The following is a 55,213-nucleotide window of genomic DNA, read 5'->3' on the forward strand; positions in this document are numbered from 1 at the left end:
AAAACTGAACAGCCTCTGACATGGAATCTGTTTCTGCCCACGTCTGCCTCCCGTGGGGCACCTGTGTCCTCATAGGGTGGCAGGGGTGCTGGTCTGCCCTCAACCCCACACTTCTGTCTCCCCCTTCCTGAACAGACTCCTTCAAAGCTACACAGAGTGGAGAAAACCTTTCTGAATACAGCATGACACCCAGAAGTCATAAATAAAAAGATAAATTTGGCTACCAAAAAATAGTCTGTACTAAAAAACAAACAACATTTAAAAAGCCAAAAGGAGGGGTACCTGGGTGACTCAGTGGGTAAGCATTTGCCTTCAGCGCAGGGCATGATCCCAGGATCCAGGAATCGAGTCCCCATCAGGCTCCCCACAGGACCCTGCTTCTACCTCTGCCTCTGTCTCTGTTTTTTTTTTTTTTTTTTTAATTTTTTTTAATTATTTATTTATGATAGTCACAGAGAGAGAGAGGCAGAGACACAGGCAGAGGGAGAAGCAGGCTCCATGCACTGGGAGCCCGATGTGGGATTCGATCCTGGGTCTCCAGGATCGCGCCCTGGGCCAAAGGCAGGCGCTAAACCGCTGCACCACCCAGGGATCCCTGTCTCTGCTTTTGTGTCTCTTGTGAGTAAATAAGTAAAATCTTTTAAGAAATAAAATAAAAAGCCAAAAGGAAAATTGGTATAATTTTGCAATTCATGTTAACAGGCTAGAAAGATCACTTTCAAATCAGTCCCCCACTCTCCCCAAAATACACCAAAGAACAACCCAGCAACATCATTCACAGACAGTTCAAAGACAGATGCTCTATCTCATGTATCACAAGATACGTGTAAATTAACACTGCAATGCAGACTTCTGCCTCTGAGCACGGGGAACATGGTGGCTCTGAATCACCCTCCTGTCACAACCACGTGGAAGAGCATAGGTTAGTGGTCGGTCCCTAAAACAGGCCACATCCTTGACTTGCACCTAGAAGTAACACCCTGACTACAACACTGAAGAACGACGACTTCCCAAGTCAAGGTGGAGACTGGAACTCAGACAAGGCATATCGAATCTGGGCCAGAGTCCAGGGGAAGTTCTGAGAAGGGGGTCCTTGCACGTGGCTGCACCCCCACGAGGCCACAGAAACTGAGTCTTGATGAACAATTCCCAGACCAAGGAATCACAGCGCGTAGACTCCATGAACTCACAGGGTGTCCAGCAGGGACTAGTCCAGACCCACCCTAATGACCTCAAACCCCTGGCTTCATCACAGCTCGCCCACTGCCAGGACAAGTGAACCATTCTCTAAAGGAACATAACAAAATCTCAGCACTCAGTCAACCAGAAACTTTCTGGATGTTCTCAGTTGCTGAAGCATATGTCCAATAAGCAAAAGATAAATAGTCAACAGAAGCAGACCCCCAGGGATCCCTGGGTGGCGCAGTGGTTTAGCGCCTGCCTTTGGCCCAGGGCGCGATCCTGGAGACCCGGGATCAAATCCCACGTCAGGCTCCCGGTGCATGGAGCCTGCTTCTCCCTCTGCCTGTGTCTCTGCCTCTCTCTCTCTGTGTGTGTGACTATCATAAATAAATAAAAATTTAAAAAAATTTAAAAAAAAAAAAAAGAAGCAGACCCCCAAGTGATGAACATGCTGGAAATAGCAGAAAGGGGAAACAGTTATTCTAAACAAGCTCCAAACAATCAAGGATATTTTTTTAATGAGTATAAGAGAAGTGGAAAAACATTTTTTAAAAAGCAAAAACAAAAATTAAATAAAAAGCAAACTTACAAAGATGAACATTATAGTATTTTTTTAAGGACTTTATTTATTTATTCATAAGAGACACAAAAAGAGAGGCAGAGACACAGGCAGAGGGAGAAGTAGGCTACCTGCAGGGAGCCTGATGCGGGACTCGATCCCAGGACCCCAAGATCACATCCTGAGCTGAAGGCAGATGCTCAACCACTGAGCCACCCAGGTGCCCCTTTTTTCTTTTTTTTAAGGATTTTATTTTTAAGTAATTTCTATACCCAACATGGGCTCAAACTCACAACCCCAAGATCAAGAGTCACATGCTCTACTGGCTGAGCCAGCTGTGCGCCTGTAAAAATAATATTATCTGATAGGGAAAATACTTGGCCTTGGACTAACAGCAGCCGAGATGCCACAGCAGAAAAGATCAGGAAACGTGAAGGTGTAGAAAGAGAATATACCTGAGATGAGGCATAAACAGAAAACAGCCTGAAGCAGAGGAGCTGAGGCTTGCCAACTGGGGTGTCCACACAAAACAGTCTGAACAAGAACCTGAAACTGCAGATGGCATGCTATTTGATGAGCAATACCTAGAATTTCCAAATTCAATAAAAACTGCAAATCCACAGGCCTAAGAAAGTCAACAAGCTATAAACGGGATAAACACATGCACCCCCCAAAGCTAATCATGATCAAATGACAGAAAACCAGTGAAGAGAAAAATCTTAAAAGCAGCCAGGAAAAAAGAAAAAGATGCATTTTCATTTACGTTGGAAAATGAAGAATGTATTTCAGTCAAGAGGTAGAAACCACACAAATAATCTGAAGAAAAGAAAATCTAATATAAAGACTTCTTGAATAGTCACAGGGCTATCTAGGAAGTGTAAGCGGACTGCAAAGAAGAGAGGAATGTGAGGTCTGGGAACAGCATCCCAGCAGATCTGAGATTCAAACCTGGTTTGAAGGCGCAGCTATGATGCATCGGAGGCCAGGGTGGGCAAGCAGAAAGCCTCCTGCCAGGGCACCCCAACATGGCTGGGAAGATGCCCGCTGGGACACCAGCGAGATGGGCTAACCAGCAGCTGCAGGTGCCAGGATACCTGCCATGCAGACCCACCGGGAAGCCGCCCAGTGCCTGATGTGATGGAGCGTCACACAGCGCCGGAGCCTGGAAAGAAAGCACTTAACCCCAGACCAGCAGCCCATCCTCCTGCAGTGAGCTCCCAGCTCTCTACTGACCAAGCTCTCCATCGTGCCAAGACTCGACAAAGGAATGTACAGAGTCCAGCAGCAGGGTCACAAAGCCAGGCACAGGAGGACACATGGGCCCTGAGAGGCAACACAGCAGCAACTAGCACAGACGGAAACAGACCGCAGGCCAGGAGACGAGGCAGGAATGCTGCTAATGCAATGAAAGCATTTTTTTTTTTTAACTAATTCCCTTGGGGCACCTGGGCACTCAGTGGTTGAGCCTCTGCCTTCAGCTCAGGTCATGATGCTGGGGTCCTGAAATCGAGTCCCACATCGGGTTCCCTGCAGGAACCCTGCTTCTCCCTCTGTCTATGACTCTGCCGCTCTCTGTATCTGTCATGAACGAATAAATTAAAAATCTCAAATAAATAAATAATAAACTATCCCCCTGAACCATATCCAGTGAAAGTATCTGTCACGGTGAAGGGCACAAAAGCAGTCAATAACCCTCTCAATACATGGCACTGGGCAGATGGATGTCCATAAAAAGGAACTCATAGTGGGTCAGGGACTTAAACGTAAAACGTACAATTATGAAACTTTTAGAAAACTCATAGGAGAAAACTTCTAGATTCCAAGTCTCAGCAGAGTTCTTAGACTTGACACCACAAACATCACACGTCAGAGGTAAAAAAGAGAAACCAGATCCCGGCAAAGTTAAACATGTTTGCTCCACTGAAGACTCTACGTGAAGAGGACGAAAAGACACATCACACAGCAGAGAGGTCTGCAAACCATGCACCAAGCAAGGAACTTGACTAAAGGACTCTCACAGCAGAGAAATAAAACACAGTCCATCAGAAAATGACAGCTGAGGGCATGAAGCAGGGCAGTCGCCAGAATGAGCACTGTGTGCTAGATGCAGCTGATCAATCAATAACGAGCTCCATGTTCACTCAATTGAACTTAAATTAAAAAAAGAAAGAAAATGACATGAGATGCGAACAGACATCTCACTGAGTCGGCCACACACAGGGTGCCTGAGCTTGTCCACAGATGGTCCACACCACCACCAAGAGGGAAACAAAAATTAGAACCACAAGGAGGTAACATTACACACCTGTCAGACGGCTAAAATTAAAAACAGGGACACACCAAATGCTGGTGAAGATGCAGAGAAACTGGGTCAGCCACACATTGGCGGTAAGGACATAAAATGGTGCATGCAGCCACTCGGGGAAACAGTGGGGCACTTTCTGACAAAGCTACACATGTGCTTTATACAACGCCTCAGGTGTACTTTGGGGCTTCATCCCAGTGACATGAAAACACACTTACACACACACACTCCCATACACAAATAGTCACAGCAGCTTTATAGATAATGATCAAAAAATGGGAAGCAAGGGCATCTGGGTGGCTCAATCAGTGAAGCATCTGCCTTTGCTCGGGTCATGATCTCAGGGTCCTGGGATCGAGCCCCACGTCAGGCTCTCTGTTCAGCGGGGAGTCTGCTTCTGCCTCTTTCTCTCTGCCTGCTGCTCCCCCTGCTTGCATGGGCACTCTGTCAAATAAGTAAAATCTTTAAAAAAAAAAAAAAAAAAAAAGGTGGGGGGAGGGGTAAAACAGGCAACAGGCCACTGTGAGGCACACAGCCTGGAAGCCAGAACAACAAAGTGGCCCATCCGCATGAGAACGTTCCAGGGCCATCAAGAATAAACTGTGGATGAAACCAGCAACTTGCATGGATCTTCAGAAAACTGTGCCGAAGGAAAGAAGCCAATTTCAAAGGCTTACAGGCTGTATGGCCCTGTCTAGATCGAATTCTTGAAACGAGCGGATTATGGACACAGAGCACAGGTGAGGGGTTGCTGGCAACGGAGCAGGGCACGAAGGGGCACTACAGCGACAGTGGGCAGCACGGGGGGCCCCGGGGACAGAAATGTCTGTCCTGACTACAGTGTTCATGGGAGTCTGTACATGAAAATACTGCACAGAACCCACACCACACACAGAGGAGCACGTGCAGACTCCAGGAGGTGAGTGGGAAGGACAGGCTGTATCCACCTGGTGTTAACCCAACAACTGTTAATGCACAATAATCGCAAAATAAAAAGATGTTTCAAGTGAAGCTAACATAAAGTTGTGTTGTGTTTTGTTTTTAGAAGGACTCCTCAGCAGGTGAGCTGTGTAACCTGGATCTCACAGGGGAATGAACAGAGCAGGAAATAGCAAACATGTAGGAAAATGTAACTTTTTTCTCCTTTTCAATCTCTTGAGAAGATACAGGACTCTAAACACTGCTGTCCAGCAGAACTTCCTGCAATGGAAGAAGCGTGCCCTCCCCATGCTGCCCAACGCGGCGGGCACTGCCACACATGGAACACGACTAGTGGGGCTGCGGGAGCAAATCTGGACACTCGTTTCATTTTAATGGTTTCCAGTAAATAGCTCCATGTAAGACAGGACAGGTAGAAAGCAGAAATCATTACAAGCGACTGCAGATCTTACAAATGAAGTAAAAGTGACTACAGTCTCGGGGTCCCTGAGACACCTCCTGGTCTGGTGACCCCAGGGCTCGGCACATCACCATATCCCACAACTGGGATTTACTAAAGGACACAAAGCACAGCTGACACAGGGAAAACACGAAAGGATGTCCGGGGACACACGGCATAGTACCGAGAGTCCATTCCCAGTGGACATGTGATGTGCTTCATGCCAACTGTGAATGGTGAAAAGCGTGAAGTGTCGTGGCTAGAGAAGTACATGAGAGCTGGTGCCCTGCGTTTTCAGTGAGAGGCGGCCTCTACCTGCCACATGTGACAACTCCAGTCTGCCGGAGGGAAGCAGGCCCTTTACCCCTGGGCCATCCCAAACCACACGGAGCACACTGTCCGGGCAGCTCGGTTCTGGGAGCCACTCAAGGCAACCACCCACCAGGCCAGTTCCCAGACCCCGGCTGACCACGGCTGACACCGTGCCGAGGGCCACGCTGAGCCGGGCCTGTCACGTTACCCCCTGCCGGGAGGGGAACTTAGCAGACTATTTACTGCAAAGCTCTCCCACTACACTTCCCGTGAACTGTTACGAAGTGAAGTGTTATGAAGGCAGTGAGGGGTGAAAGCTGCGTATTTAAATACTAATCACTGGCTCAGCGATTGAACATCTGCCTTCGGCTCAGGGCATGATCCTGGGGTCCCGGGATCGAGTCCCACATCAGGCTCCACCCAGGAAGCCTGCTTCTCCCTCTGCCTGTGTCTCCGCCTCTCTGTGTCTCTCATGAATAAGTAAAACTTTTATTTTTTTTTCTTTTATTTTATTATTTTTTTAAACTTTTAAATAAATAAATACATGCTGGGAAGCCCGGGTGGCTCAGCGGTTTAGCGCCGCCTTCAGCCCAGGGCGTGACTCTGGAGACCTGGGATCGAGTCCCCCATCAGGCTCCCTGCGTGGAGCCTGCTTCTCCCTCTGCCTGTGTCTCTGCCCCTCTATCTCTCATAAATAAATAAAATCTTTAAAATTAAATAAATAAATACATGCTAAAAATGAAAAAAAAAAACCTGTATTTAATAAACCTAAAAGTAGAATAAAATGAGATATTAAAGAACTATTCAATTCATACGGAAGCTGGGAAATAAGGGGAAGGGAGCAAAATGTATAGGACAAGGAAGAAACAAGTGACAAGATGACAGTACACACCATGAGTTAACTGCACGTTAACAGCCTACGTCCCCTTGGAACACCACTGGCCATGCGGGGCCACCGAGCACCAACACCTAGCTAATCAAAACTGGAGGGGTGCTAGAGATGAAATACAGACCAGATTTCCAACAATTAGAATTAAAAATAGAAAATAAAAGTTTGAGTAATTGTATAGAGCCCACGTTGAAATATGTTGGCTGTATTCAGTGAAATAAACTGTGTTCTCAAAATTAATTTCACCTTTCTGGAAACTTTTCAAGATGACTACTGGGAAAAAAAATTTTTTTAAAGACTGGATTTATTTATTCATGAGAGAGACAGAGAGTCAGAGACACAGGCAGAGGGAGAAGCAGGATCCCAGGTCTCCAGGATCACACACCCTGGGCTGAAGGCGACGCTAAACCACTGAGCCACCCCGGCTGCCTACTACTGGAAATTTCTGAATTACTTACGTGGCTTGGGTGGTGTCTGCACTGAAATCCAGTATTTTGGAAATTAAAATATGTTGTCTGGAAGAAAAAAAAAAAAAACCCTTAAGATTTACTAGAGAGCAAGAGCACACAGAGGAAAAGGGAGAAGCAGACTCCCCATTGAGCAGGGAGCCCGATGTGGGGATCCATTCCAGGACCCTGAGATCATGACCTGAAGGCAGATGCTTCACCGAGTGAACCACCCAGGTGCCCCAACAAGTCCACTTTATTTTTTTTTTTAATTTTTATTTATTTATGATAGTCACACAGAGAGAGAGAGAGAGGCAGAGACACAGGCAGAGGGAGAAGCAGGCTCCATGCACCGGGAGCCCGACGTGGGATTCGATCCCGGGTCTCCAGGATCGCGCCCAGGGCCAAAGGCAGGCGCTAAACCACTGCGCCACCCAGGGATCCCACAAGTCCACTTTAAATAATAAATGTACACATCTAAGAAAAGCAGTCAGGTGGGAAAGGACTCAGTGGTCAAGACATTTAAGCTGCGTGGAGATCACATGCTCCCATCCTATTACACTGTAAACATCTCCCCTACCTGGCCAATGGACAGACACATCTAACCATGGAAATGATTTTTTTTTTTCTGTTACTATGCCTCTACACCAGTAGGTTGGGTTCGGTAATAAATGTGAGGCCTTTCAGCTAGAAAAAAATACACAAATAATAAAATAAATAAAAGGAATGGAATCAAGTATGCTCAGACCACAATGGAATTAAAACAAGAATTCCATAACATAACAAAACAAATCTGAAAAAAAAATCCAATGTTTGAATACTAAACCATATTTCCAAATAACCCAGAGATGAAAGAAATCACAAGGGAAATTAGGATTCAGTCAACAGTGCCATAGGAAATTGGACATCGCTCTCCATCCGTGTCGGAGTGGCACCTCCAGAACAGCTTGCTTCAGGCCGGCCAGCCGATGCTGGCTACTGGCAGGAGGCCTGGGCTCCTGGCCACATCAACCCCTTCACAGGCTGCTCGGGCGTCCTCACCACCTTGTGGCTGGCAGCCCCCAGAGTGGATGATCCAAGGGTTTCTTTAAGGCGCCCTCGCTGAGAACAAGATCAACTTTAAGTCTGGACACGAGATGGGCAGCATCACCGGCTCCCACACCCCAGGCTATTAACTTCCAAGTTTATGCCTCTGCAAGATTGAACCCCGTCACAGTCCAGATGCTGAGGGTTGATAGGCCCCAAATTTTTACAGCCTACAGCGGGGGGGGGGCGGGGGGGGGGGTTGAATTAACAGGCCAGGCAGGACCGTCTAAGTGAAACATATGCAGAACTAAGAGCCAGCAGTTCTGAGTGTATACCTAACAGAAATGTTTCCATATGTTCCCAAAGAAAGGACCAGAATGTTCATGCAGCCAAACTTTGGAAATCATCCAAAAGCCCACTGACAGAACGGATATGCTGCTGCAGGATGCTATGTAGCAATGAGAGTGAACCATCTCCAATCCTAAATCAGAAGGGTTGAGCTAAAGTGGCCTGAAGCAACAAAAGGAAAGCTGTCTGCTGGCCCCAGGGGGGCTGGGGGTGGGTGGGGCTCTCAGCTCTCTGGTGGGCTCATCACACGTGTGCATTCAGCTGGTGACAGAGTACACGCACCTTCCAGCTGTACTCGAATCAAAACGCACACAGACCAAGAAAGTGTTGAGAATTAAGAAATGAGAATAACCGGATTTTCTTCAAAGGATTTCATTTAGAGGGAGGGAGGGAGGGAAAGAGAGAGTGGACGAGTGTTCACACATGTGTGCACATGTGGTTGGAGGGGCAGAGGGAGAGACGGGATCCCAAGCAGGCTCTCCACTGAGCACAGAGCTGGACGTGGGGCTCAATCTCACAACCCTGAGATCAAGACCTGAACCGAAATCCAGAGTCAGACACTTAACTGTCTGAGCGAGCCACCCAGGGGCCCCACGACAACCAGATTTTGTAAATCAGTAAATGAGTTGGGAGCACCTGGCTGGCTCAATAGAGCGTGCAACTCAGAGTTGGTTCAAGCACTACGTTGGGCATAGAGATCACTTAAAAATCTTTTAAAATCGGGCAGCCCAGGTGGCTCAGTGGTTTAGCGCCGCCTTCAGCCTGGGGTGTGATCTTGGAGTCCCCGCCTGGAGCCTGCTTCTCCCTCTGCCTGTGTCTGTACTTTTCTGTCTCTCTCATGAATAAATAATTAAAACCTTAAAAAAAAAAATACCAAAACCTAAAACACATAAAACTAGAAGAACAGAAAATAGGAGATGAATGAAATAAAAGAGGTGTACAAGGAAGCTAAACCCTGGGCTCCCCTGGCAGCTCAGCAAACCAAACTACAAACACGGGCTCCGCCTTGGGAGCCAGCTGGCGGTGGACCCGCAGTCACAGCAGGTCAGCCAAAGGAGGAGCGGGCACGAGACCGGACGCCTCCAAACAGCCATGGTCACCATGGGGCAGAGTTCAGACAAATGTCTGGGGCAGCTGGGGGCCTCGGGGCGCGGACTAGTTACCAGTCAGGGTCCCCAAGAATACAGCCCTCACCGTCTGAGAGACCAACTCCAGTGGCGAGGACATGGTTTCGGGACAAGGAGACCACTTCTGCCCCAAAGGGCTGCAGCCCTTCAGGAAGGCCTGCTGCAGCAGAAGGGTGCTGCCCTCCCTCCTCCCACCCCCACCAACACCCCACCTCTGCCTGCTGCGGGAGCTGGAGTCCCTGTGCGCCGGGGCGGGCCAGGAGACAAAGGCAGCCGCAGGGCTGACAGAGCACGACCCACCCGACGGCATCCTCACGGCTGTCGGCTGTTGGCAGCAGGCGGCTCTCAGCTCTCTTGAGCACCCAGACTGCAGCAAGAAAGCAGAGGAAAGCAGCAGCTGGCAGGAGTGCGGGATGGGGGGGAAGGGTGCCCGGCGGGTCCCTGCCACAATCAGGGGCCAGGAGCGCTTGGTCTCGGTCATGCGCGCATGTGACTGTGACAAGAATGAAAGTGATTTTTTTTTTAAGATTTTACTTTTAATAGAGAGAGGAGAGCACAAGCAAGGGGAGCAGCAGCAGGAGCAGACTCCCCGCTGAGCAGGGAGCCCGACCTGGGGCTCCATCCACCCCAGGACTCTGGATCATGACCTGAGCTGAAGGCAGGCACTTCACCTGAGCCACCCAGGTGCCCCGGAATGACAGACATCTGAAACCACCACGGGAAAGACAGTGATGGCCATGGCCCCCCTCCAGCTCCGTTCTGATCCTGACCAGCTGCTCGAGATCTGCCTCGCATGGCAGGCACGTCTGAGTCTCCCCCTCAGGCACAAGAGGACCCACCTTACACACCACCCAGCCACCCCAGGGTCCCTCCCCAACCTGACCCTGTTTCAAAGACACCTACCCACAAGGCACACAACGAGTGGCGAGAAAAGGTCTTGTTTTTCATAGAAGACGACGATTTTGTTCTGTCTTTAAAGAAATTAACCAGTTCATTTTAAAACTATGCGGACTTAAAATGAATTTTAAAGAAGGATCGACAAACTTCTCCATCAGAGCTGGGTCGTAAATACCTTGGACTCTGCTGGCCATTTGGTCTCTGTGGCAACTGGCCCAGTCTGCTGCTGGAGCACAGACGGAAACCGTACCTAAACCAACAGGCACAGCTGTGTCCCAGTAAAATTTTATTTAAGGATGCTGGAATTTGAACCACGTATATTTTAATACGACATGAAATAATATCTTTTGATTTGTTTTCAACCATTTAAAAACGTAGAAGCCATTCCTAGCTCACAGGCCATATAAAATCAAGCAGCGACAGGACTTGGCCTGCAGACCACTTCACAAGACACTGGAAAGGCCAATCCTAAATTTCTCCTAAACCAAGAATTTCAAAGCAGGTTGTCAATGAGAACACAGCTAACGAGGTCCCTAGAGGCAGACCCCAGCACCCCCATCCTGTCCCAGGCACACCCCCTCTGCTCCTGGAGCTCTACCCAGCAGTCCCCAAGTGGGGAGGGACCCCGAGCAGTCCACACACAGCAGTACTTTCAGATCAGTGTGTAAAATAAAACAAGGCACTCAGGGAAAAGCTGGAGCTTTCCAGCTCCTGACACACAAAATAATCTGTTGTACATACCCCAAGAAAGCCTGCTCCGAATTCATCACGGACATACACGGGTTTTCCCATGTTTGAGACCGATCACTGGAGAGCGGGTAAAAGCATGGATAAATAAATCAGCAGACACATCTATAAAGCCCAACCACCAAAAAACTCTTTCATCCCAGAAAGTCAACATTTCCGTCATAAACAGTACACTCGTCAAAAATGGTTTTGCTCCATATATTCTGAATCAGTTCCAAATGTTGCCGCTACACATTTCCCGAAGCTGCAAAAAGCTCATCTTTATTGATCAGTGATTAGAATTCAGCCGACAGCCCCAGTCTCTGCCTCGTGTGCACAGAGCTCACGTGGAAATTGCAAACATACATGACGTCCTCAACCATCTCCCTGGAGAACTCAGTTCCAGCCGCGGCTCCTGGGTCCTCATATACCCCGAAATCTGCCCGGTCTGCGCCCTACATCCCCACTAAGGCTGCATCGCGGTGGCGGCAGCTGCATTTCCTGAATGGACACGGCTCGCCATGCAGGGACCCAGCCCTGAGCAGCACCCACGTGGCCAGTGGCCCCCCATGCTGGACGGTGCAGTACACCACGTAGAGGGAGACGTGGGGACAAAACGGGTCTATTGCACTGCCATAAACACGTTTGGTGTGTGGGTCTCCCCGGGGAGGAAAACGCATCCAGCGTTAGGGGAACAGTGCAAAACCCACAGCCACCGTGCTGCAGGTTCCGATTTCCTCCAATATGAAGAAAAAGTGCTTCGAGGCACTTGCACTACTCACTTGTAGTATCTCTATTTGAGTCACACGTGGCACAGCTTCCCTTCAGCCAGGGGGTGCCCAAGGTGCCAGGCAGAGGAGCCTCTGCTCAGCGGCAGAAGTTCTAGAGCCCAGGACACCAACCCGTTCTCTGGGACGGCCCAGTGTGCGCTGAGCTGGTGCGGACCTGACTGCCACCAAGCGTGGGTTGGGAACGACATCCCCCTTTTTGCTTCTTCAAGGGAGCCGCCAGCAGGGAGAGGGCGCAGCTGGTGTGGCTAGGACCTCACGGATGCCTCCCCCGGCTTCATCTTCTTGGCCTGCCCGTTAGGCCCAGGGGGCGGGTTCTGTCGCCGCTTCTGCAGCCTCTCCTCCTTCTTCCTCAGGTAGGCGGTCACGTTGTCAAAGGTGGCCTTGTAGAGACCACTGAAGCCAACATCCACGCCAGCCATGCCTGCAAGGGAGCAACAAGAACAGAACCTGGTGGGATGGGGACCAGTGTGCCCGTGAAACCCTGCTGCAGGGGGATTAACCCGGGACTTGCAGTGGACGTGCAGCGCCTGTTCCAAGGCACCCACACGATGCCCATCTCCTGGTGGCCATGCCACCTGGACCTAAGATAGCTTCTAACCGAACAAAGCCTGGTCATGGCTGGGAGATGAGGCACAAGGGCTGTGGCTTGTGCACTCGTACTGGTGGAGCTGCCATCATGCTGTGAACCACCCCACGGGGGCCCCTGTGCTGGGGACTAAGGGCGGCCTCCAGCCAAGAGCCAGTGAGGGAGTCAGGCCCGTGGCCCAGAAGCCTAAGGGACCAGGTCGATGCCAACCACTCCATGCGCCTGGAATCATATCCACCCTCAGGGAACGAGTCCTCTAGGGACTGCACTAGGACCCACACAAACAGCGAGATAAAAAGTAGTGTTTTCACCAAGTGCAGGCTATTTGTTAACAGCCGGGTAACAGATGCAGGTTGACCTAAGTGTCGAGGGCTGAGGGGCATGATGTCCACAGACCAGTCACACGGGGTCCACCTCATCCTGGCCAGAAACTCCTGTGTGCGCCTGTGCCCTGCACGGTGACCTCCCACTCGCTCAGGCTTCCCTACCCCTTCTGTGACTTTCAGGCTCAGCTGGCCTGCCTTCCCCGTGCTCTCCCCCTGCACCTTCCCTCACCCCTGCACCGTGAATAGGTTGTTTCATCTACAGAAGCTCAGAGAAGCTAAGCCCGCCTTGTCCCACAAGCAGGACATGCTGGCCGCTGGCCCCAGGCCCCAGATGGGGGGATGGCACATGCCAGGCGAGGAGCAGGCTCATTAGCAACCCCAACACAGTCCTGCTACACATCAGTCTGACACTGTTGCTAAAGCAAATCCACACAGCGCTAAGGAGAACGAAGGCCTGTCACCCTAAAAGGATGGAAATTAACCCCGGGACCCAGAACCAACAAATCATCACGAGACTGCCTTCCAGGAGACGTTTAGATCACTGCTAGTTGTCAACAGAAATTGAATTTATGGTTGAATCTCTCGAGTTCCAAGGAACTTGGACTTCTCTCTGGGGAATACTTTGAAAGATGTCTTCTGGGCAGTAATTTCTTTACTCAAATGAAGGCGTCTGACTCTCAATGCTGAGTTACCAGTCATCTGTCTGACAGTTGCTTTAAGTCTCTGCCCGAGAAAAGCATCACAGGGTCGCCAGAGGCTGTGTAACTAAGGGATTGCCTTCCTCTACCAATAGAAATAGAGCGAGATCTTGTCATCCTAACATTCTTGAACAGGACTGAGGGTGGCACCCAAAGCTCACCGTGGGCCCTCTGACGTGGCTCCAAAAGCCTGAACACTCCTCACAGACTGTAGCACCATGAAGAGGGGTGTCCCCCATCTCACCAATGCCTCTCCTCTTCCCTCTGTCTGGCTGTTCCTACTGGGACCCGCCCTGGGCCATGGAGACCCTTGGGCATGTCACTGACTGTCCCCATGCCTAACCTTGTGGTCAGGAACCACATGCAGCTGCTGTGGTCACTCAGAGCCAACAGTTCGGAGTCTGTGACTCGCCCGGCCACTCCGTCTGAAAGCCCACCAGCTGCTGGCCCCATCCAGGGACGCAGTGAGGCACAGCCCTGAAGGCAGAGAGGTAGACAGCACTCCAACTCTGACCCGGTTCCCACGCAGCTCAACTGTCCTGACACAGACGGCCCAAGTGTGTGTCAGCTCCTCACCGCCCCGACCAGCCACAGGCCCTCTGGATGGGGACATGGGCACATGCCACACATCCTGGACTCTCGCCCACAAAAGTGGCTTCCTACTATATACAGTATTCTACAATGTGGCCTTGTCTGTGGCCAGTGCTCGACATCATCCTGCAAAGCAGTCCAAAGTCACATTCTCACCTTCCAACATGGCCCAATTCTCCTGAACATGGGCAGAGACCTTCTTTAAAGCGGCATTTTCAGGAACAGCCTGAGAAGACAACGGAAAACACTTACTGGAAAGAGGCAGGAGTGAAGCCCCAGAGCTGCCAGGAAAGGCACAAACAGACCTGCCAGGTGTGGTCCAGGCTGCTGGGCTCGGAGACACCTGCTCACCCCCACCCCCCCCCCCCGTGAACTTCAGGCAAAGCTGTCCTGCCTTGGCACACAGCAGTCACCACCTTACGTCAGGAGAATGACCTGTGACGTGCGGGCTGCCAGCATTCTATGCCTTGGCTTGTCACATGTGACCTTGTCCAAGAAGCCTGGCAGACACGACACATTACCAGCTAGTAGCATCCTGCTTGTCACTATTTTTTTAGACTAAAATACCCAAAAGGTTCAGGGACATCTCCCAAGCCTCGGTCAAGTAAGCACTTATAAAGGATGAGCCAATCTGCACAGAGAGCTGGCGTGCTTTGTCTGATTCTTCCCCCCAGTGTCCTAGGAGATTCGGGACAGGCAGGAGACAGCCCCACTTTACAGATGGAGCTGGCTCAGAAAAGGTGTAAGGTTCGCACGTCACCCAGTGAGGAGGGGCTCACTCAGCCCGCAGCCCACGCACCTTTCTCCACCCCTGATTCCAGTGCCCCAGATACAAGGCCGTGCGAAGCCTGCCAACATCAAGGACACACAGCCAAGCCACACCAGCTGTTGGTTTCTCTGCTAAAAAGATGTGTGACCAAGACAATCACAAGAAAAATATGCCAATGAAGGAGACTACCCTGCAAAAAACACTGCAGGTGTTATGACATTAGATGAGCTGGCTGGGCGCCCTGGCTCCCGCACCCACGTCACATGTCCTCCAGCTCCCCCCCACACACACACACACCAAGGATGCAGCCCGCATCACCAAGACATAATCAAGCTTTAAGTGAGCACAGCTGTCACCCCGTGCCACCCCCACCACAGGTTTAGGGGCGGCAGGGGCCCAGCACGTCTCACCTGCCACTGGCCCCCCACAGGCCTGCATAGCACAAGGGGGGCTTCCCGGTAGTCTTGCAGGACCCACAGTCCCTGGCTCTCCTCGAAAGCAATGTCCCACACTCTGTGCTGAAAATCCAGCTGCTGTTTGTAAACCAGCTGCTGTCTAGAGGCATCGAGCTGGAAGATGTAGACCACAGGAATACTTTCCGCAAAGAAAGAGAGAAAAATTATTACAACTACCACAAGGCCCAGGAGGGTATCACCGCATAACATACTGTACCCACATCAGCCCCGAACAGAAGACCCAGCCACTGCCAACACCCTGCGAGCTCATGAGAGACTCGTCCAGAAGCACCCAGCTGAGCCCCCTCCCAACCTGAGAACCACAGGAACAGAGAGATGATGAGTCTAAGTCCCTGAATTGTAGGAAAGTGTGTCCTAACAGGCCCAGTAGAGGACAAAGGACACCATGTGGAGAAGATGGCTATCCCACCTGCAGAGCAGCAGACAGCACGGGGCGCTGGGCTCAGGCACCTCCGCATCAGCACTCTTACCCAAGCTAAACCTGATCCATATTTTAAAACAAACCAAGATGCCCTGCAGAGGACATCTTATTATAAGGACACATGACATGTGCAGAAACACCAGGACCCACCTGGCACATAAAAAACACTCAAGAACCCACTGGATGGCATGTGGCCCTGAAATCCTCCTCCTCAGCACCACGGGCCCTCGGGCGGGTCATACTGTGACCTGCCTTGGGTCGGGTGTGAGGGCTCTATCGGGTCTGGCCCTCGGGTGAGGCTGACTAAAGTGGATTCTGCAACTTTTCCTTGACCCTCACATGGGATTTTATCACACACAAATGATGAGCTGGAAGCTAGTGAATTTAAACAGCAAAAGGGCGCCACCCTAAAGAAAGGGAACCCATACCCATCGTGCAACAGCAATTCCTCACAGAGTGAAATTCATTGCGGGGACAGGTTGTATGAACAAGACCACCTGAAGCTCCCAGTGTAGGAGAGCCCACGGGGGCCAGTGGAAAGACCTGCGGATCCCCTCCCTCAGCGCCGGCGTGCAAGACCCCGAAGCAAAGCAGGCAGCATGTGAGCTCACCCACCAGTCACACAGCAGCGCCACACAGCTCTCCTGGCTCCAGTAAGCGATCCTGGATGCAGCAAACCTCTGCAAAGAAAAGCAGCAACTTAACAGCACGTTAGCCTGTCAGCCTCCCCACTCTGGACTGTCCTGTTCAAGTGGAGTTTAGACACAGCGAAACTCTGACAGCTGCCACTATGGCAGAGGAAGGAAAGGAAAAAAACAGTCCTGGAACTTTCTGGAAATCAGTGAGAGAAGAGGAAGACCCAGCAGACTACCAGTTTCACAATCCCAACGTGCCACAGCAGACAGCAAAAGCCTCTCCGTGACTGTGGCCTTCCCTCAGTGTCTCCAGAGCCAAAGGAACTGGTCAAGAATAAGGACAGGAGGGGACAGAGAACACAACGGATTATTAACGAGACACAGTTATGTGTGCAAGGTCCACACGTCCTGGAGAGGGAACATCCAGGCGCCGGTCACAAGTGGAAGCCCGGTCTGCCCACTTCTGAGGCCAGTAAGGGCGGCAGTTACAGAGCAGTCTCCGAGGCGACAAGGGAAAGCAGCCAACCCGAGGATGAGTCAGACGAGCCCTCCCACTCTGGCCCAGGTCTCCTTCGGGCAGGCAGGGTGCCACACAGGAGCTCCAGGGGAAAGGGCAAAGCTGCCCTGAGGACAGCCAGGACCCGGCTCAGCAGAGAGCACCCCCAGGGCCAGCTCTGCAGTCCCGCGTAAGCACGGCTCCCTCCCTGCCCAGCCCAGGAGGGCCTCGGGGAAACTGGTGGGGCCATTCTCAGGTGACCAACCTGGACCTCAGCTGTGCAGAGCACCGGCCCAGGAGCACCATGGAGCACCCCAAAAGGCAGCCCACACATACTCCCTGAAAATCTCTGTAACAACCAGGGCCCAGGAGACCTGACCTGGGGATACGCTGACCAGTGTGCCCTCCCAGGGTAAGGGGGCGTCATGTGATTAACCCGTGACAAAGGGAGACTCGGGAAGGGTGCTCGGCTCCCTGACTGGCTGATAACCCCCGGTGAAGCCTTCTGCTCTTTTCCATTTCCAAGCAGGACTGGAGGAGGCATTTCTATAAAGTGGGTGTTCAGACACAAGTAAGGTGAGATTTAAGTTACTTCCCACTTACAGGACCGGGCGCTTTGAGAATTTGAAATACACGATCTCTCCCAAGGTGGAAGGAGTCTGCGTAGACGGCAAGGAAACGTTTCCAACACAACAGCGAGCGGTCTTGTTCACAGGATCCCAGTGACTAGAGCGGCACCCAGAAGTCCCCACAGACCCAAGAGACAGTGTGACGTTACCTTGTCACCGCACGGCTCCGCTGGCTCCCGCAGGCTGGTCAGGTGGCAGCAGTGCAGCTCTCGGCCCCCGCGGTACTCCCAGAGCCTCAGCGTGCAGTCCTGCACACACCACGGACCAGTCAGTGTGTGCACACAGAGCAGGCCATCCCTGGCACGCCAGGGCACCCACCCCGTGGCGGAACCTTAACCCAGTGACACGTAGCGCACAGAGGCTCCCTGCTCTGAGCAATGACAGTGCGGCCATGCCAATCGTTAGGTTAACACACGACACAAGACAACCTGCCTGTCACATGCAGGACGTCAAAGGTCATGACTGCCGTACTGGAGCCGGGAGCACACTCGCAGACACATTGCACACGCACAGATGCATCAACAGTCACACATTTGCACAGGAGCGATGCGGGTGGGGCCGATGAGCACAACGACTGTCCCACATCCCTATTTAGTGAAAAGGGAGAGTCCGAGCAGCCTGGGTGGCTCAGAGGTCTAGCACCGCCTTCAGCCCAGGGCAGGACCCTGGAGACCCGGGATCCAGTCGAGTCCCACATCGGGCTCCCTGCATGGAGCCTGCTTCTCCCTCTGCCTGTATCTCTGCCTCCCTCTCTATCTCTCGTGGATAAATAAATAAAATTCTTAAAGAAGAAAAAGGGGGAGTCCATGTGTCACCCCCAAGACTGTCAACTGGTACAGCCTGCAGGGAAACTGGCATGTGTATTAACTGGCATCCCCTCAGTAAGGGATCTCCGGGTGGCTCAGTGGTTTAGCGCCGCCTTCAGCCTGGGGCATGATCCTGGAGACCCAGGATCGAGTCCCACGTCGGGCTCCCTGCATGGAGCCTGCTTCTCCCTCTGCCTGTGTCTCTGCCTCTCTCTGTGTCTCTTATGAATAAATAATAAAATAAAATCTTAAAAAAAAAAAAAAAGCCTCAATGCTCCAGAAAAATATGTAAATACGACAGAAAAAGGCTCATATTAACAAATGCTTGTCGATGACCTCGTTGAAAGGACAGGATGTAGAAAGAAGTGCACATCTGAGAACATTCAGACACAAGGGCAGTGAAATGAAGCCTTGCTGGTTCATTTCCTTGGATGGCACCTTGGGGACCCCTTCCCCGGTGTGCACAGAGGCCATCCCGACAAGAGGGCACCCGAGGCCCAGATTCCAAGCTGCCTGCTGAGATGGCACAGACACAGCACATGGGGGAGTTTCTAAATGACTGGGAGGAAGGGAACAAGAGCAAGGCCCTTAGGAGCCAAGAGCAGCGGTGTGTGGGTACTACGCAGAAGCACAAATACCTGCCATGGAAATAGCACACAAACTCAGGGGCTAATGGTCACCCACCCCTAGGTCCCCCACAGCGACAGGAAAGGGATGTTTCTGAGGTGTGAAGCCTGGGGGACAGAAATGCAACAAAAGAAGACAATGGTGAGGCCCCCTTGGAGCAGAAGAGTGGAGGACCTGGTGCAGGAGGCTGCGACCCAGCAGCAGCATGGTGATGGGAGGGGGTGCTGTCAGAGTGGCAGGTTCACCCTCTGAAGCCAGGAAGCCAGAGGCCACCGACTCAGGGACTCCAGATACAAGCTGAGGAGCACAAGCAGCCCTCCCTGGTCACCTCCTGGAGCACGGGGACAGGCCTGATGCTCGAACGGTGAAGACGGCAAAGGGATCACCAGAAGAGGGCTGACCCAGATGGCCTGCAGGTGCCCGACTCCGACACCCTGGGCTCCCAGACGCAGCCTCCACCAGGCTGGCCATGGCCCCGTCCCCATCACAAATGGATAGATGAGACCAGCAGACATCTGTGGGACATGGACACCACAGAGGACGAAGGCAACACATGCGTGGGCTGGGTGAGACCAAAGACGTGCACTCAGGACTGACGAACGGGGCGCCTAACAAAAGGACACTCAGTATGAGAAAAAGCTCCGGACAATTACCAGGAACAGCGGAAGTGAAATACCCACAGGACACTCGAACTAAAGTTGAGGAGGAGTCTCAAAAAGCTGAACCAGGAGCATGAGAGAGAGACCAAGGGAAAGAAGCAGCAGGAAACGTAGCCCAACATCCCACACCACAGACTCGAGGGGAAGCACCCCAGTGAAGACACTGCCGGGCCCAAGATCTCCACCGCAGGGGCCACCCCGACCGGGCAGCCGGTTTCCCAAGCCCGGCCTCCACCTCCCCTAACTTCAGAGCACAGGGGCAAGAAAGGCCCCCGGGGCATCTAGAGAAGCGGAAACAGATCCCACTGAAAGGACCCAAACTCACAATGGCCTCAGGCATCTCACAAAAGCCAGGCACACTGGGGATCAACCAGCGAAAACACGGGCCCCATGCCTTCCAAATCCCTGGGGGAGCTTTCACCTCAAGCTCTATACCTGCCACCCACCAGGCTTTCCTCCGCTGGGTACCACCCTGCCAGGCATCCCTCCAACCAGGAGCTGGGGGATTAAGGGCACTTCCAGGAAAGTAGCTTTATGACAACACCCCCCCTCCACCTTCAGATGCGCTGCTCCCAAACAGAGGAGAGCGAGAGCAAGAGAATGAAAAGGAACGGGGTGGGGTGTAGCCCACCAGTAAACAAGTGGACAAAGGGCAAGGGCATATCACCACAGAGGGCAGGAGGGCACAGGGAAAATGTGTGTTCTCGTTTCTCGATTGCTCACATTCTCTGGCTACGTGGGTCCCAAGGGCGCACCTTGGCAGAGCCGGTGGGAGCCACGGCCAATTTCCACTGCAGGCGGCACAGCATAATTTCACAAGTATATGCTTCTAGTGAAAATGAAAAGTCCCTTTTGCAAGGTGTGAGGGGACAGAGGACAGTGCACTCTGGCAGCCAGAGCGCCAGCCCTCCTACATGTTCAAACAGGATTACAAGCAAAATGCTGGAACTTGCCAGGCTAGTGCTAAAATCAAAGGTATTTATTTCATTTTTCTGGGCACCTATTTTTTTTTATTATGAGAAAAAGTAAAAGGCATAGGTACGGCAAAATTCACAAAAACTGGCCGCCCCTGAGGACTCTGGCCACATCTGTTTTCCTGTTTGCTACCACAGGACCACACACTGCTGGGAAGTACAGGACGGGACAGCAGAAACCGTGAGAACACGACGTGGTGAAGGAAAGCAGCACACATGCACACACAGCGGCCAGATGTGGCAGGATGCCACGGAGTCCACTGTTCCCACCCAGAAACCCTAATTCTTTGAAGGTCCAGGGCCCTTCCATGCAGCCCCCACCACCCCAGGCATCTGAGTCCCATAAAACACTAAGGGGCAAGAAAGGACAAGGACAGGGCTTCCAGAAAGAAAAGGAGACACCACCACTAATTCAAAGCCTTCACTGTGGCAGAGACTACTGCTCCATGATCCTTTCACAGATTATTCCTTAGAGCCAAGTCTCTGATCACTAAACCATCAAGCTTCAAGCCCCAACTGCCAGGACGTAGAAGTTTTCATTACAGGTCAAAGCCCCCACCAAGGCTGGGCCCCACCTGAGGGGCAGGGTCAAGAGCCAGCACAGTGGTAAGTGGATGGAACCCAGGACCCCCGGACCCAGAAAGGTCTTCCACCAACTGCTATAATGGTGGTGACGTCATGTGACGACAGCCCTGAGAACACCATCCTCACACCCTGCTCCCGTGGTGCCCCCCACACACACACATAACACCCCTCAGTGGAGAGCCAGCCACAGCTCCAAAATTCAGAAGACGAGCACCATCTAGTGGACAGCCACCAGGCGAAAGACCCACTCTGCGAACAAAGGCTGCGTGTCCATCCTTGCCCCCCAATCCTCCTCCCCGACCCCGGCAGCCCCCCTTGCTAAAAGCACTTACCCCAGAGGAGGACAGCAGCAGCTCGGGGTGGTCGGGCACCACGAAGATGCGGCTCACAAACCTACAGTGCAGACAGAGCTGAGGGTGAGCCGAGTCCCCGTGCGCTGCTGTGACGTCTGCTCGCCCATCTGTCATCTTAGAAGGAAGCCTCCTCTCCCCGCCCTGGGCCCCCCACAAAAACTGCAATGGGTCCCCCGTGTAGCTGGACAGCACTGACAAGCTGGAGGAGCATGCCGCGTCGTTCTCAGGAGCCCCACCACGACAGACCCCAAGCAGGAGTGCGCCCCAGCCATGCTGCGGGGACACCACGAGCATCTGTACTGCTCACTCGGGCTGCCCTGCTCCCAAGCCCAAGACCTTCCCTGCGGGTCTTCCTGCGGGTTTTCCTGCAGGTTGGTGACCACAGGGAGCCTGGGGGCAGGAGGGGGAACCCGCAGGACAGAGCCAGGGGGTGGGGGCAGCAACACAGGCCAGCGGACAGAATCAGACCCACTGTCCTCTACCGCTGGCCGGGCAGCCCCCACCTGGGCTCTGCCAGCTGAGATCCAGCCTCTAGCGTGGCAACGGGACAGCGTTCCCCGCGTCTCACCCAGCAAGGACGCCATCACTAGCCCACAGCTCGCGGGACACCCACGATCGCCTCTCCCCTGGAGAACGTCATCACAGAGGGCTTAAGTCACCTCACTGGCTCAAAGGGCGGAAAGGGCGGAAACCAGTTTCCACAGATCCTCCACGAGATCCTTAAACGCCTATCTGTACTCTTTGTTCACAAGCTGAAATACCTACTGAGCGCCTTCAACCTGCCGGCCAGGGTGCTGAGGGCGGGAGCCAGCCGGGAGCGCAGCCCGCAAGGCCCTCGGTGCAGGGCGCCGGCAGGAGTCGGGCCCGCGGAGGCCTTGGGAGAGCGCCCCCAACATAAACACGGCGCCGGCCACACCATTTACGTTCACACGTGACCACATTAAGAAACAGACACAGGTGAAAATAACTGACGCTACTACTCTTCCTTAACCCGATTCATCCAAAATACTACCATTTCAACACACAACTTAAGACTAGTAACAAGCTGTTTCTATGTTCTTTTTTCCTATGAAATCTCTTAAATTGGGTCTTGTACATTCATAGCACATCTCACTCCAGACTCCAGGACTCAGGGCTCCTGTCTAGACAGTGCAGACTAAGAGAAAAGCCCAGCAGCACTGGAAGAGCGGAAGGGAAACCTTGCTGAGAAGATAAGTGACAGCACATCCAAAGGCCCTGAGGCAAAGTGCTGTGTGCTGGGTGGGAGCACAGTGAGGAGCAGCAGACCCCAGTAAGAGACAGCCACAGGGCTTGCAGGTCGTAACTCCAGACGCTGGATTGCTAGAGACCTGAATCAAAGCCCACGTGAGCTACTAACAAGGCCGCTAGTGACCTTCACAGAAGTCAATTTACATTCCATTCAAAACCAAGAAACAGGAGCAACCTCAGAATTAACTCACGCAGGGCAGGTCCTCTCACACAAGGCCCTCGCCCAGGCGCAGGCGGCCCACCTGTGCTTCAGCCTGCACTTCCTCCTGTGGGGCAGGAAGGGGACTCACTCTGTGTGCCCGAGGCAGAAGGACTCGATGCTGTGCGGTGCCGCAGCCCAGCTGACCCGGATCTTCTCATCCCGGTCGGCAGTGAGGACGTAGCGGTCATCGGGACTCACAGCCTGCACACAGGGGATTAGCAGGGACAAACCTGCTGGTGAGAGTGGCCAGAGCTGCCCCCCACCTCCAGCACCCCCCCAGGACTTGTACCCCGCTCTACACCAGGCCGCAGCGGCATCCAGATGCCTGTCTCAATGCAACTCCCTCCTGCCACCTGGCACACCATCCCTTGGCCTTCCTCTCTTCCTCCTCCAAGTGTCCCCATGGCCAGGCAATCACCACGTCCTGGTGGTCTTTCCTTCAAGAACCCCTCCCTCATTGTTCCGGTCTCTCCTGTCAGGTCCCACCCCAGCTCCACCACCTCTTGACCGCCCCCAGCCCTCACCGGACCTCTGGCGGGGGGGGGGGGGGGAGCTCCAGGCTCAGGGGTTGGAAGGACAGAGGTGAGGCCCAGAAAACAGGAGGACGAGCTCAGGCTTTGAGATGGCACCTGCCCTTCCACATCCCTCCTCCACTTCGTCACCCAAACCAGGCTGTGCCTCACACCTGGAACCACCCAGGCACTTCCAAAGTGGCCTGCAGGCATTTACCCTGTCAGCTTCACCTTCAATTCCATTCCCGCGAACCCCCCACAAACTCCCACGAACTCCCACTCACAGAGCCACAGAGCTGTCCCTGCTACAGAACCCTAACCCCAACAGCTGGGCTCACAGACCCGGCCTCACCTCCCCGGTGACTGCCCCCGCCCCACCTGACTGCAGCTGAGTTAATTAGGCCCATCACCCACATACCACGTCCAACAACATTGACAGGTGCCCAAGCTCAAGCTGACCGCATCTCTGTGGCTCCAACACAGGAAAGGAATAAACGTCCCCAGACTTGTCGGCCACCAAAAGCTTCTCCTCCGAGGCCGTGAAGGTCAGGGCCGTGCACCTCCTCACCACGGTCCTGGAAGGCAAGAGACGCCCACAGTTGGCTTGCATGGGTCAGCACAAGATCGGCCGACAGACCTGCAGGCCGGAAGTTCTGCTGCCGTTACGTCAGCCCCTCGCCCCGGATCTATCTCCCTGCCAGTTACCAAAAGCAGTGCCAGAAAACTCAAGCAGTTAAGAGAACAAAGACAAAGCCAATACCTTAGCCAAATTCTACTTTGGAATATTTTTGCTTTTATGACAGCAAAATCTAAGTATCCAATGTGAAATCTACCCAAATTTGCCGTGTATTTGAAGATTGTCGTAATAAAATATTGGGAGAATCGCTCCTTGATTGACCCCAGCACCTCTACTGTGCACTTTGGGGAAGAAAATGGTCAGCTTCATCAACAGCAACATGTTCTGATCGGAACCACAAGCACACACACCACAGAGGGCCCTCCTAGCCTTGGAGGTCCAGGACCACTGAGTCCACACCCCAGCCCCGGAGGACCCTGCTGCGCGGGAATCCCACCCGTGCTGCCCACACACAACACCCCTGAATGGGGCGACAGACCCCGTCAGCACACACAGCATTCGCTGTCCCTCCCCCCACCCCCAGGGCAATTCCAGAGGAGGGCGAGCTGCCTCAGCACGTGCACTGCTGGGGAGGTCGGGGCTCCAGCTCAGGCTGTGTTAAAGTTCACACACTCATCAATTCAAGCCCTTGGTCCAGGTTCAAAAGATGTGCCACATCTGTGCGTTGGTTGCATCCTGTGCCAGCCTAAGCAACAAAGTGACAGCTCACTCCACACACACACACACCTACCGTTCTAGGTCTCGCCTGCTGGTGGGGAGCAGGGTTCACGCAGCTTCCTCTCGCTCTCCCGGGTCACCTCCCTTCTACAGGCATCCCTACAGCAGAGCCTGCTTTCCACACGGCAACCCAGGGATCTCACACACCTGTACTTATCCTACTGCTTCATGCACAAACATCCATGTAACCTACCGTTACCACGGTTCCCCTCAAAAGAGCTGGGGTCCCTCCTCTCCTTTGTCACCAAAGGGGGTGGAAGTGGACTCACTTTCCAACAAGAGCCAGTGTCTGTGCACAGGGCACCCAGCTCCCCACAGCTGGACCCCAGATGTCACTCGAAACAGAAACTGAAGCTCAAGAAAGCCACATCTCCAACATGAGGACCAGACGATGTGGGACCCTCCCATGTTCTCGGGAGCAGAGGAACAAGAGGCCGGAAAATGCAGGTAAGAGGGCCTGTAGCTGTCCCAAGGCTCCAGCCTGTGGCAGCTGCACCTTCTCCCAAACTTCCTGGAGCCAGTGGAGCCACAGAAGGACAAGCATGCGGAGGGACTCCCGGGTGGCTCAGCAGTTTAGCGCCTGCCTTCACCCCAGGGTGTGATCCCGGGATCCTGGGATCAAGTCCCGTATCAGGCCCCCTGCATGGAGCCTGCTTCTCCCTCTGTCTGTGTCTCTGCCTCTCTCTGTGTGTCTCTCACAAATAAATAAATAAATCTTAAAAAATAAAAAAAAGAGGGGCAGCCCTGGTGGCTCAGCGGTTTAGCACCGCCTATAGCCCAGGGTCTGATCCTGGAGACCCGGGATCGAATCCCATGTCAGGCTCCCTGCATGGCACCTGCTTCTCCCTCTGCCTGTGTCTCTGCCTCTCTCCTCTCTCTCCTCTCTGCGTATTCTCATGAATAAAATCTTTAAAAAAAAAAAAAAAAAGAGAGAGAGAGAGAGAGAGAGAAACAAACACGGAGAAAACAACAGAAGAAAGACAAACGGCTCCGGGCAAGACTAACCAACTCTCCGACCACACAGTCACTGAAGCGCCGCCGCACGTTCTGACGTGCATTGATGCAGCTGCTGCGCAGGCACTGGTCCACAGCGGGGGCTGGACCCCCCGGAGGATGGGGCGTGGACTCACACGAGCACCCCACCGCTGTCCCCCGCCAGCGCAGCACAGCAATGGCTCCAGAATCTCGTCCCTTTGTTTTCTGCTGGGGCTTTATCTTCTGAGGCTGGTCAGTCCTGGCAAGGATTCCAGGACGCACCTTTGCTATACAGGGCACGCAGGGGTGAGAGTCTGAGGGGGCAGGTCACAGACCCAGACGGGGGTGGGCTGGCCGCTCTGCCCCAGTCGGAAGGCAGGGGCCTCACCAGGCTTCGAGGGCTCCGCCCTTCCGCCTCCCTCCAGTCACAGGGTTCACTGCCCAGCGTCCTGTCCTCACTCACCCCCGGGGCCAGCCTGAGCCTCTCCCCTCGGCCACCAAGTGGAGCACCGCCCCGGTCAGGTAGCTGAGCCCTAAAATCACCCCAAAGGCCTGGTGTCCATCCAAGGCCACCTCCAGAGCACCACACTCATTCAACAAAACCGAGCGTGTGGGGGCCCAGTGGCCACAGGGCACCGAGGATACCAAGCTCCCTGACGCCGCCACCTCCAGCAGCCAGGCCGCTTCGGGCAGGACAATCCCATCCCCTGAGGCTCTCTGCCTTTCCACGCTTTTATTATTTCAACACAGGCAGTTTCAGAAACAGCGAGATTTCCTACCTAAGATTTCTCACCAATAAACGTACACAACACACAACACAAAGTATCCTGCCACCCCAAGCACCCGACTTTTGGTTTAGAAAACCTGGCCTTGGTTCTGAGCCTCTGCGTTGTAAACAGACACCTTGAAACGAATCACTGCTATGCACTACTCCCATTTGGGCTTTTCCTTAAAAACCTCCAGGATTAAGTTTTAAAGCCAATGGAGAGCTCCGAGCTGTGAGCAACTCTTGCTCCAATGTGGGTAAAGTGAGCCCAGGACACCCTAAACACTGGACTAAAGATCAGATGTGTCGAGAATGGGTGTTTCTCTGAGGAAAGAGTCCATCTATTCGTGCCCCCCCCGCCAGGTGTAATGGCTGAGGGACCAGGCAGCAGCACATCTTACTTTGAGATCAGCGTAAATCCACAGGACTAGGCAACGTGAGAAATAGACCCACGTTCTAGACCCACGACATTTTCTGGCCTGACCCCTTGGCTCAGTGGCTGCCGCAGATGGGATGGGAGTTATACGGGGTCCTGTAAGCACTGTCTGCACGCACCATGTACCTCCCCCAAGCAACACGAGAGGCACACCTCACACAGAGCTTTCCGACACAAAATTACTCTGCTGGCCATCAATGTAAAAACCAAGGCTGGGGGATCCCTGGGTGGCGCAGCGGTTTGGCGCCTGCCTCTGGCCCAGGGCGCGATCCTGGAGACCCGGGATCGAATCCCACATCGGGCTTCCGGTGCCTGGAGCCTGCTTCTCCCTCTGCCTATGTCTCTGCCTCTCTCTCTTTCTCTCTCTGTGACTATCATAAATAAATAAAAATTTAAAAAAAAAAAAAAAAAAAAAACAAGGCTGGGATCCCTGGGTGGCTCAGCAGTTGAGCATCTGCCTTCGGCTCGGGGCGTGATCCTGGAGCCCCAGGATCGAGTCCCACGTCGGGCTCCCTGCATGGAATCTGCTCCCTCTGCCTGTGTCTCTGCCTCTCTCTCTCTCTCTCCTGGAGTCCCAGGATTGAGTCTCATGTAGGGCTCCCTGCATGTATCTCTGCCACCCCACCCCCTGCCATATGTGTCTCTCATAAATAAATTTTTTAAAATCTTAAAAAAAAAAAAAGGCCAAAAAAAACAATTAAATGAGAAAAAAGGCAAGTGCCAACCACCATTTGCTAATGTGTAACTTCCCATCCTGACAATTTCTAGATCTTTCCATGAAGACAATCGCCAACACACTACCTTTAAAAGACAAAACAGGGATCCCTGGTGACATAGCGGTTTAGCGCCTGCCTTTGGCCGAGGGCACGATCCTGGAGACCCGGAATCAAATCCCACGTCCGGCTCCCGGTGCATGGAGCCTGCTTCTCCCTCTCCCTCTGCCTATGTCTCTGCCTCTCTCTCTCTCTCTCTGTGTGTGACTATCATAAATTAAAAAAAATTTTTTTAATTAAAAAATTAAAAAATAAATAAATAAATAAATAAATAAATAAATAAATAAATAAATAACAAAACAAAGACACAGCACCTTCCCCTCAAACATCCCTGGACAATGCAGAGGGAACCAGGCATACAGACACACGACTCTGTGCCTGCACACTTACCCGGGCCTTCCACTCCAGACCTTGCCCTGCATCCCCTGATATCCTGACAGCCTCAGGAACCCGAGGACACTGGGCAGCCCTGGTGGCTCAGCAGTTTAGCGCCGCCTTCAGCCTAGGGCGTAATCCTAGAGACCCAGGATCCAGTCCCACGTTGGGTTCCCTGCATGAAGCCTGCTCCTCCCTCTGCCTGGGTCTCTGCCTCTGTCTCTCATGAATGAATAAATAAAATCTTAAAAAAAAAAAAAAAAAAGGAAACTGAGGACAGTCGAGAGAACTCTAGATGCCTTCTTCCAGACCCTGCACGATGCCAGGAGCTCTTGGACAATAGCCAGAGCCCCACCAGAAGCCCTGGGCACTCGCCCTGCAGTCAATGGGCAGGTTCCACCACAGGACAGGGGGGCGTTGACAGGCTGTGTGGGTGACCCCTGTCCCAAGGTCAGGACAATGCACCCTCCTGAACAGGGGACACATACCAACATAGATTGCCACCTGCGGTTTGTGTTTTTACTCTTCTTGTAGAAAATAAGATGCAAAAGGAATCCAAAAAGCACAGCTGTCCCCAACACAGATGTGAGCCAGCTACAAAGTGAAATTCCTTAACCTCGCCTGTTGGGTAGTACATATATCATCACCTGCATGTGTTTATCCCTTACTCCTGAGGGACAGCTACGCTGTGCAGCCTCAGGGAGGCAACAATGAAGCGACAGGATGACTCTGCCCCGTGTGGGTGCTTCCATCCTTGTCACAAAGACCTCATAATCCCGGCTCTCACCCACTTGAGGAAATAAAGAACTTAATATCAGGACCCCGTCCAAGCAAGAGGAATTTATACCTGCCCAGGGCCTGTATCAACATCACCCGCCTCCTCTCCTAATCCTGATTTTCTTCATTTCTGCCACGACAAGGCTGGGGGAACACTGGAAAACATGATTGCTTGGTGGCCAGGGGCACCGACTCTAGAGCCAGAGCGACCAGGTGCAGGACCCAGCTCTGCCCTGAGCTGACTGGGATCAGCTTCCAGACTCCAGCCAGGGATGTGGGTGAGAACCCCCTCGCCCCCACGACACAGGGTTGTTTTGAGGATTAAATCAGTTATCACACATGGCACTGACAACAGTGCCTGGCACAAGGCTGAGACTACGTGTTAGTTGCTTATTTACTACGTCACTATTGTTGCAGGCATGCAAGTGTAAGCTGTGCGTTCAACATCGAAATTATTCAACGTTAGCATTTCATACCTGACACTCAGACATTGCCATGGTTTTGTACGGAAAAGAATCAGACGCTTACTGTCATCAGTTAAAGCAAAATAGCTGCCAGACTTGGAGAAGGTGGACGCCAGAATCGTGTCACTCCCCTTATCCACGGGCTGCCCGTCCTCCCTGAGAAGAGAAGACAAGGATCATCAAGGCTTACCTGTGTGAACAGGGCTGCGTTCCTCCAGGCTAGCCTTGCTCGTTTATATGAGCAGAGAGAGAAAACAGCAGGAGGTTCATGTACCCAGAACATAAACACGTATTAACCAAACAGGGGGAAAGTCAAAACAGCTGTAATTTTTAAGGAATAAATCTAATGAAACAGAAAAATCTCTCAGCACACAGACTAAAATCCAAAGAGCTGAGCCAGGGACTCCTGGGTGGCTCAGCAGTTGAGGATCTGTCTTTGGCTCAGGGCGTGACCTCATGGTCCCAGGATCAAGTCCTGCATCCCGCTCCCTGAGAGGCTTTGCCTATGTCCTCCCCTCTCTCTGTCTCATGAATAAATAAAATATTTAAAATAAATAAATAAGTAAACAAAGAGCTAGGCCAGAAAGACTCTCAGAGATCACATGGCCCACTCCCTCAGGGACATAAACGAATCAAAAACTAGAGTCAAGGACTAAATCATAAAAACAAAAAAAAGGAGCCACAAGACCAATTTTACCAAAAAAGGGCACCAGACAAATAATCACACTCTTCTTTTCTTATATTCCAATTAACTAAAGCTAACTTCAGGGCATTTAAAATTGCATTGCATTACTTCAAGATTCCACCAGAGTTAATTACTGACAGAAACTAAGTAAAAGTATTTAGAAAAACCCTAACTACTCTAATGTTCTTAACACCAAATTTAAAGCTGGTTCCACTTTTCTTTCCTGATGTGGTACCCAGTTCATCCACACAACAGTGTAAACACAAATGAAGATTTTGACGAGCAAGACAGCTTACTCAGTAAGACAACAATTTACTCCTTGGGCTACCCTGTCCCCTTTGGTCCAACCATGATCGGGTCTGAAGAGTCTCCCCATCACCTCACCCTTTATTCTCCTGTGGCTTTTCTGCTGTGCTGCAATCATATGTGAAGAGGACGTCATCATCACTAAGGAAAAACAGAAATACTTTAAAGGGAGCACTTTATTAACAAAAACGTGAGGGTTTTTTTTTTTTCTTGGAGTACAAATATTTTCATATTCCTTAAATTAAGGGTCTTATCCACAACAAAATATTGCAAAGTATTTCAGAGAAAGGCTAAGGAGCTTTATTTATTTGCTTAATTTTTTCAGATTTGCCATATACCAATGGCATGGTTCTGCACTCAAAATTACTGGTTAAGTAAAACAAATGAGGACAAAAACTTAATAGGAAGTAATACGTTATTCTTTCACGCCCTAGAAAATTGATGCAAAAGAGTTATGTTGGAAGAAATCACATTCGAATGGTTTTTGGTGAGATTCTTGCACGTAAGCTTAAAACCGGGACTCCTGGGTGGCTCAGTGGTTGAGCGTCTGCCTCCCACTCAGGGTGTGATCCTGGGGTCCCGGGATCGAGTCCCACATCGGGCTTCCTTCATGGAGCCTGCTTCTCCCTCTGCCTGTGTCTCTGCCTGTCTCTGAGTATCTCTCATGAATAAATAAACAAAATCTTAAAAATAAAAAAAAATAATAATAATAAACTTGAAACTGCCACCATTTAAAAACGTCTCAATATACGCAACTGAATTATTAAAAGCTACATCTAAAACTAATGACGTGCTGTACAACGGCTGAGCATCTGTCTTCGGCTCAGATTGCGATCCCGGGGTCCTGGGATCAAGTCCTGCACCGGGCTCCCTGCGTGAGGCCTCCTCCTCCCTCTACCTGTGTGTCTGCCTCTCCCATAAATAAATAAAAAATATTTTTTTAAAAAGAGGCACAAAGGAGGAATCATACTAAAAAAAAAAATTATGTGGGCAGCCCCGGTGGCTCAGCGGTTTAGCCCTTGCCTTTGGCCCACGGCGTGATCCCAGATTGAATCCCATGATGACGGGCTCCCTGCATGGAGCCTGCTTCTCCCTCTGCCTGTGTCTCTGCCTCTTTCTCTCAGGGTCTCTCATGAACAAATAAAACGTGGGGCAGCCTCAGTGGCTCAGTGGTTAAGCACCGCCTGTGGCCCAGGGTATGATCCTGGAGACCCGGGATCAAGTCCCACATGGGGCTCCCTGCATGGAGCCTGCTTCTCCTTCTGCCTGTGTCTCTGCATCTGTGTGTGTATGTGGGTCTCTCTCATGAATAAATAAAATATTTTTAAAAATCTAAAGAATAAATAAATAAATAAAACGTTAAAAAAAAATAAAAAGGCATATCCTATTCTTAAAAAGGGGGGGGGGGGTTTATTACAGTTGTTCTATATCAAGCACAGTATCAAGTGTAATAATCCCATGACTCCCAGAGGCATGTGTTAGGATACCACGAGCCTGTAAAACAAAATAATCTGGAACCAAAAAAATACATAAATAAGCAAATCATAGTAATAACTGAAAGTAATAAAAATAAGTAATCTGGAACAAACCACAAGTTGGTGAGTGTTATCGTCCGTGAAAACCAAATGGTTAACAGTGCGCCGGGTTAACCGAAACCCAGCCTTGAACAAAGAGCAGAGCGAGTGTCTACACTTGACACCCGTGTCATCGGCTTCAAGCACGAACCGCAACTACCCCCAGACGGGAGCAAGGGCCCGCCCGAGGCCGACCTCGTGGGGCCGGACCGCGGGGAGCATGAACCTGCGAGAGCAAAGCGTCACGGGGTGCAGGGGGCGCTGCGCCGGGAGGACCCGGAGCTCCAGCGGGGGGGGGGGGGGGGGGCGGCAGGGGGCGCGCCCGGGCTCCCCTGGGGGCAGGGCCGGGGCCCCGCGGGGCCCCGCCCGAAGCGGCCCGCAGCGTCGGGGCACTGGGGGGGTCTCGGGAGAAGACGAGCACGTGGCCCGGCCGAGGAGGAGGAGGGGGAAGGGGGGGAGGAAGGAGGGGGAGGGGGAGAGAGGGGGGAGGGGCCGGGTCCCCCCCGCCCGGACCCGAGCGAGGGAAGCGGCCCCCCAGGCCCCGCCGCGCGCCCGCCGCCCGCTCACCTGCTCGCAGTGGAGGTGGCGAGGAACCGGCTGCCGCCGCGCACCACCAGCGCCTGCCCGCACAGCGCCAGCCCCGCGGAACTCGCCATGCGCCCGCCGGACCGCCGCGCCGCCCTCCACGTGCGCCGCCGAGCCCCTCTTCCTGCTGGCGCCGCGCGGTGACGTCAGGCGCAGGCGCGCGCGGTGACGTCACCGGGCCCGCCCCGCGGAGGCGCTGGCCGCGCGCACGCGCACCAGGCGGCCGGCACGCCCACGTGGGAGCCCCTCCTCCGCGTGCGCGGGGCCGCAGCTGTGCCCTTGCGCGCTGCAGCCCCGCGGGGCTCCTCGTGCAGCAGGTCGGTGGGCTCGGAGCTCGGGCGCTGGCTCGCCCGCCGCAATCGCCCTTGCCGCCCCAAGCCAGAGGGATGCCCCCACAAAACACCCATGTGACCATTGCCTCCCCCTGCTTCCAGCCAGCAGGTGGCTTCCCATTGCTCTCACCGCAAAGACAGGCCCCGGTCATGCTCCGGCCGGCTGCCTGTGGTCTGGCCCCCACCTACCCTGCAGCCTGCACAGGCACAGTGCACTCACCCCAGGGCCTTAGCACATGCCATTCTTGGGTCTCCCCAACACCCCCATCTATTTACTGTAACTAGTGAATTCCAACACTTCAGTGGCATCACTTGATCAGGGGAGCCTTCCACGCCTTAACGTTATTTGCATTCGTGCTTATTTAATGTCTCTCCAGACTACAAATGCCTAATTTTGCAGGTCACAGTTCTCCTAACTTGCAGCACGATACCTGGCGGGGGAAGTCAATATTTGCTGAGTAGGTGAATGGAACAACTAGTCGTGAATGGAACAACTAATCGTCTTAAAGGAGTGGTTACTGTTACAGAAGAGCGAAGGGGTGATGATGGGCAGGAGGCACAGGGAGCTGGGAACAAGCTGGCCCTAAACCCACCTCCTGTATGAATCCAGGATGAATTTGTGCCCCAAATCAAAGGAGGCTGCTGCCAGCAAAGCAGAATGTGTGGGAGAAAGGCAGACCTCCTTAAAGGCAATGCGGTAGGGCAACTGGGTGGCTCAGTGGTTGAGCATCTGCCTTTGGCTCAGGTGGTGATCCTGGGGTCCTGGGATCAAGTCCCACATCGGGCTCCCCGGATGGAGCCTGTTCTCCCTCTGCCTGTGTCTCTCATGAATAAATAAATAAAATATTTAAATAAAAAAAAAAGGCAGTGAGGTAAAAGGGATTTTCACAAAGGCAAAAGATGGGAGAGTTTGTGTATCACAGTACAAAGGACACAGAGGGTTAGGGAGAAGAAGAGGAGGAAAAACATTGCAAGGGAGTATTGGGGGGCAAGGTTGCTGCTAGGCAGTAACCACAGGGAAAGCAGGAGACTGCCCCATGTTTCTGAAAATGAATCTGCTATAAACATCATTTCTATTCGACTACACTAGCTGGCACAAAGTCCATGCTCATGGTCTGGGATGTTTTTCAAGCATGCGAATGAATTGACAGTTTCTATTCTGGGCAAGATAATTATACTAAGACCACAGAGATCCTAGAGGGGGGCCAGTCATCACTAGGCTTGGGAGCAAATTCAGCTTTCTTTACAGTCATCACTTAACGCCTTTTTTTTTCGTCACTTACGTCTTATAGAATGTTCCACGACACACCTTCTAACCTAAAATTGACTAGAATATACCTATTTGAACTGATCTTGAAGTTTGACTCCCTTCGTGTTATAAGTTACAACCTTGAAAAATTAGTACAAGTTTTTTAAGCTGTCGAGACTGAACAATAAAGATTTAAGAGAAATCGTGCATTGTATCACAAGACGCAGAGCACGTATACATGAAAACTTAGAGTTGTGCTTGATCATCACACGTGAACACACCCTAGTCATTTTGATCTTTTTGAGGTGATGAGCCATGAGCCTCGCATTCTGAATCCTTACAGTACTTGAGCCAATGAGATGTATTTGCCTAAATATCTTTTTCTCAGCAAATTCCAGGTTAACCCAAACCTTTTCTTTGTAACTTTTTTTTAAAGATTTTATTTATTTATTTATTCATGAGAGACACAGGCAGAGAGAAGCAGGCTCCATGCAGGAACCCCTGTGTGGGACTTTATCCCGCTACTCCGGGATCACACCCTGAGCCAAAGGCAGACACTCAACCAGTGAGCCACCCAGGCGTCCCTTCTCTGTAACTTTTAATCAAGTCTGAATTGAAATGGTTTTAAGCTTATTTCAGTTTTCACAATTTTCCCTTTTGTACCTCTTCTGATGCTACATCAGTTTATTTTGTATGTGCTATCAGAAGTTAATGCAGGAGCACAGATGTGTTGCTTAAGGGGTCTTTACCACCATTCCTGTTATGTATAGATGTAAACCATTTCAGCATTAATATGATGTGTTGATATATTTTTTAAAGATTTTATTAATTTATTCTAGAGAGGCACAGAGAGAGAGAAAGAAGCAGACACACAGGCAGAGGGAGAAGCAGGCTCCATGCAGGGAGCCTGATGTGGGACTTGATCCCAGGGCCCCAGAATCACACCCTGGGCCCAAGGCAGACGCTTAACTGCTGAGCCACTCAGGTGTCCCGATGTGTTGGTATTTTACTATCTAATGTCTTTACCATATTACCCAAAACCCACAACTCAAATTTCAGTTCTGTAAAATTGGGCTGGTTTTTTTGTTTGTTTGTTTGTTAATGTAGCTAGTAAAGTTATAAGCAAGTTTTTACCTCTGAAATTTGCAGAATGATGAGGGTACATTCATCATTTACAGCTTGGATAGAAATGGGAGCCATTGGCTTTTGGGGCATTTCCCTTGGCAATTTTCTCAAAGAAGTCCGCTCTGTTAACAGCAGTTGTAGTTAATAACTTTTAGTAACTGTACTAGTAATTGTATATGTTTTTCCCTTGTCACAATAATACATAATAAATACGTAACAAGTAACAGAGCAACAAATTGTGTAGCCTAAAACAGTGATCATTTACTTAGCTCAGTTCTGGGGGTTGGCCATTTGGGCGGGTCTTAGCTGGATGGTTCCTCTAGCGTTGTCTGGTCTTTGCTCGTGTGTCCATGGCCTGCCATCTGGTTGGAAGAGAACTGGCTGGTCTAGGATGGCCTGGGACAGCTTGTCTCTACTCCATGTCATCCCCCAGGAGGAGACTGGGCCTTACCTACATGGCAGGCACAGTCAAGAAAAAACTCTGTCCTTATGAGGTCCAGGCATAGAACGGCTGTGCTGTTGCTTCCGACACCCTCTTGGCCAAAACAAGACAAAAGGGCAACAAGGTCCAAAAGGGGGAAAAGAAACCCCTTCTTGGTGATAGGAGCATCAAAGGCACATTACAAAGGGCCTGGATAAAGGGAGGGGTGGAGAATTGAGGCCATGTTGTGGTCAAATCTACTACAGTCCATCCTTTGGCCCCAATTATTCACATTTCTCCACCAAAAAAACACTCACCTCCTCCCAAGTCTCACCCAATCCCCATACCATACTCAGAATGCAGGGTTTCATGATCCATATACTAGGTTGAATGGGGCTCCTCAGGTAGCTCCTCTTGATCCACAGACAGGTAAACTAAAGGTATCATTTATCTGCCCCTGCACAGCATACAGTGGTCAAAGGGGAAAGGACCACCCAGTGAATACTTCCATTTGAAAAGGGAAAGAATGGGGCAGCCCCGGTGGCCCAGTGGTTTAGTGCCGCCTTCAGCCCAGGGTGTGATCCTGGGGACCCAGGATCCAGTCCCACGTCAGCTCCCTGCATGGAGCCTGCTTCTCCCTCTGTCTGTGTCTCTCTGCCTCTCTCTCTCTCTGTCTATCGTGAATAAATAAATAAATTAATAAATAAATAAATAAATAATAAATCTTTAAAAAAATAAAAAGGAAAAAGAAAAATATGCCCTTTAACAACTCTGACACTCTTACTGCCCTTAGTAAATTGGGGACCCAGAGGCCTTTTTCACTTTAAACTGTCCAATGCCCTGAAGGCGATGCTCTGTTCCATACAATGCCCTTAAAAACTTTGTGGGCATTGTGGGGGGCAGCCCCGGTGGCACAGCAGTTTAGCGCCGCCTTCAGTCCAGGGCGTGATCCTGGAGACCACAGATGGAGTCCCACGTCAGGCTCCCTGCATGGAGCCTGCTTCTCCCTCTACCTGTGTCTCTGCCTCTCTCTCTCTCTCTCTGTGTGTGTGTGTGTGTGTGTGTGTGTGTGTTTCATGAATAAATAAATAAAATCCTTATAAAAAAAGAAAACTTTGTGGGGATGCCAGCATCGTGGCTGAGTAACGATACCCATCGCCAAGTCCCCCCACCCGACAACGGCCTAGCGTCCATCCCCAGACGGGGCGCCCTTGTGGGGACTGTGGGACCCAGCCCCACACACCAAGGAAGCCAGGAAGCGTCTGGCCCACCCATGTGTCCGGTAATAGACACCTCCGCTTTGGTCCCAGCTCTGAAGCTTACAGTGGCCCATGAAGTGGCTCCACCTCCTCTTGGCCATGGTCTGGGAGCCTCTGGAAAACACCATCCTAGACAACACCCCCCCCAAACGAAAGGGCTTTTGTGGGAGTCCAGGTTTCCAGTGGACAAATTTCAGCACATCATTAGAACAACAACAACAACAACAACAAAAAATATATATATATATATGAGTTTGAGGCACTGGAGAGGGTAAGAGGATCATTGCCCATGTCATCCTTCCCCCCAGGCCCTACTTAGCATCGAGAGAGAGCTGCTCAGCCCATGGTTTCTCCCACAGGGGAAAGAGAGAGCGTGTGAGTGAACACCTGACTCCCCCAAGTGTGTGAGATGCTGCCAAAGACACCCATGTCTCTCTCGCCCCTTCCAGAGTATGAGCCACGAGTACTTGAGGGCAGGAAGAGCTAGGCGAGCCCAGATAGGGCTCCCAGGGGCAGGAAAGGGACCCCAACATCACCCACTCCCTTGTGACTCTGATCAAGAAGCCTGCCCAGGAGCCACTAGGGACACCTTGCCCACAGGTCCCCCCCAGCGCCCCATGCACCTCACGCCCACACACTCCCACCCTGTGACCGGCTCCCTGTGTGCACCCCCAACAGCACTGAGAGTGAGTTCTGGCAAAACGGGCCCAAATCCGCGGGTCGGGGAGAGACCCTCTTGAGCCTTAGCACCCTTGAGAAACCAGGGAAGCTGTGGGTGCCCGGCCTGGTCAGTTGCGGGCTGGAGAAGGCACACAGGCTTCAGAGTCGGCCACCAGAGGGAGCAGGAAACGCGGAGGAGGCCTGCCATGGCCCCGGATCCCCAGCAGGCCGGGAGCGGGGTTCTCTCCCAAAGGCAGGGAGTAAAGTCCAGAGGACGTGGGGGCCACTTCAAATGGGAACACAGCAACGCCGGACTTCAAGGAACATGCAAAATCAGAGAAACACGAAGGGGACGCCTGGGTGGCTCCGTGGTCGAGCGTCTGCCTTCAGCCCAGGGCGTGACCCCAGGGTCCTGGGATCGAGTCCCAAGTCCGCATGGGGCTCCTTGCAGGGAGCCTGCTTCTCTCTCTGCCTCTGCCTCTCCCCCTGCTCATGCTGTCTCTCTGTTTCTGTCTCTCTCTCTCAAATAAATAAATAAAATGTTTTTTAAAAATAATAATTGATGAGCAGCCCTGGTGGCTCAGCAGTTTAGTGGTGCCTTGGGTCCAGGGGGTGATCCTGGAGTCCCAGGATCGAGTCCCACATCAGGCTCACTGCATGGAGCCTGGTTCTCCCACTGCCTGTGTCTCTGCCTCTCTCTCTGTGTTTCTCATGAGTAAATAAACAAAATCTTTAAATAATAATAACAATAATAATAATAATAATTGACGCAGGATGCCTGGGTGGCTCAGTGGTTGGGCATCTGCCTTTGGCTCAGGGTGTGATCCCAGGGTTCTGGGATCGAGCTCCACATTGGGTTCCCTGCATGGAGCCTGCTTCTCCCTCTGCCTGTGTCTCTGCCTCTCTTTCTATGTGTCTCTCATGAGTAAATAAATAATCTTTTTTTAATAATCTTTTTTTGATACATATATATTTGTAAAATATATCAAGTATATAAACACTTGATATATATCAAGTCATTACATTGTATACTTTAAACTTATATAACATTATGTATCAATTATATTTCAATAGAGCTGGAAAAAAAAGAATCTCCTTAAAAAAAAAAGTCACTGGTATTTTCCCATCTGATGTGGTTTTGACATGTTGTTGGTTGACTTACATTTTCCCCAAAAAATATGAGATGAAATCCCAACCCCTGGTACTTGAAATTTGACCTTATTTGGAGAGAGTCTTTACAGAGGATTTCAAATTCAAATGATGTCATCAGAGTGGGCCCCAATCCAGGATGATTTGTGTCTTTACAAAAAGGGGAAATTTAGACACAGAGACAGACATGCACAGAAGACAGACACTCTAAGAGAAGCCACGTGAAGACAGGCAGAGGTTGGAGCGACGCGGCTACAAAGCAGGCAGTGCCAGGGGTTGGCGGCCACCCCAGAAGCTCGGAAGAGGCAGAGAAGGGGTCTGCCCAAGGTCTCTGAGGATGCTGTTCCTGCCGCCACCTTCTTTTAGGACTGCATCCTCCAGGACGGTGGGACGATAAACGTCTGTTGTCTTAAGCCACCCAGGTTGTGGTCCTTTGTTACTGCGGCTCTAACAAACTGATACAACCTACATTTTTATTTTGAGGACAGTGGTGCTCTATCAGCAAGTTCTTCCTCCAGGGCAGCGCTCAGCTATTCACCCGTCCTTGGTAGGACATTTGGCCATTAGAGAGTAAGAAAGGGGGACGCCAGGGTGGCTCAGTGGCTGTGCATCTGCCTTCGGCTGGGGTCATGACCCTGGGGTCCTGGGATCGAGTCCCGCATCGGGTTCCCCGCAGGGAGCCTGCTTCTCCCTCTGCCTGTGTCTCTGTCTCTCTCTGTGTGTCTCTCACGAATAAATAAATAAAATCTTAAAAAAAAAAAGATAGGTAAAGCTCCAGTAATGGCCTGCTTGATGAGGTGGGAGGAGAAACATGAAGGCATTGAGCTGGGTTATATATACGAGATCCATACACACAGCATCCTGCCAAAAAAACCTATTCATCATTTCGGTACATAGAAGATAGAATTTCTAGTAGTATTGGAATCTGTATCTTTTCCATTAAAAAGTGGGCATCTAAAACTACCATATAACTTTTGGGCACCAAATAAAACAAGCCACTTAGGGTTTTTTGTTTTTGTTTTTAAGATTTTATTTATTTATTCATGAGAGACACAGAGGCACAGGCAGAGGGAGAAGCAGGCTCCACGCAGGGAGCCTGACGTGGGACTTGATCCCAGGTCTCCAGGATCACGCCCTGGGCTGAAGGCAGTGCTAAACCGCTGAGCCATCTGGGCTGCCCATAAATAAAATCTTAAAAAAAAAATGAGAACACAAGTCCCAAGGCTCCCTCCATGTGGACCTCACCCGTCCCCCCACCCCCCCTCCAGAGGTAGTGGCTTGTCCATGTTAGTGAGTAGGAAACTATGTATTCTGGATATCAATTCAGTAGGAGTTAAATGATTTCCCAGTGTGTGGCTGGTCTTTTTACTTCCTATAGCACCTTCTGCTAAACAGGATTTTCAGTTTTATTTATTTTTATTTTTTTTTATTTTTTATTTATTTATGATAGTCATATAGAGAGAAAGAGAGAGAAGCAGAGACACAGGCAGAGGGAGAAGCAGGCTCCATGCACCGGGAGCCTGACGTGGGATTCGATCCCGGGTCTCCAGGATCGCGCCCTGGGCCAAAGGCAGGCGCCAAACCTCTGCGCCACCCAGGGATCCCAGGATTTTCAGTTTTAATATAAATAGCCCGGAATGTCCTGGGCCATGGGAAGTATGTGTGTGTTTTAACCCCAAATTCAAGAGAGGGTAGGCCTTGGGACACTTCTTTCCCCATTCAGTGCCCCGGCTGAGATAGACACATTTCCCCATGACCTTTCTTTGTAAGCCAGGGGCTTTGCCCTCATTCACCCTGTCCCTGAGGGAAGCTCCGCAAGGGCCTCCTGCTGCACTTCCCAGTCCACTCCCAGTGCTCATGGCTCCAAAGTCCTGTTTCCTCCTGACATCAGTTCAACCACGAATTTTATTTTTTATTTTTTATTTTTTTCAACCACGAATTTTAAATGAGATCAACAAAGGCTCCCAGGGCAATGGGGGCTTCTTGTGTTTTTTGCTTTGTTTTGGTCCCTGGGGACACACACTTCCTGTGGTCCAGGACATTCCAGACTATGAAGGAAATGATCACACTAGACCCAGAGAGGTGGCACTCAGCCTGGTGGACACAAACCAACCAAATCAATTCAGAAGTAGTGCACACTCAACCCAGGGCTTGGGAATTGCCACAGGGAAGAGCCCAGAAACGCATGAGTTTCAAGCACATCAGTGCTCAGCAATTATGGACAAGAGCCAGCAGAGACAACAGAACTGCACATGGGAACAGAATCGTTCATTGGAAATTATGCTCGTGATGTTTTACCCAGCACTGAGAAATATTCTAATATATTTTCAGGATATCGAGTGTCCAGATAGTCCCAGGGACAGTCCCAGATAGTCACTACATGTTAAAACAGTTTAGAGGCGCCCGGGTGGCTCAGGCAGTTGAGCATCTGACTCTTGGTTTCTGCTCAGGTTATGGAATCGAGCCCCAAGTCAGGTTCCATGCTCAGTAGGGAAGTTACTTCCTCCTCCCTCTGCCACTCTCTCTGTGAGCACATGCTCGCTTGCTCTTTCTCTCTCTCAAATAAATAAATAAATCTTTTTTAAAAACCCATAATTTAAAAAAATAAATAAAAAATAAAAACACATAATTTAGAGATCCCTGGGTGGCTCAGCGGTTTAGCGCCTGCCCAGGGCGTGATCCTGGAGACCCGGGATTGAGCCCCACGTCGGGCTCCCTGCACGGAGCCTGCTTCTCCCTCTGCCTGTGTCTCTGCCTCTCTCTCTGTGTCTCTCATGGATAAATAAATAAAATCTTAAAAAAAAAAAAAACCTTTATATCCACATAAAACATGAGGATCTTCCCTGTGATCTCGACAACCTAACACTCTCTTCATTTAAAAAAAATCCACTTAATTTAAAACACATAAAATTAAGTTGTATTACTTTACCTAGAAAAATGGCATAATACATCTCATTTGGGGCTTAAAAAAATGTGTGTATTAGACAAAATGCAGAGCTATGGCATGTGTGAGGATGGCAGGACACCTGAGTATTTTTATTTTCCTTTTTGGCCTAAACGCCTTTGAGTTCAGGGTTGGTCCAAGTGCTGCTCCATTTTCTAGTTATCTTAAAAAGTAATCTGCACTTAGGAGACCAAAGTTGGATATGTAGTAATTTAGAGAGTTCTTTAAGTGATTAATAAGGAAATATAGACAAACATAAATTTTTGAGGTTTTCATTTAAAAATGCTGAGTAGATACTTGCTAGAGCTCCATGCTGGGGTGATGGGTGCAGGAGAAACAAAATCTAGTCTATGGTTTTCCAGATGATTAGAAAATACAATCTGGGGGCACCTGGGTAGCTCAGCAGTTGAGCTTCTGTCTTCGGCTCAGGGTGTAATACCAGGGTCCTGGAATCGAGTGCCGCATTGGGCTCTCTGCATGGAGCCTGCTTCTCCCTCTGCCTGTGTCTCTGCCTCTCTCTTTGTTTCTCATGAATAAATAAATAAAATCTTAAAAAAAAAAAAAAAGAAAAAGAAAATACAATCTAAAGGGCACTTGGGTGGCTCAGTTGGTTAAGTGTCTGCCTTCGGCTGAGGTCATAATCTCAAGGTCATGGGATGGAGCCCTGAGTCAGGCTTTCTGCTTAGTGGGGAGTCTCTTTCCCTCTCTCCCTCTTCCTCTGTCCTCCCCCTGCTTGTGCTCTCTGTGTCAAATAAATAAATAAAATCTTTAAAAAAATACTATGTATAAGAAAAATAGAAAATAGGATATAATCCCCTCTCCACAAATACTCATGAAAGCACTAACCCTCTCTGGCCTCTGCATCCTGGATTTTTCTGCAACACCTTCTATTTGCCTCTTGCACTTGGCCCTGTCCTTTCCATCCTCTTTGACCTACCATGGTGTAGGCCTACCTCCACCACCCTACCTGACTGCATTAGCTTCCTGCTAGGTCCTGCTCCCTCCAGGCTCAGACCTTGGTCTTCCACATCTTTGCCATAGTCAACCTTCACACACTCCTGTTGCTTCTTTGAAAACCACCAACAGGGCTCCCCACCACTCAGCAAGTCTCTTCTTCCCCAGGGTTCCCACCACCAGATGTGCCCTCTCCTGTCCACCACTCTGGCTGGTGACCACTCTGGTCCCAAAGGCGTTGGCCTTCTCATTGTATTCCCGAGGCTGACCATTTCAGCTACCTTGAGCTGAATGTGCTGGCTGCTGGTGGGAGGAAATTAGGGCTCCGGCCCCCGTGAGGGGTGTGATGTGGACCTTCCCAATTCCAGGCCAACTTCCCCACGTGGCAGCTGTGGCTTTGCACCTTCAAGGTGCTCAGTCACCTTTGAAAGAAGCAGGCTGCACAAACACGAGTGTGAGCTTTCCACTGGAGACACGGGAGTGAATTGGGCTTGAGCAAAGAGTAATTCTGTTATCATGGTGATCCCTTCTCTTGCAGAGACAAAGGAGGATCCCTTTGTCACTGTGATGGTGAGACCTCAGGTGGTCCCTCTGCTCGGGGACCTCGGGTGGCTGGTGGCAGGCCTGGTGGCAGGCCGCAGGGCATTGGCAGGGCTCCAGGGTCCCCTCTGGAAGGGTGTCTGCGCATGTACGCCGCCTGGATGGAGTGGAGTCAGAGGTGGGGGCCGGGGGCCGGTGGGGGCCGGGAGCTCGGCTACCTGCCTGCACTGCCAGCCATGCACGTTCAGGTAAAGTAAAGCGTGCATCTCTGACCCTCCGAGCTCCGGCCCTGGTGCAGTCCCGGGCCCGGAGCGCGCCCAGGGTCCCGCCCCAGGCTGCAGACTGCGTGCACATCGCCGGACCGGGTGGGACCGGGCGCCGCGGGGCTCCGAGCCCAGCACACACGGCTCGGGGGCAGAACCAGGGCTGCCGGGCGCAGGGACACGAGCACACGCTGCACCCCGCCTCCAAGACCGCGACCCCGCAGGAGCGCTCGGCGGCCGCGCTGGCTCCGCCCATCCCATCCCCGCCCCGGCCCGCCGGTGATTGGCAGCTCCGCCCGGGGGCGTGGCCTGAGGCGCCGCGAGGGGTGCCGGGATGCGCCGGCAGCCTCCAGCCCTCGGCCCCGCCCCGTCCCGCCCCTCTGCCTGCCTGTGATTGGTGCTCTCGGCGCAGGGGGCGGGCCCGCGGCCCGTGGTGCGCGCGCTGTGGTGACGTCAGTCCGGGTGCGACCGCAGCCGGGCCAGGCCCTGGTGCGGGCGTCCCCGGTGTCACCGTCATGGCGGCGTCGCTTCTGCTGCGGGAAGGACGGTCCGCGGCGCTGAAGGTAAAGGGGAGCCCGTGTAGGGCCGGGGCGTGGCGGCCTCTCCAGCCGTCCCGGTGGGCGGTCGGCCCGCATGCGGGGCGCAGGAGAGGGCGCGGGGCGGAGGGGCGGGCCTGGGCCGGGCCACGGCCCCTTGGAGGAGGACCCCGGTCACCTGGGGAGCCCGGGGCGTGCGGGGCGGGGCCGGGCCGGGCCGCGGGCAGGTGCGAGGGCTCCCAGGTGTCAGGGGCGCCAACCACGGCGTCTGCACCTCTCGTGTAGGCCGGGAGGGGGAGGCAGGAGGGCTGACCTGGTCGCCTCCCCGGCAGCCCCGGGGAAGCCCGCTTACCTGACCCCATCCGTCTGTGAAAACAGGAAGGGAGGGCTTTCCTCTAACCCGGAGGGAAAAAACGTAAAGCCGTTTCACTGTATTTAAATTTTTAGATGTCTCTCGCTGCAAAAGCACCAACTCTTCATTGCAAAGTGGAGTATAGACGTCGGAGGGGGGGGGGGTCTATTTCAGTTAGTCCTTGAAACACTTGGTTCTGGGGCACCTGGGGGCTCAGTGGTGGAGCATCTGGCTTTGGCTCAGATCGTGACCCCGGGGTCCTGGGATCGAGTCCTGCATCGGGCTCCCTGTAGGGAGCCTGCTTCCCTTTTTTTTTTTTTTTTTTTTTTTTTAAGATTTTATTTATTTATTCATGAGAGACACAGGCAGAGGGAGAAGCAGGCTCCATGCAGGGAGCCCGACGTGGGACTCGATCCCAGGACTCCAGGATCACGCCCTGGACTGAAGGCAGCGCCAAACCGCTGGGCCACCAGGGCTGCCCAGGAGCCTGCTTCTCCCTCTAAGTCTCTGCTTCTGTGTGTGTCTCATGAATCAATGAATAAAACCTTTAAGAAAGAAAAAAAAACAAACAAACCTGATTCCAAATGGTTGTTTGAGCTTTCATGTATACACAGAGGCATGCACTTGCAGTCATAAACGTAGAAAACACATTTTCCTCTTTGCATATAAAGGAGAGGCCCCTCTGCTGTATCTATATCCAGCTTCTAGAAGTGCCCAGCAGGTAATAGCTGTTAGTAAATACATGCTCGGTGAGTTATCAGTGATAGTTTGTTTTCCAATTATGATTTTTTTTTTAAGATTTTATTTATTCATTCATGAGAGACACAGAGAGAGAGGCAGAGGCATAGGCAGAGGGAGAAGCAGGCTCCATGCGGGGAGCCCGACGTAGGATTCATCCCGGGTCTCCAGGATCACGCCCTGGGCTGAAGGCGACGCTAAACCGCTGAGCCACCCGGGCTGCGCCCAATTATGATATATTGTAAACAGTTTGGGAGTAATCATTATTTATCCACATCATTGTTAACAACCAGATAGTATTTCTTCTACTTAGCTTTGTAAGTACAGGAAAACATTTTACAAAAAGAATCGGTATTGTGTTGGCTAACAGGTAATCGGGGACGACAAAAAAGTGTGCACGGGAGAAGCTGTTTTGACGTTTTCCTGGAGTTACATAGCTAATAGTGACTGTCCTGTGGTTATCTTTCTTGCAGCTCCTTTTTTTTGTTTTGTTTTGTTTTTGTTTTTTTTTTTTGTATTTTCGCAAATTTCTGTAATACACGTTATGGAAATGGTGATAACAATATACCATTTGGATGCACGTAGTATTTCTATGTTGTAATGGATCCTAAGTGATGTTACCCTAAAATGTCCATATTTGTTCATTCTTCTGTCAGATTATGCTCCTCGAAGCACGAGTATTTCGAGGACTTGCTTCCACGGTTTCTCTCTGTGCAGAATCAGGGAAGAGCGAAAAGGGACTGCCACCAAATCCCAAGAAGCAAAGTCCACCAAAAAGTAAGATTTTAATGATAGTCATAAGGGAAAGATAATGCAAAATAAATAAGTCTGTTTTCCAAGCATGAAAAGTTTTACTGACCACATAATTTGATTCATCTCCAGCAGTGTCCAGATTATAATCAGAAATAAAATCCATGCAGATTTTAGACCAAACACATCAGTAACGAAACAGTCTTTGACTCGGTGTTTAGCCCCAAACCAGTTTTGTCTGTTTTCTAAGTGCCTTACTCTAACACATAGCAAGGGGATACAGAGGGCAAAGGCTGGGGTGCGTAGATCGCCCTAGTATCGTACTGTAGCCCACACTCCCATGGTAGCTCTGAACCCCATCTTGCTTCCCCCAACTGTGGCTTTTCTCATTGTCTCTGAAACTCACATGTGGCCTCCCGGGCTCTGGTTGGCCATAGCCCAGGGTTGTAGGCATCCTCTTATGACAGTAGAGAGGGAGTTAGGGCAGGCACCATTTTCCATTACAACTCACTTTGATGCAGCATGATATCTGATCTGTGTCCAGCTCTTTCCATAGTCATTTTGACTGTTATTGCTGTTTTTTACTTTTTTTCCTCCTAAATACCAATGTAGCATATCCTCACGGAAAGAGAATAGAAAATGCAACAGTATATTTTTAAATACTTCTCTTGTGGGAATTTTATTTTCTACTCCCGATTCCTTACTAATGACTGATTTACAGGGGTGCCTGGCTGGCTCAGTCAGAGGAACACATGACTCTCAGTCTCAGGGTTTAGTTCGAGCCCCATGTTGCGAGTAGAGATTGCTTAAAAATGAAATCTTAAAAAAGAAAAAAAGTGAAGATGTATATGTACAGTCTCTGCAAACCTTGATTTTCATATGTGGTTCAGAATGGTAAGTTGAATTTATCTTATTTTCATCAATATCATTTCCTCTGTTTGAATATTTAAATATTTAAAAATACTTAGATATTTTTTTGTTTTGTCGCTTCTTGGTGTGCACACAAAAGCACTGGTAGGTTTCAGAATATTGGCCCATTGTGGATTGCTGGCCCCCGACTGCCTTTCATGCCCTAAGCACATCATTGCTGGAGGCCTGAATTCAGCTCAGTTTAATTCTGTTTGACTCAGAATGTTCTGTTCTGTGTAACTCAGTCTGTATTGGCCTCACTTTTATTTCTTTTTAAGATTTATTTATTCATTCATGAGATATACAGAGAGAGAGGCAGAGACACAGGCAGAGGGAGAAGCAGGCTCCCTGCAGGAGCCCCATGTGGGACTTGATCCCAGGACCCCAGCATCACAGTCTAAGCTAAAGGCAGATGCTCAGCCACTGAGCCGCCCAGGTGTCCCTTGCCTCACTTTTAAATCCAGTGTTCTGTCTCTCTCTTCCTCATGTTTTTAAATAGAGATCTTAAAAATTAGGACTCTTTTTTTTTTTTTTTTTTTAAAGAGCCACAGTACCTTGATCACTCCTAAAAAATGTTTACAACCAGACTGTCAGTTCAGTTCTGTATTATGCCCGGCACATTTTTGACATTCTTTCAGTGTTTACTGCTGATTGGCTGCATCTCATCACTAATGTTCTCGCTGCGTTTGGTGAATTTTTAGTCTTGTCTCTGCAATCCTACATCATAGATTTATGAAACTGGACTAGTGGCTACGTGAGTGGAATAGGGCACTTGGTCATGTGACAGTTTTGGGTGCAGGCATGAGACAGGAACACTGACCTGGGAGTTGGCCTTGGGCCTGTGTAGTTTCTGCCCCTGGAAACCAGTTCCTCCCTGCCTGAGCAGGGCCGGCATGAGATGTGTGTCTGTGTCGTGTCCACCATAGAGTGCTTTCAGGTAGGAAGACAGAATGCTGAACCATACTGTTTTTAAGACATATTGCATTTGTGCCTCATCATTTCAAAATAATTACAATCCCTGTATAAAGAGAAAGAGGGGCGCCTGGGTGGCTCAGTGGTTGAGCGTCTGCCTTTAGCTCAGGTCGTGATCCCGGAGTCCTGGGATCAAGTCCCACATCGGGGTCCCTGCAGGGATTCTGCTCCTCCCGCTGCCTGTGTCTTTGCCTCTCTGTGTGTCTCTCATGAATAACTAAATCTCCCCCCCACAAAAAAAAAAAAGAAAAGAAAGAATACTTCTAAATTGACATGTATGCAGGCCTCAGACTGGTTAAGTGTCGGACGCTGAAATGCCTTTTGCCTGCTAGTGGCACATTGTCAGGTCAACCGCTGTCAACTCTCAGGGGCTTTAGAAGCTCAAGTGGAAGCTTGCACACAGGGTGCTAAGCACTCACCCGTGTGCTCACATCTCTAGTCAGTGCCTGCCTTAGAGGCAGGACCCCAAGGTTACAGAACACCTGCCTTCTGCCCTCCAGAGCTCCAGCTTCTGGTAGCACGTGCTTCCTTCCTGAGGATAGCCCCCAGTGCAGAAACCAGAATCCAGGGTCTCTTTGTAGCCCCCCCTCCTGCAGAAGCGCCTGACTCCCCTACTTTTTTTTTTTAAGATTTTTTAAAAATTTATTTATTAATGAGAGAGAGAGAGAGAAAGGGAGGCAGAGGGAGAAGCAGGCTCGATGCAGGGAGCCCGACATGAGACTCGATCCTGGGACTCCAGGATTAGGCCCTGGGCGGAAGGCAGGCGGCGCTAAACCCCTGAGCCACCACTGAGCCGCCCCTCCCCCCCTCCCCAGGCTCCCCTGGCTCCCCTACCTCCCCTACTTTGATGTTACTTTGAATCTAGGCACTAGGCTGTTTTGCAACAATCAGTACTAAATCATTGACTAACTCCAGTGTTGCTTTTTAAAGAATCTGTCAAGAAGCCAAAGTTAATTATCCATTTCCAGTCCTTACTTCAGCTTGAAAAGTGAGAAATCTCTGGAAATAGGGATTTGTTGTATTTAATTCTAACCAACAGTGCGAGGCACTGTTCCAAGCACTCCATATATTATCTTATCTGGTCCTCAGAACTCCGTGAGTGGATACTATTAGTAACCCTGCATTATGGATGAGAAAGTAGAGGGAGGAGATCCATGAGCTGCCTGAGGTCACACATAGGTCAGTAGTGGAGCGAGACGTGAACCCCAGCAGTGAGGCCCCACCATCTGTACTTTTAATCACTGTACTGTCTTGCCTCTGGAAAAAAAATCTTGATTCTCGTGTATTCATTAAAAAAAACAACACTTTATAGTTCTGTACATGTAAAAAAAAAGTTTTAGCATGTAAAAGTTGAGTATTCTTTCATGTCGTCAAAATATTCCTTTGTTTTGGAGTGTGCTTTGTTTCCAAGATTAGTTTTGTGACCCAGTGACAGGATATGAAAGAATTCTAAGATAGCTAATCTATTTCAAACACCAATACATCATTTTTGCTTTGATAGGGAGGCCGCTAGGGATGCACTGGTGGCTCAGTAGGTAGACCACACGACTCTTGATATCAGGGTCATGAGTTTGAGCCCCACTTTGGGTGTAGAGATTACTTAAAATCTTTTTTTTTTTTAAGATTTTATTTATTTATTCATGAGAGACAGAGAGAGAGAGAGAGAGAGAGAGAGAGGCAGAGATACAGGCAGAAGGAGAAGCAGGCTCCATGCAGGGGGCCTGATGTGAGACACAATCCCTTGTCTCCAGGATTAGGCCCTGGGCTGAAGGCGGCACTAAACCACTGAGCCACCCAGGCTGCCCACTTAAAATCTTTAAAAAAGAAAATAAATAAATAAAAGCTTTAATCAGGAGACCACTAAAAACTTGAAGGTCATGCCCTCACTTTTCAACTGAGCTGAAAAGATTTGGGATGTGGAAGTTGTTTTGAGAAGAAATAGAGAAGCAGTAAGACTTGTCCCGGTGCTGTTACTGGTATTCATAGCCCTTAATTGTGTGTAGGCTGGTATGGTCATTTGTATGGTCTCTGACAGAGTAGAAACAGTCCAGGAAAGTCTTCGACTTGTGCAGTGTGATGTGCCTCCTCGGTTGACTTAACTTAGGTAGTGTGGTGTTTTCATATACTTGTTTTTCAAGGAAGGTCAGCATCAAACTAAAACATAGAGTATATGGGCATCCTGCCTCAAGGTGAAAGTAAGGGACCTCATGAAAACAGACCGGTAAGGTCATAAAGGGAAAGCCATTGTTCCTCTGCATGATGAGCCTGTTTTCACGGTGACGACATTCTGCTCTGCACGGTTGAATGCAGACGTGATCTGCACCCTGGCACTCTGGAACAGCAGTTACTAGCGGCAGCTCCAGATCATTGTGGCAGCTTCCTTCTGAGTCACAAGAGGACACTGGGCCCCTGCTGCAGTGGGTCAGAAATTGGCTCTCATTAAAAATTAGCAAAATGCATCAGTCAGAGAAAGAAATAAAACAGAGGAGCACAGAGGAGGGAGGGAAAAATAAAACAGGATAAAATCAGAGAGGGAGACAAAGCCTAAGAACCTTAGGAAACAGAGAGGGTTGTTGGAGGGCAGGGGCTGGGGGGATGGGGTAGCTGGGTGATGAGCATCAAGGAGGGCACGTGATGTCATGAACACTGGGTGTTATATAAGACCAATGAATCACTGACCTCTACCTCTGAAACCAATGACACATTATATGTTAATTAATAGAGTTTAAATAATATTTTGAAATTTTTTAAAAAAGCATTACTATGTTTTAGTCTATTAGCCTTTCTGTGGAACTCTTCAGTAATTTAGCATGAATAAAAGAAACCTTAAAACATTCTTATTACGTATTACAGAAATTTTCTTTTCAAACAGAATTTCTAAATGATACCACTGTTAATCCCATTTGAAATTTTCTTTCCTTTTTTTTTTATTAAAGATTTTATTTATTTATTCTTAAGAGAGAGTGTGTGTGTGTGTGTGTGTGTGTGTGTGTGTGTGTGTCAGAGACACAGGCAGAGGGAGAAGCAGACTCCATGGTGGGAGCCCGACATGGGACTCAATCCTGGGTCTCCAGGAGATCCCTGGGTGGCGCAGCGGTTTAGTGCCTGCCTTTGGCCCAGGGCACGATCCTGGAGACCCGGGATCGAGTCCCACATCGGGCTCCTGGTGCATGGAGCCTGCTTCTCCCTCTGCCTGTGTCTCTGCCTCTCTCTCTCTCTCTCTCTCTCTCTCTCTCTGTGACTATCATAAATAAATTAAAAAAAAAAAAAAATCCTGGGTCTCCAGGATCACGCCCCGGGCCAAGGCAGGTGCCAAACCGCTGATTCACCTGGGTTGCCCTTCTTTTCATTTTTAATAGATAAAAATCAACCTATAATGTAGTTTTGGTAACTTATTTGCAATTTAAAAAATCTCCACAGCACTGTTTTTTTTTCTTAATATTTTATTTATTTATTCATGAGAGACACAGAGAGGCAGAGGTAGAAACCAGCTCCACACAGGGAGCCTGATGTGGGACTTGATCCCAGGTCTCCAGGATCATGCCTGGACCAAAGACAGCGCTAAACCACTGAGCCACCTGGGCTGCCCTCCACAGCACTTTTTGGAAGATTCAGGCATTGTAATTTTTGTATTCAAAGCAGCATATATAAGATATGCCTATTTTAACTTAACTTTTCATTCTCGGAAAATTCTGACCCCACATAAACATGGATGAATGATACAGGTGAGCAGGCAGGCTAGGAGGTTGTGGGGGCCACTAGGGATTTCTGAGCTGATTTAGGTACAGCTGAGAGAAAGTTCAGTACATGTACACTCTTTTCCTCTTTTTTTTTTTTTTTTAAGATTTTATTTAAGAGACAGCAAGAGAGAGCCCAAGTGAGAAGAGGGAGAAGAAGCAGGCTCCCCACAATTCCCAGACTCTGAGATTATGACCTGAGCCATAGGCAGAGGCTTAACCTGGGTGACACCCAGGTGCCCCCCCTTTGTCCCATTTTTAGGTTTAACATGATCCTAGAGCTCTGTGTGAGTTCTGAGAGTTAGCTGCCTCGGCACCTGCTCCGCATTTAGAATGCAGATTCTGGACTGGCATGTAGCCACGGAATCACATGGCATGGAGGAGGTACTACTGCTCCTGCTGATGGTGCTGGTGGAGATGGAGGTGAAGGTGGTGGTGGAGGTTGGTGGGGTTGGTGATGGAGGTAGTAGTGGAGGGGGTGGTCGAGATGGTGGAAGTGGTAGAGAGATGGGTGGGGGTGGAACTGGGGGTAATAGGTGTGATCCTGGGGGTCCTGGGATCAAGCCCTGAGTCTGACTCCCTGCTCAATGGGGAATTTCCTTCTCCCTCTGACTCTGGCCCTACCCCTGCTCATGTTTGCTCACTCTGCTTTTCCCTCAAACAAAATATTTTTGAAAAATAATAATTGAGTCTAAAAAAAATGCAAGGTTTTATATTAGTACTCTTCTCCCCTCCCCCCATTTTAAAACCTGTTGTTTCCAGTGATAGACACATCAAGTTATTTTAGAATTTTTTGGTCATTAAACTTTTCTCTGGCTAAAGAAGCCCCCAGATGACTTGTGATTTTGAAGGACTTCTCCTCCACTCAGGGCATGTTCATTTGTATGACATCATCCCCACTCAGTGATCCCTAGCACTCACACATGTATGTGCACACTCAGATACAAATGAGGCTCTTGTCCCTGCTCTGCTTTGCCGTTTTGTTCATAAGGTTAAGGTTCATCCAGTATGAATGACTTTCTTAATCTTTGAAGATCTTTGTAAAGATTTAAGAAATTACGATTTGTAAAATGTATCATAGTCATTTAGAAATCTCTTTATAGCCTAACTGTTTGAAACTTGGATGAAATCGTTTAAAAATTATCAAAGAAGCCCTCATTGTCAAAAGTGGAGACAAGTTTGTTACTTCTGTTGGTAAAAATCCCTGTTTTTTAAATATTTTGGCTGCAAAGAAAAACATCTGCATTTCTTACTGTTGTCTGTCATGTGGCTTGGCTTTGACCTACAAGTGCATTCCCAGGAAACATTTCTTAGGATGAGTACATTGAAGATTTTATAATAACAAGTTGTTAGTAATAAAATGTCTGTGAGTTACTGATGAATTTAGATTGTTTTGTAAAATATTGAAAATAATATTCCTCTTTATGCCATTTCCTAGATGTAGTGGAACGAAAGGAGAGGGGCAGGCTACTCGCCACCCCAACCGCAGCCGAATTGTCTAAAAACTTGTCTTCACCCAATTCTTACCCGTCAATTGTGAATCGAGGCAGGGTGGTAGCTAGTCCTAGCACCAGTCCCGATGATAGCATGCCATTCACAGATGAAGGGCTTCCAGAGTTTTTATCAAGAAAGACTTTGGTAGAGTTTCCTCAAAAAGTTCTGCCTCCATTCAGAAAACAGGGTTCGGATTCAAAAGTTCCTCAGGAGAGCAAAGGAAGGACAAATGATTCATCATCATCTTCGTCATCTTCAACATCTTCGTCCAGCTCCTCCAGTTCAGACTCCTCCTCGGATTCAGAGTCTGACGAGGAGGGTGATGCCTCCAAGGTTGATCCTCAGATGATGAGCAGGGGCAAAGAAGGGCTTCCAACACCACAGGCCCCCCGTTCCCCTGAAAGTAGAGCCTCCAAAATTGCAACAGCAGCAAGAGAGAAGATCCGGTCACAGCAAATGCAGCCAGATCTCAGCCCTTCAGAGAGGCCCCGTCAGGCAAAGAAGAAAGGGCCCACCGTGAAGCCATCAGAGGACAGAAAAGATGCTAAACCAAAAGCTACAACCCCCAAGTTACAAGCAGATAAAGAGATTGTGAAGCAAAATATAAAGGAAAAACAAATGGAGAAAATACTTAGATCAAGTGAAAAAGATCAAGAAAGCCAAAAGCCACTTGAAGTTAAAAAAACTTTCCCTGACCCCACAAAGTCAGGATTGTCTACACAGCCAGATGTCAGCCCAGCAGCTGGGCAATCGACAGAAAGAACCAAAGAGGCAGGACAGCTGCAAGCATCTCCTGATTCCAGAGAAAGACATTTTGAAAAGCAAGTACTGGAAGGTGACAGGGAGGTGGCATTTCCCCTACCCGACAAGGAAAATGCAGGGAAGCAGGTAACGGGAGGAGTCTTGGAGGCTAAAGAGGAGATTTTGGAAGGTCAGACGCCACTGCAACATCCAAAGCCAGTTCCTGCCCCTGATGCAGGTGTGTTCAAGCAGAAGACCACAGGTCTGGAGCCTGAGGGGAAGGACGGGACGGCTGAAGACGCGATGCCAGGCCTGCAAGAGCAGGACAACACACCGGGTATACCTTCCCTTGTGCCCTCTTGAGAACCTCCTTTCCTGTGCGGGTGGCGGGCCTCTGGAGGCCCCTGCAGGGTGAAGACATGCTCCAGTTAGTCAGACCCCGCAGGAGAAGTCTGCCCCCTTCCACGGCCGTAATTGTGATGACACACAGCCTAGGCACAGCCCCGGGGCCCTGGATGTTTCCTCTGCACTGGAAGCGTGTGCCCTGGGCACTCCCCACCAGCCCACAACCAGTGCCGTTTCTGCCCTCGGGCAGTTCACATCCTCACCCTTAGCCTCGGAGGCTGTCCTCGGAGGCTGTCCACGTGTCCGTTTGGTGAACTTGCAGAGCCTCCTCTTGGCGGAAGGGGTCCTGTGTAACCCCAGAGGCCGTGCTTACCCCCACTGGGAGGGTCTTCTGGGCGGCTACACTGAGCAGTGCTCTTAGATTCCTCGGGTCCAAGGGGACATCCACATGTTAGGAGAGAGACCAGTCAGTGACACAGGGACAGCCAGGAGCAGCTTCAGTCTTCTTTCCACTGGATGACATTTCCTTCTCTGGTTTCCCCAAAATACACAATGGGTGGCTTTGTTTTTCTATACTGAATTTTTATGAAGGGCTACTTCGCGGTCATAAACGTTTAGTGTTTTATTCCTACTATGCTACCGTCTGGCGGTGCCCTGAAGTTTAGAAATGGTGTGTGCTGTAGGTGGGCGGTGGCCAGGCAGTAAGGGAGGGCTCTGGGTTCAGAGCCTGGCTCCGCAGAATATCTGTAAAATGCATTACTAACAAACCCAGCCCCTTCCTGTTGGCTCTGTAGTCCTCCTGAAGCCTCCCCTTGCCTGATTTCCACTACGTGCTAATTGTTGTTACTGGTTGTGTTATGTGGACAGAATTTGTGTTTCCTTCCCTCCGTTTTCTCCCTCTTTCATTAATATGCAAAGTGCCTGCAGTTTCCAGACTGGTCAAGAACCCAAGAACCGCATTTCCTGAGCCTACTGTTGCACTCATCCTGCCATAAATTGGAGAGGAATACCTAAACCTTTAGGACGACGACAGGGTCCACATTGCAAACCATTTTGAAAACAATTTGCTTCTA

The 55,213-nt window shown here is 50.5% G+C and overlaps 2 protein-coding genes across 6 annotated transcripts in view; one reads left to right on the plus strand and one right to left on the minus strand.

The window, feature by feature from the left end:
* Positions 1-11,400: 11,400 nt before the first annotated feature.
* Positions 11,401-32,809, minus strand: WDR4 (WDR4 tRNA N7-guanosine methyltransferase non-catalytic subunit). 4 transcript variants are annotated; one of them, XM_072807098.1, is made up of 12 exons: positions 32,101-32,251; positions 30,590-30,652; positions 29,533-29,676; positions 28,295-28,523; positions 24,019-24,175; positions 23,177-23,289; positions 21,597-21,657; positions 17,763-17,861; positions 16,469-16,533; positions 15,367-15,550; positions 14,344-14,413; positions 11,401-12,407 (listed from the first exon to the last, which is right to left on the minus strand). In XM_072807098.1, the coding sequence occupies exons 4-12, from the start codon at positions 28,324-28,326 to the stop codon at positions 12,232-12,234; spliced, it is 957 nt and encodes a 318-aa protein (XP_072663199.1). In that variant the 5' UTR covers positions 28,327-28,523; positions 29,533-29,676; positions 30,590-30,652; positions 32,101-32,251; the 3' UTR covers positions 11,401-12,231. The 4 variants fall into 4 exon arrangements, with proteins under 4 accessions (XP_072663199.1, XP_072663198.1, XP_072663200.1 ...); XM_072807097.1 differs by lacking the exons at positions 28,295-28,523; positions 32,101-32,251 and adding an exon at positions 32,653-32,809; XM_072807099.1 differs by lacking the exons at positions 28,295-28,523; positions 32,101-32,251 and adding an exon at positions 32,653-32,789 and having other exon boundaries at positions 29,585-29,676.
* Positions 32,810-43,984: 11,175 nt separating this feature from the next.
* NDUFV3 (NADH:ubiquinone oxidoreductase subunit V3) overlaps positions 43,985-55,213 on the plus strand; it is a 12,644-nt gene continuing 1,415 nt past the window's right edge. Inside the window, exons 1-3 of one of the 2 annotated variants that reach the window (XM_072807102.1) lie at positions 43,985-44,129; positions 45,849-45,969; positions 52,999-54,132. In XM_072807102.1, coding sequence (XP_072663203.1) covers positions 44,082-44,129; positions 45,849-45,969; positions 52,999-54,132 — 1,303 coding nt within the window. In that variant the 5' untranslated portion in view covers positions 43,985-44,081. The remainder of the gene's footprint in view (positions 44,130-45,848; positions 45,970-52,998; positions 54,133-55,213) is intronic. The other variant, XM_072807103.1, reaches the window with a different exon arrangement.

The sequence above is a fragment of the Canis lupus genome, chromosome 30, assembly GCF_048164855.1.
Source record: "Canis lupus baileyi chromosome 30, mCanLup2.hap1, whole genome shotgun sequence".
Lineage (NCBI taxonomy): Eukaryota > Metazoa > Chordata > Mammalia > Carnivora > Canidae > Canis > Canis lupus.

Excerpts from the sequence above, each read along its gene's own strand:
- WDR4 (XM_072807097.1), bottom strand. The coding sequence starts at position 32,741 with ATGGCGAGTTCCGCGGGGCTGGCGCTGTGCGGGCAGGCGCTGGTGGTG. Across the intron at positions 16,534-17,762 it reads CGGAGCCGTGCGGTGACAAG|AGGTTTGCTGCATCCAGGAT; the intron begins GTAACGTCACAC and ends TTTTCTTTGCAG. Across the intron at positions 14,414-15,366 it reads CTGTGGGGGGCCAGTGGCAG|GCTGTTCCTGAAAATGCCGC; the intron begins GTGAGACGTGCT and ends TTGTCTTCTCAG.